The sequence below is a fragment of the Nicotiana attenuata genome, chromosome 5, assembly GCF_001879085.1.
Source record: "Nicotiana attenuata strain UT chromosome 5, NIATTr2, whole genome shotgun sequence".
Taxonomy (NCBI): domain Eukaryota; kingdom Viridiplantae; phylum Streptophyta; class Magnoliopsida; order Solanales; family Solanaceae; genus Nicotiana; species Nicotiana attenuata.
In genome coordinates, this window is record NC_031993.1 from 1217747 (window position 1) to 1286495 (window position 68749).

The 68749-nt window shown below is 37.8% G+C and overlaps 5 protein-coding genes across 8 annotated transcripts; 3 read left to right on the top strand and 2 right to left on the bottom strand.

Moving 5' to 3' along the window:
* Nucleotides 29606-31234, top strand: LOC109225901 (DELLA protein RGL1-like). Its single transcript, XM_019390711.1, has one exon. The coding sequence runs from the start codon at nt 29606-29608 to the stop codon at nt 31232-31234; it is 1629 nt and encodes a 542-aa protein (XP_019246256.1).
* Nucleotides 31945-36172, bottom strand: LOC109225149 (DNA-directed RNA polymerases II, IV and V subunit 9A). Its single transcript, XM_019389732.1, has 4 exons — nt 36003-36172; nt 35833-35908; nt 33181-33339; nt 31945-32354 (listed from the first exon to the last, which is right to left on the bottom strand). Exons 1-4 carry the CDS (start codon nt 36029-36031, stop codon nt 32274-32276), a joined length of 345 nt encoding a protein of 114 aa, XP_019245277.1. The 5' UTR covers nt 36032-36172; the 3' UTR covers nt 31945-32273.
* LOC109225150 (60S ribosomal protein L29-1-like) lies at nt 38986-40600 on the top strand. 2 transcript variants are annotated; one of them, XM_019389733.1, is made up of 3 exons: nt 38986-39092; nt 39191-39317; nt 40343-40600. In XM_019389733.1, exons 2-3 carry the CDS (start codon nt 39216-39218, stop codon nt 40424-40426), a joined length of 186 nt encoding a protein of 61 aa, XP_019245278.1. In that variant the 5' UTR covers nt 38986-39092; nt 39191-39215; the 3' UTR covers nt 40427-40600. The 2 variants fall into 2 exon arrangements, with proteins under 2 accessions (XP_019245278.1, XP_019245279.1); XM_019389734.1 differs by having other exon boundaries at nt 39016-39092; nt 39208-39317.
* On the bottom strand, nt 41786-48680 carry LOC109225151 (dihydrolipoyl dehydrogenase 2, chloroplastic-like). The gene is made up of 15 exons (XM_019389735.1): nt 48208-48680; nt 46689-46835; nt 45919-46053; nt 45708-45825; nt 45435-45559; nt 45136-45261; nt 44976-45056; nt 44467-44529; nt 44311-44385; nt 44154-44232; nt 43949-44049; nt 43315-43428; nt 42788-42901; nt 42435-42506; nt 41786-42270 (listed from the first exon to the last, which is right to left on the bottom strand). Exons 1-15 carry the CDS (start codon nt 48523-48525, stop codon nt 42223-42225), a joined length of 1716 nt encoding a protein of 571 aa, XP_019245280.1. The 5' UTR covers nt 48526-48680; the 3' UTR covers nt 41786-42222.
* On the top strand, nt 52712-56472 carry LOC109225153 (scarecrow-like protein 14). 3 transcript variants are annotated; one of them, XM_019389736.1, is made up of 3 exons: nt 52712-52774; nt 53637-56087; nt 56211-56472. In XM_019389736.1, exon 2 carries the CDS (start codon nt 53642-53644, stop codon nt 55868-55870), a length of 2229 nt encoding a protein of 742 aa, XP_019245281.1. In that variant the 5' UTR covers nt 52712-52774; nt 53637-53641; the 3' UTR covers nt 55871-56087; nt 56211-56472. The 3 variants fall into 3 exon arrangements, with proteins under 3 accessions (XP_019245281.1, XP_019245283.1, XP_019245282.1); XM_019389738.1 differs by having other exon boundaries at nt 53637-55885; XM_019389737.1 differs by lacking the exon at nt 52712-52774 and adding an exon at nt 52783-52943.

Here is a 68749-nt window from a genome sequence, read left to right on the forward strand (position 1 = left end):
AATCAGCTTACCTCTTTGTTTCTAAAATCAGTAGATATCATGCCTATAGGTTCCGTCTAACACCTAGGAAAGCCTTAGGGTAAAAGTTATAAACTGCATCAGTCTCTATCAATTACGACCAGCAGGCAAGCCTAATTCGGACTTCTTATCTGGAAATATATGATAAATCAGCCTGCCCCCCCCCCCCCCCAAATTTTTAAGTTTAATCAGACCTTAATCAGTACGTGCAAGACATGCTAAACTATATGCTTTTCTTGATCTAAGGAGGCCTGTTTGAGCCTTATTTGTTTATGTGCTCCCCCATGCTTGTTATATGTGTTCTTGCTTGTCAACTTAGTATTTTTACCTTTGAAACTATAAAAGCCCAACATCCCTTCCCTTTAGGATTAGTAGTCCTAAATGCCTCCGGGACTGATAGGATTGGCGCGGGTAATAGCATGCAATAAGAAAACGAGACTATTCCGCGCTTTAATACCTTAACGAGGTGGGAAAGGGTAGATATGGATATGATGACCACGCGATAACACCACGTGAATAAGTGATTACCGGGTGTTGTGTGGGGTGATCCATATTATTTATAAACCTAGGACCCCATCTCTTTTACTTGTTTATTTCATTGTTATTTCCAGGTTTCAAATTGGTTTTTTCTTAAAATTCAGCTTTCCTTCCGTTTCTTTTTATCTTCATCAATTTGCAACCATTATGTGAAATCCCCTCTTATTAGAAAGTCTTACTTGCTTACGTGTTATGTGCATTTAAAGTCACAACAATAGTTTGGCCGAGAACCACACTAGTGGATCCTGAGGGGTGCCTAACACCTTCCCCTTGGGATAATTTCAAGCCCTTACCCAATCTCTGGTTACTTGACTCAAACCCTTCTTGGTGTCCTAATGCACTTAAATCATTAGGTGGCGACTCTTTAATTCAATCCAAAACCCAATTCCCAAAAGGGAGCGAGTTGTCTTCCCAAATATCATAAACCTGATTTTCGCGGAGGAAAAAGGGGGCGCGACAAACATGCTATTTATTGTTGCATAAATCATGCTCAACATCATATTCCACTCGTGCCTTTAAATTCGGAAAGGCTTATTTGCGGTAAAACTAGTCGATCAGCGGTGTAGTCGACGGGTCCGTGCCTTTCCCCCTCAAGTTGTCCACTTGAGGGTACCAGTCTAGACCTCTATAGAAACCTTACTCTGAGTAATTGTACATGCATCATGGTCAAACCTAGCCGGGTTAATATGTTTTCCACATAATAACCCTTTAAGACAAGCCTCATCCAAAAGTCCACCGGGGTTTCCATAATCCCAACGGACACAACCACGATTTTGTGCATTAATTTTGGAGAAATAAGTGCCAATATGTTAATTATTGATGTATAAATAGTCGAATCTGGAGGGGGAAAGGGTCTGACCATATTTGTTTTGCAGAAAATGAGGCACGAAGTCCCCAGGTTCGGCATGGTTCGCAACATACCACCACAGCTGCTTGATTGGTAGGAGGATCTTCCATCGAGTGATAAAAATCATGTGAAAAGGGTCTTGGGAAGTTTGCCTTCTCTATTGGACCTCCAACCGAACAACAGTTGATCGAAGCTGCCACAATGTTCTGGGACAAAGAAAGAGCCGTGTTTCGCTTTGGAAACATAGAAATGACCCCCCTCTTGGAAGAAATAGGGGGATTCACTGGGCTACCTTGGGATAGTCCTGGTTTATTAGTGCCAGAAAATCGCACTCCTAGGGGGTTTCTGAAGATGATGGGTATGAGAAAGAATGAGGACTTGGAGTGCCTGAAGAAGTCTTACACACCCTTTGACTTCCTCTATGAACGATACGGTCACAAAGATCTTATCGTATTTTTCATGACGAATTCTCCATCACTTCCTTGGGTTGGATTCACCGCAGGGTTTTCGTGTTCATCGTCTGTTTCTTGGGTATGATAGTGTTCCCAATCCAAGGGGATAGAACCCACACCAGACTGGCCATGGTAACCAAAACCTTGATGGATGGGATCAAGGGGAAGACATACACCATTGTCCCCATGATCATAGAAGATATATACCGAGCCTTAGAGCGCTGTCAGAAGGGGTACAAATACTTCGAAGGTTGTAATCTGCTGTTACAAGTTTGGTTGTTAGAGCATCTCCAAAGAGGTCAATACTGTCAAGAGCTTCTGCGAAGGCCGTGGAATGATCACATAGCTTCCCATCATCCTAAGAGAATGACCTATATCCCAGACAGGTGTGCTCAACCCGAAAATGTTACAGGATGGGCGCAATTTTTCAGCAATTTGATAGAGGATCAGGTTCAAGGGATGTTCAAATGGTTCCCTACCGACGAGTTCATCATCAGATCTAGGGATGTTCCGCACTTGGTACTAATCAGGTTGAAGGGCGTATACCCTTATGCTCCCATCAGGGTTATGAGACAGGCAGGCAGGAAGCAGGTCATGCTGCGAGTTTCTAAAATGAGTCACTGCAGGGCAGATATCACGCCGGTGAAGCACAGGTGAAATATAAAAAACTGCGCAAAAGAGTTCACGAGTCCAAGGCCGAGCATCTGGAGCGACACAATACCGATATGGAACTAATTAATGAATGGAGGGAGATGGATACTAGATCAAGCGAGAGGTTGGAATATCTGGAGTACAGTCTGATGGAATCGGAGGGGAAAATGAGGAAGAGAGTCACCGACTGCCAAAGCGCCAAAGGAAACGAAGGAGGACATTTAACAAGGGCATACCTATTGATGAACCTGCACGAACTGGGGAATTTGATCGACGAAGCCAAAAATATCAAGCCTGGAGAAGGTCCTTCTGGGACCAAGTAGATTAGGCTTATTTACTTTTTCAAATGTAATAAGGCCAAGTGCAATCAGTAACTTATCTTATTTAGTGTCGTTTTAGATTCATCTATTTTTTACATTAATGAAATGAGGCAATTATTGGCACTGAAATTCTCCAAATCCACGTGTCGCTAGGCCTACCTCGGGCACAACGAGGCTCCCAAATTAGGACGCGGATTTACATTCCCGCAATATGTGTTTAAATACTGCAAACATTTTAGAATCCTTACTCACTTGTTTACCTTTTGTTTTTTTTTATTTTTATTACTCTCATCCCCTAAGGTTGGTTCGCACATACTAGCATCATCAGCATATCACACCAGATCTAGAGGCCCTCCACCTCCTCCTCCTCCTCCGAGTAATCCGAAAAGCAGAGGGAAAGCTAAGATGGATGATTTGAGTGGTATCAGAAAAGAAAATGCTGAGAATATTGAAACTTCAGACGGTCGGAGTACTCCGGCCTAGAATGATCTGGTGCTACGATTGGAGCAGAAAATACTGGAGTTACAAGGAGAACTTGAGCAGGTCCGCAATTTGGCAAACCTCTCCCTCACCCTAAACGTCCCAGACGTTAACCAACAAAATGCTCAAAACCCAGCACCTCCTCAAAATACACCAAACCTACATCCACAAAATCCTCCCGCACCCCATCAATACGCCACACCGCCTCAAAATCCCAATCCTCTACCAGTACCGACTACTCCACAACACCATCATCAATCAACCCAGTACCCACAAACCACTACCTATCACACTCCTCAGAACACACCACAACCTATTCCCGATCCTCAAAACTCGACCAATGACCACCACTACACCCAAATCCCTGGCACCTACCAAAACAACCCCATATACATGGAAACCCTACCTCACTCCATTCAACCAATCTCTTATACACCAAAATCCGCTGAGAAGGACCTACTCATCAAGAACATTGCCGAGGAGCTCAAGAAATTGACAAGTCGAGTTCAGGGTGTTGAAGGAGGTAAAGGGATAGAGGGTCTTAACTATGAGGATTTATGCATACAACCAGATGTGGAACTGCCGGAGGGTTACAAACCTCCCAAGTTCGAAATGTTTGACGGAACGGGTGATCCCAAGGTTCATCTGAGAACTTATTTTGATAAGCTCATGGGGGTCAGAAAAGATGAAAGGATTCGAATGAAGCTCTTCATGAGAAGTCTTACCGTAGATGCCCTGTCCTGGTACATAAGCCAGAATCCTAAGAAATGGGCCAATTGGGTGAGCATGGCATTAGATTTTATGGGCCGGTTCAGGTTTAATATGGAGAACGCACAGGATGTCTTCTATATCTAGAACCTAAAGAAAAAGACAACTGAGACTTTCCACGAGTATGCTACTCGGTGGAGGTCGGAAGCAGCCGAGGCCAGACCAGCATTAGACGAGGAACAGATGAACAAGTTCTTTGTCAGGGCACAGGACCCACAGTATTGTGAAAGGCTAATGGTTATTGATAACCATAAGTTCTCCGATATCATCAAACTCGGCGAAAGGATTGAAGAGGGTATTAAAAATGAGATGGTGACAAATTTTGAGGCATTGCAGGCCACGAACAAAGCATTGCAATCAGGTGGCATATCAAAGAAGAAAGAAGTAGGGGCAGTAATGGTGGCCTAAGGCCCAAAATCTCCACTCACATACCAAACACCTCCCACCTACATACCAACCCTCACCTCCCAGATATTCTCAACCCGCCACCACCTATCACACTTATAACACCCAACCAGCCTATTACTATTCGCCTCCAACCCGTCAAAAATATCAAAAACCCAGACCTAATTTTGATCGCAAACCACCCAGACAGTACACCGCCATTGCTGAACCCATCGACCAGCTGTCCGAAAGGTTGAAGGCTGCTGGTTATGTCACCCCTATTCCCGCTTTGGCAATGGAGAATTCATCTCAATGGTCAACCCGAATAAAACCTGTGCATATCACTCCGGCATGAAAGGGCACACCATTGACGAGTGTCGGACATTGAAAGATAAGATCCAGACATTGATTGATAATAAGGTCATACAAGAAAAGGAAGCTGCACCCAACGTCCACAACAATCATCTTCCAGATCATAGGGGCGAAGGGATCAATGTGATAGAAACTGACGAGGAGTGGGATCCCGAGGGATCAATTTGACTTATCAAAAAGGGTGATGATCCTAAGAAGCCCGCAGTCACGCTCAATCCTATTGTGGTATAGGTACAGCCGCTAGTTGAGGTTGAGGTAACCACATCGGTTCCATTTGAGGGAGAAGTAACACCACCTGCATCCACACCTGTTCTATTTGAGGTAGAAGTGGCCACACCTTTCACAGTGACAGTAGCAACCACACCTCCTTTCAGGTCCAACGCCATACCTTAGGATTACGTTGCCGAAGCTAGGGGAAAGGGAAAAGTAAAGATAGAAGAATCTGGTGCCGCACAAGGGATGACCAGAACTGGAAGGATCTATACACCCGAAAATTTGGGAGGATCAAGCAAGGAGGCTGCTACCAGACAACCTGTCATTGAAACTGGACCAGACGATCTTTGGAGGAAAGTACAGGCAGAGAATACTCTGTCGCCGATCATTTAAACAAGACTCCCGCCCAGATATCTATCCTGCCGTTATTGCAAAATTCTGAAGTGCATAGGAGTGCTCTGATGAAGGTGTTGAATGAACCTTATGTGCCCAACAATATCACCAGTGGAGAGATGGACAACATGGTAGAGCAAGTAATGGAGATTCACAAGATCACCTTCCACGAAGATGAACTACCACCTGAAGGATTAAGCCACAACAGGGCATTGCATATCACAGTACAGTTCGAGGACAAATTCATCGCCAGGGTCTTAATAGATGGGGGTTCAAGCCTCAACATTTGTCCATTGACTACTCTGAAAAGGTTGGGCAAAGATTTCCATGAGATACGAGCAGGGAGTATGAACGTGAAAGCATTTGATGGGTCTCAAAGCGCCACGATTGGGGAGATTAACCTTTGTCTGCAGATGGGACCAACTTGGTTCGATATTGAGTTCCAAGTACTAGACATATCAGCTACATACAATCTTCTATTGGGACGACCTTGGATACATGCCGCTGGGGCTGTGGCTTCCACACTACACCAGGCCGTGAAATTCGAATGGAACCATCAGGAGGTAATCATTCACGGGGATGGAAGTAACCCCACTTACACCAGTCAAACTATCCCAGTTATCGAGAATAGAAGAAGGCTGGGTGGAGAAACTTATCATCACATTGAACATGTCAACGCAATCGAGAAGGACAAGTGGTGGAGTAACAAAATAGAAAGCATATAGGCATGATCTGGGTATGAACCTGGCAAAGGACTTGGCAAGAAACTCCAGGGCATTACCAAACTGATACAGTTGAAACGTCACGGCACAATTTTCGAGCTGGGATATCCGTACACCTGGCAAGAATATAATGATTGGTCGCCACCATGGCGTGGTCCTTATTACCCTCTCGAGCAGCCAGTGCCACACCTAAGTCAGACTTTTCACCAGGCCGACACAATATGGGAATCTACAGAAGAAGAAGCTTTGGCTGGGTTGGGAAATTTTTTCCTAGAAGATGGGAATATGGATTCCAATGCAATAGTTGAGGAGGAAGAAGGCCTCACCATTCAGACCGTAGAGAAGGGAGTTGTTCTCAAGAATTAGACTGCCACACTATCCCGGGCCCATCGAGTTCCTGGGTAGCTTGGCCATTAGCCTGACTTGTTTTAATAGCCATACTAGGCATTTAAGATATTTTCAGTAATTTTGTTTTAAAGACGCATTTTGTTTTGAAATAATTGCTTGATCCATCGAGTCGTACCTGTTTTGGATATTTTCAAATCTAATTAATGCATTGCTATTTACCATTCATTATTATCTTTCACATTTTTCTTCTACAGCGTTATTATTACTTTTCCTGATGAACCGATGACTGTGACATGTAATGAGACAACGCAATATAAGGATAGTGACTCAGAAGAAGAGGATGAAATACCTGAGGAAGTTGTCAGAGAAGTTGAGAACTTTGAGAACAAACCTAAGTCCAATCTGGACGAAACCGAAGCAATCAATTTGAGAGATTCCAAAACCGTCAAAGAAACTCGCATAAGCATTCACTTATCACCGTCAGAGAAGGAAGAATACACTCATTTCCTGAAAGAGTATGAGGATAGTTTTGCATGGTCATATGATGACATGACCGGTCTGAGCACATCCATAGTGGCTCATAAGTTGCCTGCCAATCCAATGTGTCCGTCGGTGAAGCAGAAACTCAGAAAGCTCAAACCAGACATGAGCTTAAAGATCAAGGAAGAAGTCACTAAGCAGATCAAAGCCAAAGTCCTTAGGGTAGTTGAGTACCCAACCTGGTTAGCCAACATCGTACCAGTTCCGAAAAAAGATGGGAAAGTAAGGGTGTGTGTTGACTATCAGGATTTAAACATAGCAAGTCCCAAGGATAATTTCCCGCTGCCGAATATACACATTCTGATCAACGATTGCGCCAAGCATGAACACCAATCCTTTGTAGATTGCTTTGTAGGTTATCATCAAATTTGGATGGACGAAGAAGACGCAGAGAAAACAACCTTCATTACACCATGGGGAGTGTACTGCTACAAAATGATGCCATTCGGTCTAAAGAATGTTGGGGCTACCTACATGAGAGCCATGACAACCATCTTCCATGATATGATACACAACGAAATAGAGGTGTATGCTGACGACGTCATCATCAAATCCAAGAGGGTCGCAGATCACATAGAAGACTTGAGAAAGTTCTTTGACAGGCTAAGGAGGTACAATCTAAAACTAAACCCCGCAAAATGTGCATTCGGGGTTCCCGTAGGAAAGCTGTTGGGATTCATTGCCAGCCACCGAGGAATCAAGTTGGACCCGTCCAAAGTTAAGGCTATCCAAGAGTTACCACCACCAAAGAGCAAAACGGACGTGATGAGCTTCCTAGGACGCCTCAACTACATTAGTCGCTTCATAGCACAGTCCACAGTAATATGTGAACCCATCTTCGAAATGTTGAGAAAAGATGCTAAAACCAGTTGGACCGAGGATTGTCAGAAGGCTTTTGACAAAATTAAGGAATACTTGTATATGCCACCAGTCCTAGTCCCGCCAGAACCTAGGAGACCTTTGCTACTCTATTTGTCCATATTAGATGGATTCGGATGTGTTTTGGGATAACATGACGAGACAGGAAGAAAGGAGCAAGCCATATATTATTTGAGTAAGAAGTTTACACCTTACGAAGAACGGTATTCTTTGCTAGAACGCACTTGTTGTGCTTTGACATGGACAGCTCAGAAATTGAGGCATTACTTATGTGCCTATAGCACATACCTCATATCCAGGATAGACCCTCTGATGTACATCTTTCAGAAGCCCATGCGAACAGGGAAGTTTGCCAAGTGGCAGATATTATTAAGTGAGTTCGATATCATCTATGTAACTCAGAAGGCAGTCAAAGGACAAGCATTGGCAGACCATCTTGCTGAAAATCCCGTAGGAGGAGAATACGAACCACTAAAAATGTATTTTCCTGATGAAGAAGTATCATTCGTAGGAGAGGACATTGCTGAACCCTACGACGGATGGAGAATGTTCTTCGATGGGGCTGCAAACTTCAAAGGAGTGGGCATTGGAGCAGTTTTGGTATCAGAGACAGGTCAACATTATCCGGTGTCCGCAAAGCTTAGGTTTCCATGCACCAACAATATGGCAGAATATGAGGCTTGCGTTATGAGGCTCAATTATGAATATACAAGAGTTACAGGTAATTGGTGATTCGGATATTCTAGTACATCAGGTTCAAGGAGAATGGGCTACGAAGAACACCAAGATACTACCATACTTGTATCATGTGCAGGAATTGATGAAGAGGTTCACAAAGATAGAATTCAAACATGTACCCAGAATTCAAAACAAATTTGCAGACGCACTGGCCACCTTGTCATCAATGATACAACATCCAGACAAGAATTTCATCGATCCTATCCCGGTAAGGATCCATAATCAACCGGCTTACTGCGCTCATGTTGAAGAAGAAATGGATGGAAAACCTTGGTTCCACGACATCAAAGAATATTTGGCAAAAGGAAAATACCCGGAACAGGCAAACCATACTCAAAAATGCAAACTACGGAGGCTGTCCAATCACTTCTTCCAAAGCGGAGGGACCCTGTATAGAAGAACTCCTGATCTGGGGTTGTTAAGGTGTGTTGACGCAAAGGAGGCTTCCAGATTGCTTGAGGAGATACATGCCGGAACTTGCGGGCCACATATGAACGGTTTTGTTCTAGCCAAAAAAATACTCAGAGCTGGATATTTTTGGATGACCATGGAAATGGATTGCATCAGGTACGTCCAGAAATGCCACCAATGCCTGGTACATGCAGACATGATAAAGGTACCACCAAACGAGCTCAATGCCACAAGTGCACCTTGGCCTTTCGTTGTCTGGGTAATGGATGTCATTGGTCCAATCGAGCCCACCGCTTCTAACGGGCACCAGTTCATTTTAGTGGCTATCGACTATTTCACAAAATGGGTAGAGGCTGCATCTTACAAAGCTGTAACCAAGAAAGTCGTCACGGATTTTGTCAAGGATCGTATTTGTCGATTCGGGGTTCCTGAGTCCATCATCACTGATAATGCCGCCAATCTCAATAGTGATCTAATAAAAGCCATTTGTGAAACTTTCAAAATCAAGCACAAAAACTCTACAGCATACATGCCCCAAATGAACGGAGCTGTGGAAGCTGCCAACAAGAACATCAAGAAGATGCTGAGGAAGATGGTAGAAAATCATAAATAATGGCATGGGAAGTTACCCTTTGCCCTATTGGGGTACCGCACCACGGTCCGTACATCAACTGGGCAACTCCCTATTTACTGGTTTATGGTACCGAAGCTGTCATTCTAGCCGAGGTAGAAATTCCTTCTTTAAGGATCATACAAGAAGCCGAACTCAGTGATGCAGAATGGATAAGGAGCCGCTATGAACAACTAGCCCTCATAGCCGAAAAAAGAATGAATGCAGTATGTCACAGTCAGCTTTATCAGAATAGAATGTCCAGAGCTTTCAACAAAAGTGTCAGACCAAGACAATTCGCACCGGGGCAGGTGGTGCTGAAGCGGATCTTCGCGCATCAGGATGAAGCCAAAGAAAAATTTTCACCCAACTGGCAAGGTCCTTACATGGTTCACGGGGTGCTAACAGGAGGAGCACTCATACTTGCAGAAATGGACGGAGAAGTTTGGCCAAAACCTATCAATTCAGACGCAGTCAAGAGATACTATGTTTAGACTGTTTACATTCCTTCACCTGATGTAACTGAACTACGCTTGACCTGATTCCCGATTAAGAGGGGATACGTAGGCAGCCCTGTGCGTTCGGTCACATCTTAATAAAATCTTCATTTCCCCAGAACCAAAAACTGGGGCAGAATTTTGAGGAGGACCCTCAAAATTCTGGAACAAGGCCAGCCGATGCCATCGTATGCCAGACAGTCAGAAATCGGTTAAGTAACCGGGGCAGAATTTTGAGAAGGATTCTCAAAATTCCAGAGCAGATCCAACAAACTTCGTTGCATGCAGAACGGCCGAAGGATCAAACTGGGGCAGAATTTTGAATGCAGAGAGAAGGTAATGCTTAGCCTCATGAGATATGGAGGCAGGGCTTAGCCTCATGCAAGATTTGAGACAGGGCTTAGTCTCATGCAAAGAGAAGGCAATGCTTAGCCTTATGCAGATATGGAGGCAGGGCTTAGCCTCACGCAAGATTTGAGACAGGGATTAGTCCCATGCAAAGAGAAGGCAGTGCATAGCCTTATGCAAATATGGAGGCAGGGCTTAGCCTCATGCAAGATTTGAGACAGGGCTTAGTCTCATGCAAAGAGAAGGCAGTGCTTAGCCTTATGCAACTATGGAGGCAGGGCTTAGCCTCATGCAAGATTTGAGACAAGGCTTAGTCTCATGCAAAGAGAAGGCAGTGCTTAGCCTTATGTAGATATGGAGTCAGGGCTTAGCCTTAGTCTCAAATCTTGCATGAGGCTAAGCCCTGCCTCCCTATTTGCATAAGGCTAAGCACCGCCTTCTCATGAGACTAAGCATTGTCTTCCTCTGCATAAGTGTTGCTCCATTCTCAATTTGCATTATCTTCTTCTCTCGGGGCTAAGCTCTGCTCCCAAACTCTGCACGAGGCTAAGCTCTTCCTTGTTATTACCTTTGGTATCATGTCTCTGCACTTCATGGGCTGATGTATTGCCAACTTGTCCAAAGGCGTCATAGTCCGAAGGCATCATCCTCATAGCCTGAAGACATCATGTCATGGCCTGAGGATCTCTCAATACTGCACATCATTATTCAAAGGCGTCATGGTTCAGAGGCACCATCTTCGTGGCCCGAGAACATCATTTCATGGCCTGCGAATCCCTTATCTCATGATTCATGGCCCAGGACGTCATGGTCTAAGGACGTCATCTTCACTGTCCAAAGACAACCTTCATGGACCAAAGGGAATTTGCACCATATTTAAATTATCGCAGTAATCTATGTACTTGCATGCATTGTGTTTAAGTTTTGCAGGAAACCCAGGAGGTGACCGTTCTTCAAACAGGAGCAACCTTCACTCCGGTTTTCGCTCACACCATTTGCACCTTGCCATCATTTCAAATATAATTGATTCCCATCAATTGCTCGCCTTCACCCCATGACCATTCAGATACCTGCCATGTGATACATCCGTTACAATTAGATTCGCCTTCATAATTCCGCACAAGCCCATCTAATACCACCCTTCACAAAAGAACCTTTTCCGAAACATACTCCCATTCCTATAACAATTCCATCGGTTTCATTCACCGGTGGGTCCAGAACTACACATGGCCTGATTCCTGTAAAACCAGGGATATATAGGCAGCTCAGAGACCAGGGTGTGGCCTATATTTTTCAAAACACCCCATTCTATCAAAATCGATCATCATTTCTTTACCCGACAACTCTTTCATCATTCCCGGGAAAAGAGGGGCAGCTGTTGATACCCAATTTTTCCCTCATATATTTTTAATATGCATATTTACTTCCAAAATAGTGCACATGCATTATTATTAGATTTACAAACATGCACAAGTATCTCTATAATTTTAAAGGCTTTCAACCAATTTATTTCTGCATTTTTACTATACAAATATCCAATAATTATTCCTCGTATTATTTTAATGACGATCTAATCATCTAAATTAATCATTTATGCCCAAATAGTGCTTAAATATTTTAATTGCATTTTTTATAATTACATTTGCAATTTTCAAGCTAGAATTGCACATTTTGCAACAATAGCCCATGCATATGCATAATTATGTTATCTACACAGAAAATGACTTTTTATATTTTTATAATATTAAGTAATTATTTTAAATTATTTTCATTCATAAATAGTATTTTATCATTTATTAGTTATTTTTATGTATTATTTTATCAAATTAATTGGGTATTTAACATATAGCCTCTTTAATTTTCGGACCTTAGCCCAATTTACCACCCCAGCCCAATTAAATTAACCCATAACCCGCCCCATCCCGGAATCGATCCTGGTCGTTGATCTTCTGAGATCAACGGTCCAAAACCCACCTTCTATTTTTATTACACTAACCCCCCCCCCCCCCAAACCCTACCTCATTTCTAAAAATCTGTCGCCCCTGAATCCCTTCCTCCTCTCTTCTCTCTCAACCTTCCCCTAACCCTAGCCTGTCGTCACCTGAACCCTTTCAATCCATGGGGTTTCTCTTCGATCTTGGGCCTTATCTAGCCTCCTATCTCTACTGGTTATATGATTTCTACGCTGCTTGATTTAAATCTCAAGAGACTCGAACCAAGTCTGGTTCAAAGTCTCTCCTTTCTCGATTATTCCGTCTATGTTCACTCCGATACCTGTGAGTACGAGTATCTTCGTATTTTTGGGGTTTCAAATCTCTAGTTCAAACCAGATTTGATTCGCTTCTGTCTATTTTTATGAACCTAGCTATTTTCTGGTTGAATCCGTTTAGATCTCTTTAGATCTGAAACGAATTTGTGTTTGTTTGGTATTTCTCCCTTAAACTTTTCTGTTCTTACTATTATTGACCGATTTTGTTTACCCTAAAGCTAGAGTTTTGATTTCTGATGGATTTCTGCAAATGTTTTCATCTCTGACTTTCTTATTTACCTTTCGACTGATTTTTACTTGATTTAATCAAGCTCCGTGTATATGCCTTTGTATTTCTTAGGGTTCTGATTATTTGACTGTTTATCCTACTGTCTTTTGCCCGTTTACCTTTAATTATGTCAATTAAGTGTTAATTGATTTTATTACCCAAATTAGGGTTTGAATTTAGTACCCGCATTTCCTTATTAAGATTTTACCTGTTTTTACCCTATTTATGTGATTAATTATCTGCGCTACTGGCCTGATTTGGTGTTTTGACTTTTAATTGATCTCTAGACTTACTACTTACCTTATTTAGATCTCAATCTTGACTGCTGATTTATTCCGTGTTAATTTAAGTGATACTTCCGTGATTCTGCCTATTAATTGGTTCCTGTTAGCCCTAATTGACTGATTAACTGATCTCTTTGCCTTATTTGTGTACCACTGATTCTCCTACCTTATTTGGTTCTACTCTACTATATGCTATAAAACCCTTCATTGTTCTGATTTTAAAACACACTCAGACTCAGACACATACGCATACACGCTGAGACATACAAGCTCACACCTACACTTACACTCACACGACTTGAGTTCTTTCTATCACTCTGATTTGCTGCATTGTCTAATCTGCTGAAAGCCAAGGCTAGACTCTTGGATTCTAACTGCCTTCACCTTCATGTTTACTTTCTCCCTAACCGGTATGCCCTAATTCCTGTTATTTTGTTCTACTCTATATGTTTTTGTAGTCAGTTTTATCACAGACCTCAACATGCTCCTGTTTGGTACACGATTCCTGACCATCTCTTTCTCAACTGCTATGCCTTAGTTCTTGTTGTCTAGCTCTGTTCCATGGGATTATATGATTAGTTTACTTCAAGCTTCGATATGCTTCTATTTGCCATATGTTTGCATTCTTCCTGACTAGTATGGCTTAATTCCTGTTAACCTACTATGTTCTATATGCTTGCGTGGTTAGTTTACCTTAGCATGTCTAGCCCATGACTTCTGTTTACTTCTTTCTAGATTAGTATGCTCTAGTTCCTACTACCATGCGTTATATGTTTGTTTGCTTGGTTATTTCAAACTTCAGCATGCTTCTGTTCAATATACGCCTACATGGTCCCACCTAGTAATAACTAATAGACTAGGTAATATTTAGTAATGTGAAACCTTGATGGACTTAGTTGCATGCTCCCTATTCAGAACAGGTTTAGGTATTGCCAATATGTGTGGTCAGTTTTGTCTGTAATTCAAATATTTCTGCCCTTGTTGTGATTGCTTTAATTCTGGTATATCATCCATATCTGAACTAGTACCAATCTGCCAAATATGGACTATGTTCTGTTTGTGGTCTTGTAATTTGAACCTACTTGTTCCTAAAGAACCAAATTGTTTTCTAAAATTGTCCCCTCCCCCTTACATATACTATTTTTCAAACTTCTACTCTTAGCTATCTAGGTTCCTACCACCTCCAGTGTGAGCACTGCCTAGGGTCCCTGAGACTCCTTTGAACGCTGACACATTGGAGCTGGTTTCCAATCTCTTGTAAATTTTCTGTGTTGAATGTATGGATCCAGTGTGAGCATTGCCCGGGGTCCATGAGGCTCTTTGGGAACTTTGACACACTGGAAGCTTGGCTTAAGGTGTTGTGGATCCTGCTACTATTTAAATACTGTTGTGCTGAAGGTCTGGCTCTCAGGTTTATGTTGGGCCTGCTAAGGCTCCCTATAATGTAATGAATAGCTTTGTGTAATTCATTCATATTGGTCTGTAATAACGTAATAAGCCTTGTAAAACAGATATGGGATTATCAGTAAAAGCTGGGGAGGGATTTTATATATCCTTGTCAAGTTCGGGTAGAAACCATGTCTGTAGGTTGTTGTGACTCTTTATGTGCATGCCATTAGAAATCATGCCTATAGGACCATCTGGTATTCTCATACTCTAGCATACTAGAAATCCTGCCTATAGTTTGTTTTTGTCAATTCTGCATCAAGAATCCATGTTCTACGCATATTCTCAATCTCAATGTGCATTAGAGATCATGTATATAGGATCTTCTTTGTGTAAATTACTGAACTTGCCTGGCAATGCGTTAACGTCTCTGCCCACATAGATTCCATGCCTGTAGGAGATATATAAAAAAATCAATTTCTGCAATTTAGATATCATGCCTATAGGAGATTTAAAATCAATTTCTGCGACTTAGATATCATGCCTATAGGGAATTTAAAATTGATTTATGCAATTTAGATATCGTGTCTATAGGAAATAAATAAATCAATCCCACACCTAGAAATCATGTTTATAGGAGCTAACTGATTCTGTAAATTAAAAAGCATGTTTATAGGATCTAAAGAGATAAAAACCTGTTTGTTAAAATCAGTAACTGGTTTAGATACCATGCCTATAGGATTCTGCTCTGGTCCTCACTTAGGCAAGCCTGTTAGGTAATTAGGAATTCTGGGTCTAAACCGTGATTTTGCCGCTTGAAACATGCCCAGATTCAGAATATTAACAAAATCAGTAGGCAAACTGATAGGTACTGTTGTTCGCTTTAATAAAGTTGTTGATGCTCATCGAGATATCTTGTCTATAGGATCCTATACTATAAAAACTTTGTTTGTTTGAATTGCGTGCATTGGTTGGCTACTTGTGGAGGTCAACACGAGCCTTTATTTGCTTCTTATGTGACAGTCCTATATGAATTTTGTTTGTCGCTTAGTTTTCTCATTTTAAGCAACGTAGGTGAGTCTAGATCCATCCTAAATAGAAGTCCTAAATACCTCCAGGACTATAGGTAAGGGACGGGTAGTGCACATATAAGGTACGCATTAGAAGATACTAGAACGCTTAGGTAACAACTGAAAGATAGTAATGGGGTAGTAAAAGAGATGATGACCTATGCGCTAATGCTATGCGTAACACCCCAATTTGGGGAGAGTTACCAAGTATTGCATGGAAATGATCCTATAGGCTAAAAAAACCTAGGACCCTTTTTATTCCTGTTTTGAAATGACATCTGTCTAAACTGTTTTATGCCGCTTTAAGAATAATTCGCTTAATTGAGTTTGGCCGGGACCCACCGTTATGGACCTCGAGGGGTGCCTAACACCTTCCCCTCGAGGTAATTTCAAGCCCTTACCCAATCTCTGGTGATGTAAATTGGTTTCATGAGTTAATTTTTCTAGGTGCCCTAACGCACCTTAATCCGTTAGGTGGCGACTCTTCAAATCCATTACCCAATCCCAAAAGGAAAGGAGTTGTCCCAAATGTCGAACCTAATGAACTATAATCATCGCTTCTCCATGATCATTCCTTGTTTTTAGGTGTTTTGGGGCCATAAAATAGGAATTCAAGACGATTCCTAGATTTCGCGTGCTATAGTCTATGTCATCTACATGAATTCAGGAAACCGGTCCTGAATATCCTAAAATTTAATGAGCCCATCAAAAATGACCTAATGACCAATAGTCATTGCTTCTCCACGATAATTCCTCGTTTTTAGGCATTTTAGGGAAATAAAATAGGAATTCAGAACGATTCCCAGATTTTTGTGTGCTATAGTCCACGCCATCTATAAAAATTCGGGCGACCGGTTCCGATTCTCTAAAATTTTGCAGGCCTTCAAAAAATGACCTAATGAACAATATTTGTCACTACGCCATGACAGTTCCTCATTTTTTTAACGTTTTAGGGGCATAAAATAGGAATTCATAACGATTCCAGATTTTCGTGTGATGTAGTCCATGCCATCTGCATGAATTTGGGCGACCGGCCCCGAATCTCCCAAAATTTTTTGGGCCCATCAAAAATAATACAATGAATAATATTCATCCATTCGCCATGATCGTTTCTCATTTTTTGATATTTTAGGGCCATAAAACAGGAATTCAGGACGATTCCCAGCTTATCATGTGCTATAGTACATGCCATTTGCATGAATTCGGGCGACCGTCCCTAAATCTTCTAAAATTTTACGGGCCCATAGAAACTAGCTAATGAACAACAGGCATAGCTTCACGTATTAGAGCCATAAAACAGGAATTCAAAACGATTCTCACATTTTCGTGTGTTATGGTCCATGCTATCGACATGAATTCGGGTGGTCGCTTCCGAATCTTCTAAAATTTTGTGGGCACATACAAAATAATATAATGACAATAGTCATCGCTTCGTCATGCTCGTTCCTCATTTTTTCGCGTATTAGGGCCATAAAACATGAATTTGGGACGATTCTCAAACTTTTGTCTGTTATAATCCATGACATCTGCATGAATTCGGGTGATCGGCCCCAAATCTCCTAAAAATTTTCAGTCCCATAAAAAATGACCTAATGAATAATAGACATTGCTTCTCCACGACTGTTCCTTATTTTATCACATTTTAGGACCATAAAATAAGAATTCAGGACAATTCTTAGATTTTCGTGTGTTATTGTCCATGCCATCTGCATGAATTCGGGCGACCGGCACCGAATCTCCTAAATTTTTGCGGGCCCATAAAAAATGACCTAACTAACAATATAAATCGATTCTCCATGACTGTTCCTCATTTTTGAAATTTTACGACCATAAAACATGAATTAAAGACGATTTCCACTTTTTTGTGTGTTGTAGTCCATGCCATCTGCATAAATTTGGGTGACCGACTTAGAATCTCCTAAAATTTTGCGGGCCTATATAAATGACCTAATGAACAATAGTAATCTCTTCCCCATGAATGTTCATCGTTTTATGGCATTTAGGGCAATAAAATAGGAATTCAGGACGATTCCCAAATTTTTGTGTGTTATAGTTGTCATCTGCAAGAACTCGGGCGAGCGACCTCGACTCTCCTAAAAATTTGCGGGCCATAAAAATGACCTAATGAACAATATTCATCACTTCTCCATGACCTTTCCTCGTTTTTTGGCGTTTTAGGGCTATAAAATAGAAATTCACGGCGATTCTCAAATTTTCGTGTACTATAGTCCACGCCATCTGTATATTTTTAGGCGACCGACCCCGGTCTCCTAAAATGTTGCGGGACGAAATTCAAGTTTTATGGTCGCAAAATGCCAAAAAATGAGTAACTGTCATAGCGATGTGGTGGCTATTGTTCCTTAGGTCACTTTTTATGGTCAGGCAAAATTTTAGGCGATCCGAATCCGGGCTCCCGGGCCTATGCAAAATGTGTGGGCTATAGCATACAAAAATTTGAGGAGTTGGGCAGAATTCTAGTTTTATGGCCCTAGAACTCCAAAAAAATGAGTAACAGTCATGGCGAGGCGGTGACTATTGTTCCTTACGTCGTATTTGATGGTTCGACAAAATTTTAGGCGATCCGAGTTCGGGGACCCAGGCCCATGTAGAAGGCGTGGGCTAGTCCACGCCATCTGCATGAATTCCGACGACCAGCTCCGAATCTTCTAAAATTTTGCGGGCCCATAAAAAATGACCTAATGAACAATAGGCATCGCTTCGCCATGGTTGTTTCTCATTTTTGGCGTTTTAGGCCTATAAAATAGCAATTCATGATGATTCTAGATTTTCATGTGCTATATTGTATACCATCTACCTACATTCAGGCGATCGACCCCGAATCTCCTAAAAATTTTTAGGCCCATAAATTGACATAACGAACAATAATTATCGCTTCTCCATGAACGTTTCTCGTTTTTTGGTGTTGTAGGGCCATAAAAAGGAATTTAAGACTATTCCCATATTTTTGTGTGTTATAGTCCATGCCATCTGTATCGGCCCTGAATCTCCTAAAATTTTGCGGGCCCATCATAAACGACATATTGAACACTAGTCAACACTTTGCCATGACTGTTGCTCATTCTTTGGCATTTTAGAGCCATAAAACATGAATTCAGGATGATTCTTAGATTTTCGTGTGCTATAGTACATGCCATCTGCATGAATTCGGGCGACCGAGTCCGAATCTCCTAAAATTTTGCTGGCCGGTCAAAAATAACCTAATTAATAGTCATCGCTTCGTCATGACCGTTCCTTAATTTTTGGCGTTTTAGGGCCATAAAATAGGAATTCAGAACGATTCTCATATTTTTGTGTGTTATAATCTGTGCCATCTGCATAAATTCGGGAGACCGGCTCCAATCTCCTGTCTACGCCATATTCATGAATTCATGCGACAGACTCTGAATTACCTAAAAAAAAATTAGGCCATCAGAAACGACCTAATGAATAAGAGCAATTGCTTCTCCATAACCGTTCCTCATTTTTTGGTGTTTAGGGCCATAAAATAAGAATTCAGGACTATTTACAACTTTCATTGTGCTAATGTCCATGCCATCTTCATGAGTTCGGGTAGCGAGCTCCGATTCGCCTAAAATTTTGTGGGCACATCAGAAAAGACTTAATGAACAACAGCCATTGTGTTTCTATGATTGTTCCCTATTTTTTGGCGTTTTAGGGCCATAAAACAAGAATTCAGGACGATGTTTAATTTTTCGTGTGTTAATGTCCACGCCATCTTCATGAATACGGGCGATGGGCTTCGATTCGCCTAAAATTTTGTGGGCCCATCAGAAATGACCTAATAAAAAATAGGCATTGCTTAGCCATGATTGTTCCTAATTTTTTGACGTTTTAGGGCCATCAAATAGGAATTCAGGACAATTTCTAATTTTTCGCGTGCTAATGTCCACGCCATCTTCATGAATTCGTGCGATGGGCTCCGAATTGCCTAAAATTTTATGGGCCCATCAGAAACGGATTAATGAATAATAGTCATAGATTCACCATGACTGTTCCTCGTGTTTTGGCATTTTAGGTCCTTAAAACAGGAATTCAAGACGATTCTAATTTTTTTGTGTGCTAATGTCCATGTTATCTACATGAATTCGGGCAACGGCTCCGAATCACCTAAAATTTTGTGGTCTTATCTAACAAGTCCTAATGAATACTAGCTATCGCTTTGTCATGACCGTTCCTCGTTTATTAGTATTTTAGGGCCATAAAATCAGAATTCAAGATAATTTCTAATTTTCGTGTGCCAATGTACACACCATCTTCATGAACTCGGGTGACGAACTCTGCATCGCCTAAAGTATTGTGAGCCTATCAAAAATGACCTTGTGAAGAACAACCATTTCTTAGCCATGACAATTCATCGCTTTTGGCATTTTAGGGCCATAAAATAAGAATTCAGGATGATTTTAATTTTTTGTATGCTAATATCTACGCCATCTTCAAGAATTCAGGCGATGGACTCAGATTCAGCTAAAATTAAGGAGGCCCATTAGAAACGACCTAATGAACAACAGTCATTTTTTAGCCATGACTAGTCTACGGTTTTATCATTTTAGGGCCATAGAAAAGAGAATCAGGACGATTTCCAATTCTTCGTGTTCTAATATCCATGACATCTTCATGAGTTCGGGCGATGGGCGATGGATTGACTAAATTTTGTGGACCCATCAAATATGACCTAATGGACAATAGTGATAGTTTCACCATGACTGTTCCTCATTTTTTGCGTTTTAGGCCCATAAACTAAAAATTTAGGACGTTTTCCAATTTTTCATGTGCTAATGTGCACGGCATCTTCATGAATTCGGGCGATGGGCTCCAAATTGCTTAAAATTTTATGCGCCCAGGAAAAATGACCTAATGAACAATACTTATTGCTTCTCCATGATTGTTCCTCATTCTTTGGCATTTGAGGCTATAAAACAGGAATTCAAGACGATTTTCAACTTTTCGTGTACTGATATTTATGCCATCTTCATGAATTTGGGTGATGGGTTCCAAATCACTTTAAATTTTGTGAGCTCATCAGAAACGACCTAATGAACAAATGTCATCACTTCGTCGTTACCGTTCCTCATTTATATGCGCTTTAGGGCCATAAAACAAGAATTCAGGACGATTTTTGATTTTTCGCGTGCTAATGTCCACAACATTTTAATGAATTTAGGCGATGGGCTTCGAATCACCTAAAATTTTGTGGGCTCATCAGATACGACCTAATGAACAATAGTCATTTCTTAGCCTAAATTATTCCTAGTTTTTGGCGTTTTAGAGCCATAAAATAAGAATTCAGGATGATTCTAATATTTCGTATGCTAATATCCACGCCATCTTCATAAATTCAGGTGAAAGACTCCTATGCGCCTAAAATTTGGTGGGCTTATAAGAAACGACCTAATGAAAAATAGTCATTGCTTCGCCATGGTTGTTCCTCATTTTTTGATATTTTAGAGTCTAAAAATAGGAATTAATGATGATTTTTAATTTTTCGCGTGCTAATATCCGCACCATCTTCATGAATTCCAGCGATGGGCTCCGAATCACCTAAGTTTTATGGGCCCATCAAAAAATGATCTAACGAACAATAGTCATTGTTTCGCTAAGACTCTTCCTCGTTTTTGACGTTTTAGGGCCACAAAACAGGAATTCAGCACGACTTTCAATTTTTTGTGTACTAATGTTCACTCCATCTTCATGAATTCAGGCAACGGGCTCCAAATCGCCTAAACTTTTATGGGCTCTTCAAAAACGGCCAAATAAAAAATAGACATCACTTCGCCATGACCGTTCCTCATTTATATGCGCTTTAGTGCCATAAAACAGGAATTCAAGATGATTTTCGATTTTTTGTCTGCTAATGTCCACTCCATCTTCATAAATTCAAGCGACGAGCTTTGAATCGCCTAAAATTTTATGGGCCCATAAGAAATGACGTATTTAACAATAATCATTGCTTTGCCATGACCGTTCCTTATTTTTTGACATTTTAGGGCCATAAAATAGGAATTCAAGATAATTTCAAATTTTTCGTGTGCTAACGTACACGCCATCTTCATGAATTTGGGCTACGGACTTCGGCTCGCCTAAAATTTTATGGGCCCATCATAAACGACGTAATGAATAATTGTCATTGCTTTACCATAACTAGTCCTTATTTTTGGCGATTTATGGATATAAAAGAGGAATTTAGGAAGGTTTCCGATTTTTCATGTGCTAATGTCCACGCCGTCTCCATGAATTCGGTCGACGGGCTCCGAATCACCTAAAAGTTTATGGGCCCATTAGAAATGACCTAATAATAATGGTCATTGCTTCGTCACGACTGTTCCTTATTTGTGGCGTTTTAGGGCCATAAAAAAAGAATTCGGGACGATTTTCGATAGTGATAATATCCATGCCATCTTCATGAATTCGGTGGACGGACTCCGAATCGCCTAAAATTTTGTGGGTCCATCAGAAATGATCTAATGAACAATAGTCATAGCTTCACCATGACCATTCTCATTTTTTGGCATATTAGGGCCATAAAACAGGAATTCGGTATGATTTTCAATTTTACATGTGCTAATGTCTATGCCATCTTCATGAATTTGAGTGATGGGTTTCGAATTTCCTAAAATTTTGTGGGCCCATCAGAAACGGCCCAATAAGCAATATTCATCTCTTCGCCATGACTGTTATTTATTTTTTGGTATTTTAGGACCATAAAACAGGAATTCAGGACTCTTTTCAATTTTATAGTGTGCTAATGTCCACGCCATCTTCATGAATTCGGGCGATGGGCTCCGAATCGCCTAAAATTTGTGGGCCCGTCATAAACGACCTAATGAACAATTGTCGTTTCTTTGCCATGACTGTTCCTTTTTTTTTTTTGTATTTTAGGGTCATAAAACAGGAATTCAGAATGATTTCCGATTTTTCGTGTGCTAATGTCCGCGCCATCTTCATTTATTCAGGTGAGGGGCTCCGAATTACCTAAAACTTTGTAGGACGACCAAAAGTAGAAAACCAACAAAAGTTTTGATTTTCTACGAAAGACACACAGCCTTCTAATACAACAAGGAATTTCATAGTGCATCTAAGAGAAATATGGGATAAGAGGCTACTCCTCAACTTAACAAAGTTCATCTCTACTCCTTTAAAAACTCTCTTGATCTCTGTTAGTTTACACAGAGTTTCATCCGTAGACTGTGTTAGCTTGGCCTAATCACTTGGAAAATCTAATAGGGCTTATTAAAAGCATTAAGCCTTCTGGAGTAAGGCTGTATGTGGTCCCGGGCCCAGGCCTAAATGGGCTAAACGGGCCGGGCTAAACGGGCCTGGACTTAGCGGTCCCGGGCTCTGGCGGTCCCGGGCTTCGCGGTCCCGGGCTTCGTGGGCTCAACGGGTAGGACCAGCCCATGACGGGCCTAAGCCCATATGGTCCTGGGCTAAATGGGCCGGGCTCGTGGGCTTAGCGGGCCAAACGGGCTTTTTTTATTTCCGGGCTTTTTTTTTAATTTTTTTTATTTAGGGCAATTTCTTGTAAACCATATGTATATGTATATATATAAATTGCTCTTATGCATGGCTATATAAATATATGTGGTATATATAATATAGAAATCTAATTATTAAAGTGTTTGACGAAAATTTAAAATAACAAATCAATAGTAAAACTAAATTGGCATGCATAATAAATTAATAACAAAGTACAACATGAAGCATAAATACGTCTAATAATTTTAAAATAACACAAATTGTTGAAAAATCTTAAAGACGAATTTGCGGATAAATACCCTCAACACAATACTTTATATGCCTCCTTAAAATGCCTGTGGTACACCCTGAACGAAAATTTAAGACTCTTCCACAGTTCTTGCGCTTTAATATTTGGCCTTCTTCATTTTCTTCAAGCACTTCATAGTATTGCGACACAAATAAGCGCACTCTTTCCGAACGAGGCATGATTTAACTTGAAAATTGAGATTGAGACTTGAAGTCTTGAAAATTGGAGATTGAGAGATTGAGAGAAATTTAGATTGAGAAATGAGTATTGAGTATTGAAATGAAGAAGAGGGAGGGGGGTACTTATAGTGTTAGAGAAGGTTAGTTTTGTAAATTTAAAGAAAAATGGCTATTTGTGCAATTAATATGACCGTTGGTGGTCATTGGGGGTGGGGCCCTCATTTTGAAAAATCTTGTTTTGTAGTATATATAGTACTACTTCTTCATGTAAATATAATATATATAGTATACTAGTATAGTATACTAGTATAGTGTACTATATATTGTATGTTATGTATATATATTCCCTTATGTATTTTCTTGTAGTATATATTGTATGTTATGTATATATATTCCATTATATAATTTGTTGTAGTATATATTGTATGTTATGTATATATATTATACCTTATATATTTTCTTGTAGTATATATTGTATGTTATGTATATATATTCCATTATATAATTTGGTGTAGTATATATTGTATGTTATGTATATATATTATACCTTATAAATAATTGCAAGTTAAAGACAAAAAAATATTGCAAAGAGATATTCAAGGGCATGTCTTATAATTTTTATTACCAAAAATGGCATATCTTTCTTAGTCTTCTTCCCCCCAATGGAATGAGCACAACAAGGTACTAATACCACCATTAAAAGGAAAAAAAAACTAAAGAAGATATGTCAAAGTACAAGTTACACCATAATCTACATTGTATCTCTAACAAATCTCATAAATCCTTCAAGGTTCGGAGGAGGTTCCGTTGGTGGTGGCGGAAAAGAAGCTTGTTCATCACCGCTTCCAGGCGAAGCAGCATCCTCCGCAAGTTCCGCTATCATTTCTTCATAAGCTTCATCTATCTCCGATTGTGATTCTGCAAGTCCAAAGTTTCTTCTTTCCGAGCGGATCCAATCTCTGAATAGTACTGATTTTTCCAAGCTCTCCCTCATAGACGCTCTATGATCACCTATTTGAAGTCGTGCTTGACTGAAAGCGCTTTCTGATGCAACTGTTGAAGCTTGAATAGATAAAATATCCCGAGCCATCATTGCAAGATCGGAAAATTTTTCCCCTTTGTGCCTTCACCATTCCAAAAGATCAAAGGTGCCGTCTGGATTCTCCTTTTCAAGTCCCGGCGACAAATAAACTTGAAGCTCATTTAGATGTGAAGTCTCATCAAAATTATCACCTTGAGAACCCCTAAACTCCGTCCAAGATTTAAGTGCTTGTAGGCCCGCAGCTCTTTTAGATGATTGTGAACTAGACGAAGTAGGGGTTGGAACATTTGGCCTAGCATGATCTAACGCAAGTTGGTAAGCATTATAAATTATTTGCGCATTTATTTTAATTGAGGCTTTTGCCTCTGCAAGTGTAGAAAAATTCCTCAACCGAAAGATCTTAAAGCCTTATAATATTTGTGTTACCAAAAGTGAGGACCTCCTAATTTCATTGTAGGATTTAACAATGCAGCAACACCATAAATAGGGGGATAGGGAAAAAATATTTTTTAAACTTTTCTTTCATTGCATTTATAGCAAGTGATAAATTTCCCCACCTCCGAAAATTCAACAAACAAATCACATAGTGCTTGCAATATAAACTAAAACAATTTGAAATAGTAGGATAATATTGTCCAGAAAATGGCATTTGTAGCAATTTGAAAATGTTCTTAAAAAATCTATAAGAATTTGACATTTCGTCCAATTTGAATTTTAAGGATTTCATCATCATCCTCACCACCAACACGAGCATTAAACGTTGCATTAATTGGTTTCTATTTCATATGCAACTACTAAACTTTCGTACATATAATTCCATCTAGTTGGACAAGGTTTTAGGAACCTTTCTTTTCTCTAAGGCCAAATTCATCACATTTTTTAAAATACTCTTCTAAGTCTACTTCTACGGTTTGAATAAAAAAGCCAATTAAGAGTCATTCTAACCTTTTCAATTTCTAAGTTTAAAATTCTCATACCATCACACGACGATTAAATGGTAAATTTGACAAATACATCTCCACATGGAAAACAATTACTAAATGCAGGATTTAGTGTTGTTGTAAGTATGCCTATTAGCACTAGTGTTACTAGAAGCATTATCCATAGAAATTGCCATTATTGTATCTCTAATGCTAAAAATATCTACAAATATCTGCAAACGGTGTTAGCAATAAAATTACCTGTGTTGACGTGAATTAATTATTTCTATACGCAATAATGCGTTTTTGCATTATCCACTCCTCGTCTATCCAATGACTGTGTAACAGTTAGATAATCCACAGTCATTATTTACTTCTTACCAATATCAATAGTAATAGAAATCCGATTAGTTTATATGAGTAAATAAATACCGCAAATATTGTTCATATTCATGTTTATATTTATAAATATCGCTCTTAAATGTTGCGCGAGGTCAACCTTTATAAGTAGGATTAAAAACTTTTTCTAATATAATGCACAAAATTAAGGTTAGAAGGAAAAGTATTTATGTAAGCACATAACAGTAACCATCTTTGCTAATTCTTCACGATCTTTATTAGGATCGTAATATAAAATACCACCGTCACAGTGTTAATTCCTGGTTGAACTAGATTTGAACGTACTAGGGTTAACCGCAGTTCTACACTTGTCCCCCTCTTGCTGCGCTTTTCATTGTAAATATTTAACTTTATCTCTAGGGTGTGTTTTGTATGTGCCTAGCCAAACTACCCGTACCACTACGGTCTCCAGTATATTTATGCGCCAGCAATTTCCCACAAGTTTTACACCTAGCCTTATTTTGTTCTCTTACTTGTAGTAAAAAAATTCCAAACTTAATGATGTTTCTAGGGCGTTTAGAAGGTTGTCTATTAAAAGTAGGGGTTTCTACAGGTGGTCGGGCGGGCATCAGTTGGTTATTAACAGGACTAGTAGTGGTGAATCATCTAAAATACCCGGTTGGGTTTCATCTACATCCTCATTTTCCTCATCATTTTCTAAGATAGTTTGATTAGGATAAAGAGCATTCATAACTTCTTCATTTAATTGTTCACCTTGTGCAACATTATGGCAAAATTCACTATCGGAAAATTGAAAACAAGGGTTATCACTATCAAGAATAATAGGAGCAGCAGGACGGGTAATAGGTCTGGGTCGGGGAGCCGGGGGAAGGGTAGTAGGTTGGAGACTACTTTCACCAATTTTAGCTTTTCCCTTACCACCAAATATTTTTTTCAAAGAAAATGCCATATTAATTACAATTATGCAAACTAAACACACAAAAATATATTCTTAAAAGTTAAGAGTTGGAACGAGTTTACCGAATTGCCGAACAACTTCTTGAAAATTGAAAATCGTTGAAGACTTGAAGACTTGAATACTTCAATTCACTAACTTCACAATTTTTCACGAAATTGCAATAATAAAATAAGCAATTATAGAAGAGAAATTAGATATAGATTGAGAGAGATTGAGATAGATTGATGAATTGGTGAGTAAAAATAAAAGAATGAGGGGGTATTTATAGTTGAGAATTGGGAAAAGTGTAATTATATAAAGTTTGGGGGCCAAATGGCTATTTTTTAAAGTTCCAAACGGTTGAAAATTAAAGGCCAACGGCTAGATTTTAAAATCTGACCGTTGGCTATTTTTTTAAAAAAAAAAATTTTTTTTTTTAAAAAATAGCCGTTGGAGCCCGTTAGGACCGCTAGGCCCGGTTGAACCGGCCCAGGACCGCCTGCCGGTCCCGGGCTTAGCGGTCCCGGTCTCGTGGGCCTCGTGTACAAGACCGGCCCGTCACGGGCTTCCTACCCATTAAGGGACCGGCCCGCCGGGACCGTTTAGCCCGTTAGGACCGCGGGCCCGGTCCGATCCCGGTCCCAGACCGGCCCACATACAGCCTTATTCTGGAGTAGTGACAGGTGAAGCTGAGGCAAGAATAAATACATAAACTTTCTTTTATCACTTTATAGGGATGCTTCTGAACTGTGGTGCAAAATTTGATTGTCTTGGAAGTAAAGGCAGATTTAGTATTTTAACTCTATGGGTTCAATCTTTAATATTTTTAAAATTGAACCTATTGTATTTTTAAACTTGTCGGTTCAGACCTACCATTTGTTGTAATTTTAGTGAACTTTTACCCATAAATTTTTGTACGCGTCAAAAGTACTGGGTTTAGATAAACTCGGCGTCGCTACTCTATATCCGTCCCTGCTTTCAAGTTGCATGAAGGCAATGATTCAAGTAGAGACATTGGTACACAAGAACTGGCTTTGAGGGACTTGTTGGTATTGTGGAAAATAATGTTGCTCAGATCCTCCAAAAATATCAACATTATATTTGTATGTCGAATCCTTTAAAAATGAAATTTATGAGTTTTTGGAGTATCTGACGTTGATGCAGCGGTATTTTTAGAGGATCCCGGCAACACAAGTCCGTTGCTGCAAAGGTCTACATGTTGGAGTCCTTGCACCATGGATTTAGATGGGAGAATCCAGATTTTAGAGTGGCGTGGTACCTTGGTCAATAACAACAACAATATACCTAGTGTAACCTCACAAATACGGCGGCATGGTACCTCGGTCAAGTCCATGTATTTGGTATGACAGAAAATACTTATTTTCTGATGTTTGATTGCCGGAAAATATTTACAAGGACAGCATTTTCCACTAACAGATTGTATCTTCATAGCTTTGTACTAACTCAAGGTAAAGGACCTAAGTTATTTTCAGATCAGAAAGTGCATAAAGAAAGCTCAACAAATGGGATGGTAACTTAAGAATCTTAAGTGCACTAAAGACCCCCGGCTAGAGAGGAAGAATAGGAACAAATAAATAATAACAACAAGGCCAGGAAAATGGTGCCCCCAATGTATGAACCGAAAAAAAAAATTGGAAAAAAGCAATAGCAAGAAGCAGTAACACGACAAAGTACTAGAACAACGAAGTGGGAGATAATACTAAAAAACAACCCTAATACTAGCACTCTAAGAATCGAAGACAATGCACTAGTCAACTAGCCCTAATAAACCTGGAACAGATCAGAAAAACATACTACGACCTATTACTCTCCAACCCTAATCTTCGACCTCCATATCTTCCTGTCAAGTATAATTCTAAAATATTCAAGTGACAACTACATTCTAAAAATATAATCCTTTTTTCACTACAAGTGGACCTATACCCCCAAATAATAAATCTTGTATATAAACTCTTCTGTTTGGGATTGAGGCGTAGTTATTGTTTATATAGGCCCTATTCACGAAACAGCCTAAATAGAAAATATCGAATACGTTGGAATCAAGGTGATTGTTTTTTCAAGTGATTACGTACTTGAGTACGTTTATTTTTATTAATTTATGGTGAATATCATATCATAGTCAATATCAAAGTGTTGGATGTAGCAGACAACACCATCAATATCTCCAAAATTATCTCATATAAATTATACTACTAGTGTTTGATATAGCAGACAATATCATCAAAATCTCCAAAACTTTCTCAATAAAAATGTAGTCATATGTTGGGAAGACTAATAGGATTGCCTTTCAATACTTTCAAGATTTGAGTAAAATGTTCCATTTTGATCAATCTGAGTTTGATGTTGTTCTTCATAAATGCAGGTCATTAAATAGTTCAGAATCCAATGAAGGTGAAGATTCAATATGTAACAGCCTAACCCACTAGTGATATAGCCCGTTTTGGGATTAGGCTCGCACGGCTTTAAAACGCATCATTACAGTATAAGGCTTGTCTACTTATATACCCAGCATCTCTCCTGTGTTTTGTCGATGTGGGATTCGCCTAGGGTGTACTGAAATGGACTTGGACTTGTTTTCCTCCAGCCTCGGGAAGGATCAATTAGTAGAAGAAGAAGAACAACAACAACAACAAGACGAGCTGCAACTCCTTGTAGATTTTGTTAGTTTTGATGATTGGGATTTTGATGTTGTCCCTTTACAACATGAGTCTAATGTGGAGAAAACCGTCCAAACGAAGAAATCGTATGAGATTACTGAATCAAAAAAGAGTATGGAAACTCCATTGCCTTCAGCACTCAAGATCCTGAAAGATTACGACAGCAGGTTTAGAAGATCAAGAAGATCAAACACAAAAAAGAACATCATTAGTATGCAAAACAATAAGAGTGAGTGCATAAAGGCAAATGGATGCAAATTATCTACCGATGAAATCCTTCGTTTGGGTGCTGAAAAGTTCATCCAATCATTTACTATAAGTCGCGAAGAAGCATACATGTTTAGCCATCCATTTGCTAGCTCATTTCTTGGCCTTTCTGAGGATGACACTAGAAATATGACACTCATCGAATACCTTCTAGCTTCTGCTGAGAAAGTAGGGCAGAAGCAGTTTGATCGTGCACGAAAGCTTCTTCATGAGTGTGACAAGTCCTGTTCCAACAAAGGAAATCCAATACAGAGATTGGCATACTATTTTTCTCGAGCACTTCACGACAGAATTAATTGGGAAACAGGAATAGGTACCTCGAAAGGAATTGGAATGAAACGATTAGCTTATATAGAGGATTCGTTGATGAGCTTAAACTCCTCTATGATTGCAGCACATCAAAGTGTACCTCTGAATCAGGTGACTCAGTTTGCCGGTGTTCAAGCTATCATCGATCATGTAGCAGAATCCGAAAAGGTTCATATAATTGATCTTGAGATTGGAAATGGGATGCAATGGATAATATTGATGCAAGCTCTTGCCACAAATCAATGTGAATCATCATTTAAACATCTCAAGTTAACTGCTTTATGTACCAAATTCAGGCATAAAATTGAGGATACATGTGAGCGATTAATGAGCTTCGCAAAGTCCTTGAACTTGCCATTTTCTTTCAACATTGTAATGGTTGAAGATATCATGGAACTAAAGCAAGATGATTTTGAGCTAGATAATGAGGAAGTCGTTGCTATATTCGCGCAATACATTCTTATGAGAATGTTAGCGCGACCAGATAAATTGGACGCGTTGATGAGAGTGATCAAAGGTATTAATCCTCGAGCAATGATCGTTATAGAAGTGGAAGCAAACCATAATTCACCTGTATTCGTGGACCGGTTTGTGGAAGCTCTATTCTTCTACGGTGCATTTTTTGACGCGTTAGAGGATTGTATGAAACACGACGAAAAAAACAGGACAGCTACAGAATCAGAACATTTGAACCAAGGAATAAGGATCATTGTGGCAGCTGAGGGTGAGGAAAGAACAATCAGACACGTGAAAATCGATGTCTGGAGGATGTTTTTCGCGCGATATGGTATGGAAGAAGTTGAGTTGAGCAAGTCTTCATTGTATCAGGCAAACCTGGTGTTAAAGAATTTTGCTTGTGGGAGTTCTTGCACTCTGGAAATGAACCAAAATTGTCTACTTATTGGATGGAAAGGAACCCCTCTCAGTTCACTTTCTGCTTGGACATTTTCTTGATATGTAATAAGCTATTTAATGAAAGTTATACCTATTGAGAAACATCTCGGTGCACTAAGTGGGAATAGTGAGACAAATGATTGAGAATGTCACTAGTGAAAGCTTGAAGGCATTGGAAGCAGCTGGTGCTGCACTTGCTTATATTGTGGAAATGCCCCTTGATCTTTGTTCATGTTGAAAAATTCTTGGTACGAAGCGTTTTCTCCTTTATTGGACTTACACGACGCGAATCCAAATCAGTCGGTCCTGTGGGTACTGGATACCGAATTATTATAGAGAAATAAAATTTGTTCATGTTGGTTCATCCTGCATTTTTTATGTTTCACTCATTATAGATGTACCATGTCTTTGAAGCTGATTCTTGTAAACAAAGTTAAGGATCCAAAATTTTGTGCCTGATGGATCATTTTACTGATATAGCTATTTTTAGCTAAGCTGGGTAAGGCTGTGTCGGATCCCGCGCATGCCGGGAGCTTAGTGCATGGGACTACCTTTTTTATTATTCCATGCAATATATGACATTTGGACAAATATTCTTCTGCATAAGTTATTGGAAATTTTTCAAAAAGAAAAGGGAATTTTTTTTCTGAATAGGCAAAATGAACATATGAATTAATATAGCTCCCTCCACCAGGAATGCAGGCAGAGAAAGTGAATGATATTTGGATTAAATCGGAAAATGGAACTTCAATGATACACAAGAAACAGGATAAGTAAAATTCTTCAAATATAGGAAACACCAAAGCTAATGTTCTGAAGCCAGAAACAGTAGTATTACTCGCAGTTCAGCTATTCAGCAGAACAAAAGTTCTCGCTTCTTCAAGAAAACGCGATAAGAGCTTGGTTAACAGAAACTTAGGGAGCATGCCGAGTCTTTAGAATCTAGCCTGAGTAATAACATTGGTTCCAATCCAACACAGGATAAGATTCATTGCATTATACATACACTAAATGATGAACAGTTGCAGTATAGGTCAGAATCAGTTTTTTCAAATACGTTAATAACTAACACTGCACCCACCATAACTCGAATGTGATCTCAATCTCTCCACCTGTGGCCACAATTCGGGTTGCAGCAAACAAAGAAGAGTGTCATACCTTCTTCTCCCCTTGCAGTTGCCTGCACATATATCAATTGTTTCAGACAACTGTAAAACAATATCCAGCAAATAGATATTGCATAACAAGCAAGCAAATAAAGGTCACCAAAAATCTGTATCAAGATAAGTGCCTTCATTTGATTGATCCAGAAAAAGATAGAGCCTTTATCTTCAGTCATCATTTGTCTTCCAAATAAAGAAGTCAAACAGAAGCTCCTAAGTCCTAACATACCACAACCGAATGAGGTATGAGAAGCTAAAAGTAAAAGGTACTCAGATTGTTCCCTTCTATATTATTCAGGTAGCAGAACTGTAAATTCCAAGAGAAGGAGTACCGATAACCTAACCCAATGAGTTTCAAGACTTTTTCCAAGCTTTTTAGGAAGGAAGGATTTATTGGACCAGACAAGTTGGACGGTTTTGCTTGGGAACAGTGTAAATTTTTCAGAGGTGAGGACAATGAAATTTCTTGAGGCACATATCGACCAAGCTTCACCAATTGCAGGTCAACTTATCTGTGGCAACAAGTTGCTTTTCTACCACAATCAGGTTGTTTTCTTTTAAATATTCCAAAAGCAGACATCTCAAACAAGACATAACAGGATATAGGTCACGATTTAGATTGCCAATATCAGGCCTTCTGGGAATATCCAAAACCATTTATCTTCAGCATAGATCAGATAAAACTAATCCGCATAAGATCAAAAAGCAAATATGACGAGACAATAAGCTTTAAATTGACCAGCCACAGGAACCAGACTTCGGGCATATTTGTAAATGTTAAAGCAGCCATAGCAACTATTGGTGGCTTAAATACTAAAGAAAGCACGGAAGAAGGAAAATGACCTGGAAGAAAACTGCTTCTCCATGACCACATTGAGAACATCGAACAGATTTTGTACGAGGCAAAGTTGGATCTGCTGCTACATCCTGCAACACTTGTGTGCGTTCCGCAGCAGAATGATGTATCTCATTTCTATACACGCAATTGTTTTCAGCAGGCTCCTAAAAGAATATGAAAATGAGTATTGACATGGAACTCAAAGTTGAACTCGTATAGTGATAAAAATAAACGTTATCCTAAGAAAGTAGTTATGAGTGCCAAAAGCTTGCCTATGTTTCTAGCTCTTAGCAACTTAACTTCGACAGCTAGTGTAAGCGGCGCTTAAAAGTAAAGAAAAGCAATTAAGACAAGCAAAGTAAAAGGAGCATTAGACAAGTTACTGATTAAATGTATTTGTCAAAACACAGGTGATTTAAAAATTTCAATCTCTACAAGCCCTCATTCTTGGACAAAGGATTTCAAGGTTTTTTTTTTATATGAGAAAGGCAATGGAAAAGGGAATTCAAGTTCTGAACAAACAAATTTCCAGCAGAGTAAATAATGTGAAGGAGCAGAAGTACTATCAGATAGCTCCAATAAAATGACTAATTATTGATAATTGGATAGAGAAGTCTACTAGAACAAAAGACAGCTGAAGTGAAAGGTATCTTTGTTTAGCTTAAAGAATGAATGGCATTCCATAGGAGAAATTAAGAGATGGAATAAAATCACTAAGTGTTTCCTTTACCAGTTAACACTTATTACTACTCAAAGCAGCTAAAAACTGCTATATGGAGCAGCCATTATGCCTCAATAGGAGAGAACAAGGAGTATCCCATCAGAGAAAGGGCCTATGCTGATAAAAGCATGGTAAATTAAGAAGCACAAAAGGGAGAAAAAACTGCTGCATATACTAGGTGTATCCATATAAATTGCCACCTTTTAAAGGAACAAGATATGCAGGCTAGTAAAATATAGATTTATAACAGTAATCGTGCTAAACTCATTTTGATGGCAGGACGCTGCAAGCTATTCAAGTCCAATCTGAATAAATGAGCTGATAAACTTGTTTGACAACATCTAGCGCTAAGAGTCAAGATTCAGCCTTGACTTCATTCTTAGCTTTATGGCACCTGAATGATCTGATCTGCATGCCTTCTAGCCACACACACTCCCCCCCCCCTCCCCATCCCTCTTCCATACACATCCCCCTCCCCGACACACACATACACAGAGATACACATTTTATGTATATAAGTCTACAGATAGATGTAGGACTAAACTATGTTACATGGATCTTCATTTTCCTGTTTTTTTTATAAATTTTGATAAGCAGAAAGCTTTTTCTGAAGATGGATCTTCGTTTTGCTTGACGTACCCATCTCCAACAGGTGTAACATAAATATGGGTGCTTTATGTAGTTTCTTCAATTACACCAAAATTGTCCGTACCAGATTTATACACACTGTATCAAATGGATAAACTAGTCCATGTAACATAAATATTAGGTACATCTAGTCAAAATATACAACTCAGATAATAGATAGCTTAGAGGTGACGAAGAAGATATCATATTCAGCATACCTATCTGACAAGGGATCAGATGAAAAAGATTTTAAAAAGGAAAAAAAGAAATTAAGAGCAAAAAAAAAAAATTGAAGTTTGGCTTTGGTGATTATATGATAGTTAAGAGTTGATTCTATGCTCTTTATGCCACTTAAGGTCTTATTGCTGAGAAATACAGTGGACATGCTGTTGCAAAACTCAGACTTGCAGAAAGGTTGACGGCGCAAAAACGTTAGTTACATGGGGGCTTCAACAAAATAGCTCAACAATAAAACTTAGAAAATCCAAGTACAAAAAGGAAAGTGCTAGGATGTTTGGTTTTATAGATGAATGGATAAGATCGATGCCATCCATGCAATAAACTTATTTCACACTTTGACACCTGAGATTCCTTAACGAGTAAAATAAATCTGCAGGAGTATACTTTATTCAGGTTAAATGCACGACGAGATGTGAAACAATGCAACTTAACTTTTATACATCCAATAATCTAGAAACCTTTAGGGAACATATAAATAAAAAAATAAACAATAAACTCAACCTAGTGATTGAGGCATTGAGAGTAACAACTTGGACATCCCAAATTCAAATGCCATCCATAACACACACTTGGACAAACATTACCTTCACAACCTGTGCTTTTAAAATGGACAGGCTGCTCGGTAGAATAGTGCACTCGAGCTGTCCCATACATTACCAATATAGTCTTAACAAAATGAAAAAGATAAAATTTTCCCTAAATATATTTTTTCAAAAGTTGATGGCCAGGTTTACCCGGCATGACCACCTGTGATGGTAGAAGGTGTAGCAGGTACCTACTGAAGTACTCGAGGTGCGCGCAAACCGACTACCGTCACAAAAAAAAAAGATACTTTTTTCAGAAGTTAATAACTGTAATTGCAACAAAAGTTTCAATTCTTTCAGAAACAAATCCACTCAGCTTCCATGCAATTTCTGCAAATTGGTCCAATTGCCAAAAGTAAACTCACCACATTTGGATTTTCCTTGACTACCCTAAACCCTATTTATAGTACTATACAACTATATCAAATTGCTGCAGAAAAAGCAAAAACAAAAATAAAAGTGAAAAAAGAAAAAGGGGGTAAAACCTGATGGTCACAATTACGGCAAGCGTAAAGGAGAATCTTCTGCTCCTTATCTTCTTTAGGATACAAAATATTGTTACTGCAAAGCCAATCCATGGAAAAAAAATGGTCATTTTTTTATTGAAGTCAATAATAATAAATGTAAGAATAAATAAATGCAAATATAAACAAACCATTCTCGGCAAAATTTCATAGTACTCATTTTCGCGAGTTTTTGTTTTGAATCGTTTAGCTTTTAGAGGGAAAATAGCGATTTGTTCTATACTCTGCTCTGCGTTTTTGGGGGTTCTAATGGAGGTTTAAGGAATATATTGGTTTTCTTTCCTTATATTATAGAAGAACCCCACGAACTATGGGAAGCTACACTAAGGCCCCAACTTTGATTTCTCTCGAATCTTCTTCTTATAGCATGGGGAGTCTAAGCTTTTTTTGGGCCAAAAAAAGCTTTTTTCTAAAGTTAAAATATTTGCCCAAGCTTTTAGAAGACAAAATGTATTCTCGAGTAAAAGCATAATCTCTTTTTGAGAAGCTCAAAAAAGTAATTTATTCTCAAAAGTACTTTTTAAAAAAATACTTTTAAGAAAAATACACTTAGAAATATTTTCTAACAGCTTGGTCCAAAATATTAATTGTGGCACAAAAATGTTTTTTAAATTAAGTGGACTAACGCATATTGTTTCTCACCGGCCTCATTTTTTTTTTTTAAGATTAAGACGTCTGAATCTGAATACACATCTGAATATCAAGATGTGTATTAAGATTAAGACATCTGAATCTGAATACACATCTGAATATATTAAGATGTGTATTAAGATCTGAATAGAAACAATTAAGACTGTTTGATTTTTAACATCTGAATGTATAAAATTTATCTTTATTTGAAAATTAATAAACATAAAATTCAAATAAAATACTAACTAATATTCTATCAATAAAATATATAGTTTATTAAAATACGATAGTTGTTGGTGGTGATGGCTAACGGGTGAATGCTGACTAGAGACGGTGGTTGGTGGTAGTTTTGGTTGATGATGGTGGTTCATGCTAGTAGCTAGTAGTGATTGATAGTGGTGGCGATTTATGATTAAGGATGGTGGTGGTGGGTGGTGATAGTTAATAATGGCGGGTGGCGGTAGTAGTTGTGACTGAGGAAGGTGGTGGGTGGGTGGTGGTAGGGTATAATGATGGGCAGTGCCAGCTGTGGTTGTTGATGGTGATGGGGTGGTCAGTTGTGGTAGTTGAGGTGGATGAGTGTTGATTGTGGGTGAGAATGATATAGGGTGGTCGGAGTGGTGGGGATAGTGGGTGGTGATGGTCGATAATGGTGGCGGCTATGATTGAGGATGATGGTGGCGTAGTGGTGGTGGAGGTGGTGAAGGTGGGTGTGGTGGGGGTGGTGGTGGCATGGTGGTAGTTGATAATGGTAGGCGGTGGTGGCAGTTAATAATGAATATGTGATAGCATCTTAATAAAATTAAGTCTCTGTTATAGATCTTAATCATACAGACCTATTTAGACCCAATACGTGGTTGTGAAGTAAAAAAAACAAACACACTTAATGATTAAGATCTGAATAATTACGATTCAGACTTTAAAAACAAACGCACTTAATGTTTGAGATCTGTATGATTAAGATTCAGACCTCCATTAAGTGCAAACAAATGAGGCCCAAAAGTACTTTTGAGAAAATTACTTTTTAACATAAAGCAATATAAGAAGCTTGGCCTAACAGGCTATTAAATCATTTATTTCCTCCATGATTCTAATTTATGTGAACCTGTTTGATTGGTTTTTGAAGAAAAAATAGTAAAACTTTTTGAAACTTGTAATCATAAACTTGCGGGCACACTAGGCTGGATAACATTAGGAATGAAGGTATTCGGGAGAGGGTGGGCGTGGCTCCGGTAGACGACAAGATGCGGGAAGCGCAGCTTAGAAGGTTCGGGCACGTCCAGAGGAGAAGCTTATATGCCCCGGTTTAGGAGGTGTGACCGGTTGGCTTTGGCAAGTACAAGAAGAGGTATAAGGCGGCCTAAGAAGCATTGGGGCGAGGTGATCAGACAGGACATGGGGCAGCTCCAGATTTTCGAGGACATGACTCTTGATAGGAAAGTGTGGAGGTCGAGCATTAGAGTTATAGGTTAAGGGGTAGTCGAGCGGTTTTCCTCTTTGTACCGGCTAGTCTGATAGTGTTTTGCCTAGCACTGCTGGCGGTTTATGTTTTCACACTTTTGCATAGTATTTGTGTTACTGCTTTTCCATTTATTTGATGTCTCTCACGTTGCTAATATTATTTTTCTGGTTTCTGTTGTTGTCACGGATCTATTATATCTGAGTCGAGGGTCTCCCAAAAACAACCTCTCTACCCTCTAGGTTAGGGGTAAGGTCTGCTTACACTCTACCCTCCCCCAGACCCCACTAATGGAATTTTACTGGGTTTTTACTGTTGTAATCATAAACTTGCAATAATTTTTATGTGGCTATAAAATAAAAAGGTTTAAATTAAATTATTTTTAATATATAAGTGTGTTACTTTTTAACGAACTAATAAAGGATAGTTCTATCTTTATACATGCTTATTCATGTATTAAAAATTACGGTATTGCTAATGCCATGGTTTACTATGTATAAGAATAGTACTGAATATGATGTATGCATTAGTCATATAGGTTGAAAAACACAATCAAACAGGGATTAATAATACCAAAGCCAATACTTGTATTATTTTTCCTAATATTTCCTACCAAACAACCCTTTTTATGCCACTTTTTCCTTTTTAATTAGTTCAAAGAGAATGACATCTTTCTATATTTAGTAATAATTTAATTTTAAATTTTTTATTGCCTTTATTGAGGTTTATTTTTTAAAATTTCTTATATTACGTGTTCAATCAAATACCTTCACATAAATTGGGATAAAGGCAATATTATATTAAGTTCTTCTATTCAAATTCACAATTACCTTTCGTAACACTACTTCACTATAATGACCTACTTTTCTTTATAACTAATTTTTTATGTTGTATTGTAATGTGTTTTCTATAACAACTTTTCTTTATAACATTTCGTGGTAAAAGGTTAGGTGAAATTTTATTTATTTTTAATTTTTAATGTGGAATTGTAAGATTGGGCTTCTGTCAGTTAAGCCCAAGGCCTAAAACAGAAAATCCAGGCCTTTGATTTTGTTATAGGCCAGCAATAAGAACCCTAAGCCATTCTATTTCACTTCCTCATCACTACCGAAAACCCTAACGCCGGCTGCAGGTATTTCAATCTCTTCTCCTGCTCCTTTTCGTGCATTCTAACTGTGAAATTTTGTGCTAATTCTGTTGGATTTTGCTCTTTCTATTAACTCTCTGCAGTTGTTTGTGAAATCAAGGACCAAAAATGGCCAAGTCGAAGAATCACACAGCTCACAATCAGTCGTACAAGGCTCACAGGAATGGAATCAAGAAACCCAGGAAACACCGTCACAGCTCCACCAAAGGGGTATGTATAAATAAATTCACCTTTTTTTTATTTGCTGATGTTGTTTATTGTGAAATATATAACCTCCATTCCAATTTATTTGATACTTTTAGCTTACTTAAAATCAATTTGACTAACTTTCACAGCTAAATCGAGATATAGATTAATATTTTTAAGAATTGAAATTTGGATATTTTCAAGCTGTAGCAATCTTTTCATTTCAAAATGTTTGGAAAAAAAAATTATAATGTTGGTAAGCAAAGCGGGTGAAACATGTTGGGACTGATGAATGATGATGTATGTGGATGTCTATGTTATACAAACCGCAGCACAAAACCAAACAAAAAGACAGGGTTCTTGAATCTCAAAGTTGAGGAGTTAGATTGATATCAGTATTAAACATTTAATGCTGAAATTAGTTGTTTTAATTAATATATTATTCGTCTAAGTTCATATAGTTTTTGGTTTTTTTAAATTTAGCTGAAATATGTGCTTCCAGGGCAGCCTAGCTTGGAAGTTTTGGGTCACCGGAACCCAGTAGCTTTTGCCCAGATTCTTTATGTGTTAAGAAATCAACTAAATATCTATTAATATTTGACTATGAATCCAATTTTTGTTGTATATTAACTTGTGGTCGTGGTAGGAACCACTGTTGTCAAAGGCGCCCTAAAGCGAGACACAAAACATGTTTGAGCATTTCGCCTCGCTTACCGGGAACCGGGCGCTTCAGTGTCCATATATTCGTTATTCATGCTTATAATTATTAGTCTTACATTACACATACATATTTGTATTTTTTTCTTCATTTGTGCTTTCTTCATCAAAGCCCATGCTTTATTTGCGCCCTATGCTTAAAGCCGAATCTGCCTTTGTCAGTGCTTCACTTCAAAGAAGCATGCCTGTTACTACACTCTTTTTGCTTTAAGCCGCACGGACCTTCTTGGTTTTTTGCCCCTTTTACTTTTAAAAACACTGGTCGATATCTACATGTAAGGATGTAAATATCTCTTTGTATTCTAAGTTTGTTAATTTTTATGTAAATGCAGATGGATCCCAAGTTCTTGAGGAACCAGAGGTATGCTAGGAAGCACAACAACAACAAGAACGTGGACTCTGCTAATGAAGAGTAAAAGAATTTAGAGTAACAGGCCGCCTTCTGTTTATTGCTGGCACTGTATTTTGATATTGGGATCTTTATCTTGGTTGTTTTGAAGTTTTAGCGGATACTTATTCGAACTAGTATTTTATCAAGTATGGAGACCAACTTTTCCTTTTAATCAATACCTCTTTGCAGTTCATTTTTATTATTACTCACCAAATCCTGTTCTTTATCATGTTTGATCTTGGATCTGGATATCTTTATTTGGATGTTTTGCTTAGTTATATCACAGTGATAGAACTGCCTAATTGGCAAAAATGGAAAAGGCACTAGTTGATCATGTAGTTTATAATGTGAGTCTCTGCAGACTCAAGTTAGTTCATGTTCTTTTGAGCCTTATTAATACTATATGTGATGCCGGTTGCTGGATAATTACAAGCAAACATGTCTCTGTGTAGAGACAAGATGCAAGCTGATCATCTTTTGCATGAAAGAGTTGCTGTAAATGTTAATGTGAGGCACCAGTTAGGATTTTTTTTGTGCAGTTGCGTTACCTGGCAGTGTAATTCCTTAACCGTCTCATATGTCGAAAGCAAGCATCCATGTTAACTCGGATGCCCAATATGTAGAAGTTGCAACTAGGAGCAGTTGCAATCTTGAAGTATTATCGTGTTGGTTTCTTTCATGTGCATATAGTCTCAAGCAGTTTATTGTCTGCAGTACAATCTCGTACACAATGTGTATTCTTGTCACTTGCTGTACTAGAATATATGTTTGTCAAACTGCATTGAGCTTGTTGCTTTGGTTTGCCAGATTTACTACTTAGAGAGTTTAGATCTTTGGCTGCTGTGTGGTTCTAGTGTCTATTATGTTACCAAAAGGAGTTGATGTTCCAATTCCTACTTTTGTTAACAGTACCTCCAAAATTACCAGTTCAGATGCTGATCTAAAAATAGAGACCTAAGTTTTGCTGAATAAGTTAATAGTAAATACTTGTTTCAGGAGTTGCGTTACTTCAATTTTCAGGCTAATGGAACTTAATAACTGTAAGAAGGATATAACATGAGAAAACCCGAAAAATATCAATACAAACAAAGCTGCTGCGCTTAGGTCTAGAATTTGCATCGAGTTCTGCCAGACAATGTGCAAGCTAATAATATTGAGGTACTTGTAGGCTTGTAGCGTTGGACGGTAGAAAAGGTGTATATAAATTTAACTGACATTATCTCAATTGTTTTAAACAATTTCTGGCAAAGGTCACCCAAATCTCCATTATCTTATGGCAGTTTGGCTTAAGAAAGAAAGATGGACATTCGTAACTTGCCGAGTCCGAAGATTAATTGTTTCGTCGTAGTCTTTACATATGAAAGTGGCGCTAAGGAGTTTTCGATTTACTTGTTGCAACTCAAGTTGGTCCATCTTCCAGTAATTTATTGAAGCTTCACTTGAGAAAGATGGGAAAGCAATACACACAACTATCAATCCAAATCATAAAACAATAGAGGCAGAGCCTATGGGCATCCTCTGTACATTTCAGGACTTCCAATGCAAAATACAAACCTAATATGATTGGTGAAAATTTCACAATGTGAGGACAGGCTCTTGGGTACAGCAGCAGTTTGAATGTTGATTTGCACCTCACCTTATTGTCATTCCTAGGCCTCGGTAAAATATCCTGGAATCAGTGTATTGATTCCCATTGATATGCCTGAAATGCAGCGATTTATCCAAATCTATCCTTATCCCCTTTCTATGTTTTATGTAAGATGAGCTCTGGCTGAGACCCGCAGTGCTGTTGTTTCCTCAAAACTTCCAGGCTTCACAATTCTAGATAGCAATTGGTTCGCGCACTGAGCTACGGTCTTGAGTGTTTACCTGGTGGGACAAGTTTCCAATTCCATTAGCTAATATTGACCGAAAGGTTGTAAATTTATCAAGGTTAATACCATACCATAAAGTCTGATTTTCTTACTCGCCCTGCCTGGCAAAAGTTCCTAGGAACAAAAGAAACCATTACCCAGATTTTTAAGACGGCTTACCTTAGCTGATTTGAATAGTTCATCAAGGACTTCAGACAATGTTGGATGTGCATGCACTGCAAACTTTATATCCTGACAGGCGACAGAAAAAAAAATTGTCAACATTCTGTTGCTTCGTCACCTTAACTCTCATAAGATTGATAAACAAAGCAAGTAGTGGCTTATTTCCCACTGAACAGATAACTCCAGTGTCTAGATATACTTCCTCCCCACGAAAAAAAGAAAGAAGAGAAAAGCCCCATGTGTTGTGGGGAGTTTAAAAGACATGAGCACTGAAACTCCTGATTCACAAGGGAATAGATAAACTTTCTCAGGGATAAATTATTTAGTAGTGGCCTCGTGTAATGTATAACCTGAATCGTTGTTCCCAGTGCTATGGCATTGGATGCTTCATGAATGAGATCGGCAGCATGCATACCAAAGATATGAACTCCAAGAATTTCCCCAGTGTCCGGTCTGTATATCAACTGTATCAAATAAGCAATAAAGAAGTTAGAAAATCTCGAATCCAAATTAATCTCAATCAGTATAGAAGATTGACTCACAAATGGCTCTGCAAGTTAGGCAATATGCCTATTGAATCTAATGCCTCTTAGATTACAATATAACCAAATATCTAGCCATATCAACTTTGTTGAACACGTGGAATCTCAGGCATTTTGTTTCCGGATGTTTGAAGTCCTTCATTAGTACTCCTATTAGCTAACTGATGAGATGATACTTTGTAAACACTACCAATAATATGCAGCATTTTGCTAGTCATATCATGTAGAAGGGAACATAGAAAGAGAAGGAGGAAATCAGAATCATATTGGAAGCTAGCGGAGTTCATCTGTTCGTTAAACTGATGGGAAGAAAGAATCAAAAGAGTGAGTAGAACCTTTGCAAGTCCTTCCCCTTCATTTTCTGCTAGTGCTTTTGTGTTTGCCTTAAAACTTGTTTTTGCAATGCTTATCTCAAACCCGTCCTTTTCAGCTTTCTCTCGAGCTTGTGGCTGCAAAAGAAGAAATCAGTCAAAAAACTAATTATAAGCAGTTTGCTACAATAGTTCTCCTCATCAACCATGGCAAATAGTTAACATCGCCAATTCCTTACAGACACCCAAAGACAAATTAGAAGCAAAACATGAAGAGAAGTTTGCAAAGGAACTTGAACATAACAAAGAGTATTACAACAGAGGGACAGCAAAATCGAAGTGCTCCGAGAATTAAATGTTGACACAACTAGCTAATTTACGTAAAAAGTATTTTTTGGGAAAAGTAGGGCACAATCTATGGCATTTACCTCTCCTGTCATGGCACAATAACTATATTTGCTGCATATATGCCATACAAAATGTACTTTTCCCTATTAAATAACTTTGAAGTTAAACTCAACACCCCCCCCCCCCCCCAAAAACCTCGAAAAAAAGAGATAAAAAGTAAAGACCACTTCCAATATGTCTACTCACTAACACACACACACTTAGTATGAAATGCATAACGTAGCAGTCCAGGAAAAAGTTCAGTTTTCACCTCAGTCAACCCAACCATGCTGATTTCAGGATGAGTAAAACAAGCAGCTGGAACGCTCAAATGGTTAAGCACGTGATCTCTTCCAGAGACTTGTTCGACAACTATTTCATAAGAAAAGATCATTGTGAGCAGTAACATGACATTGATTTTGAGGGAAAATATTTGACTTATACAGAAGATATTAATAACAGAATTCCACACACACCAGATATTCCCTGAGCACTGGCTGCATGAGCAAGCATCATTTTACCATTCGCATCGCCAATACAATAAAGGTGAGGGACCTTGTGGTAAAAGTAGTATAAGAACAAAATCAACAGCCATGTGAAAAGCATATTGACCATAGGGTAGTTCCAACTAACCAGTTTTCCATCAGCATCAATAACTCGCATGCGCTCATCAACAGGAATAAAACCTCGTTGTGTCAACACGTTAATCTGCAAAAGTTGACCATTAGAATGCAAAAAATCCAGTCATAAGATGTAGAGTCTTGTATGTGTTTTTATACAAAGACGTACATTTTCCAGCCCTAGACCATTCGTGAAGGGAGCTCTACCAGTTGCAATCAGAGCTGCATCAACCTATAAATAGAAAATAGCAGTGTGAAACCGAGACGGAATGAGGATTTGAAGTTTATGGGTTCGAAGTGCCACTAAACTCACTGATTATCTAAGTTACTGGGTTCGGAATTTAATATCTGTACATACAACAACAACAACAATAACCCAGTATAATCCCACAAGTGGGGTCTGGGTAGGATAGTGTGTACACGGACCTTACCCTTACCCTGTGGGGTAGAGAGGCTGTTTCTGACAGAATTTGATATATGTACATATTTAGTGAATTTTTTTAACACATATACAGGGTCCGAGCCAAAAGCTACCGGGTTCTGCTGAGCCCGTTGCTTATATGGTACCTCCGCCCCTGGCATGACATGCTATAGCAATGTCCTCGAGACAGTTTTATGAAATGCCCGTACCTGTTTTGAGAAAAAACCAAAAAGAAAAGTACAATAATATTGTGTTACCTCCAAAGTTTCCTTCAGTTCTTTTGTCTTGGCATCAGTTAGCTGAATAACAACTGGTCTCCCATCCTTTGCTGGGGTAATCTGTAAAAATTATTAGGGAAGATAGTTTAGATATCTGGAAACTTGTAATGCAAACAACGTAAAACAGAGCGAGCAATACCTTCGTTGCAAACACTCCAGTATGATAATCAATTTTCCTTGGATTTACAAGAACTCTTTGAGCTAACTTACTAATTTCAGGATCAAATCCGGGCATAAGTTGATCTAAAGCTTCAATAAAGGTAACCTGTGAAGAAAATGACCATTAGACGTAAGTTGACATTTAAGAGAATTTAAAAGTGTTTAGGTACTATTGTAAGAAGATCAAGATTAAAGAGCATTGAAACAACAAGCACACTGCAGGGTCGCTCGTAATATATGAATTGCAGAGAAGAGACTAGGAGGAAGAGGTGAAACTACCTCACTACCAAGTGCAGTGTACACATCACTAAATTCAAGTCCAATATAACCACTTCCTACTATAGCTATCCATTCAGGGATAAATTCCAGTTTGAGAGCATGGTCGCTCGTAATAACAGTCTTCCCTGAAAATATCAAGAATTAAATGACTAAATGGTGAGGATTCACCTTCCAAAGGGTACTGCATCTAAAAAGAAGCATATCCCAAGTATGAGTTTTCAAGGAATCTCAGACAACAATGTCGGAAGCAGGAAATAACAAAGAAAAAGGTACCATCAACTTCAATGCCTCTGGGAACAAAAGGGACGGAACCAGTAGCGATGATTATATCCCTTGCGGTAACTTCATTGTCAGAAAAACCAGCTTTTCCGTACTTCACCCTTTGAGGACCCTGAAATAATTATGGAGTTCAAAGACTGAAACCATCAGCATGTAGGTCAAGATTGAAACTAGAATAAGTTCCCTTGGATATTCGTCGACTTACCACTATAGTACCCACTCCGGTCAAAATGTCCACACCAAGTGCCTTCATTGAGTTTGTCAAGTTATTACGAATTTTCAAGGCAAGATTATTGGCATGATCAGCCACTGCTTGCCTGTCATAGCCAGCGGCTGAAACCTGTCATTAGACATGGAAAAAGATTGATCAATCCGCAGACTTGGCCACATTTATGAGGATGTCTAAAAGGAAATATGGTACTTAAGCAAATCGAAGAATGGGGATTGGAAGTGTATGGCAAACAGACAATAGTTGCCAACTTTTATACTAGTTGTTTAAATGGCATATACCAATTTCTCCAAGATGACATCCGAATGACATTTAAGATGCTATGGAACCTTAAGTAACGAACTATTTATTACCTCGACTTCAATTTATATGATACTCTTTCCATTTTGGACATTCCAAAATGTTTAACATCATTCCACTAGTAATATTATTCTATACAACTTCCACAACTTGCAAGAAGTCAAATTCATTTACCTTTTCAAATTTAAAACTGGATGTGACGTTTCTCTATCAAACTATCTTTTCGGCCACCATAATACTTTCTTCTGCTACCAATAATATAATACATAAGTCAAATTAATATCCTAAACATTGTTTTTATGCAAATACCATCATATAAAATGCAATAAAAAGATTAGTTGTTTTTTCCAAAGTACTTTTATAAGCGAGGTGGAATATTTAACTACTCATTGTTGTAGACATATCCCTAGCAACGCAGAGATATTTAGCATAACAGTTGGAATCACCTGCAGACCCAAAGCCTTCAAATGGTGCTCATTCTTAAGTTCCCGCATCCTACCGCTTACTGCAAGAAGTGCTTTAGAAGGAACACAGCCTCTGTTTACACAAGTTCCGCCCACTACATCTCCTTCAATGATTGCTGTTTTAAGACCCTGTGAAAGGATAATATAAATTTCCAGTCCTCAGAAATACGAGAGAACTAACAAGTAACTCTGGATAGGGAACATACTCAAGGTCAATAATAATGCTATTAATGCAATAAGTGCCAAGAGCATGGGGTTCTCAAAATTAGCTACAAAAGTGCTCTGTGGATTTGAGTTCATAGAATTTTTTTCAGCTCCCTTTAGAATATAAAAGGCCTTGTCTTTTAACAAGAATATGAGGCGAATCAACTAGTCAAAAGAATCCTAATGCTAACTAGGATATTACTAAGAACTTTTACTTCGCAAGAGATTAGTGATGCCCAACGAACAAAGTTCTAGAAATGTACGGAAAATCTAAAAAAGCAAAATGAGTTGGAAAGAAATTGCACATTCGAGGTCACCATTATTTTTCATTTCCATTCATGAAACCCCCCTTTGCCCCATGAAAATGTAAATAAAAAAAAAGATTAAAAACTTTATGCTCCCTCCATCTCAATTTGCTTAATATTTTTCTTTATTGAAAATCAATTTGACTAACTGTTGGAGTTGAATCAAACAAGATTAATTTATCTTGAGAAGTTAAAATATAGATATTCAGAAACTACATGAAATGAGTTGCAATCCTCCAAATATCTGTTGGAGAAACTAGTGGATATTTCAAAAGGGAGTGTCCGTCATTGATTAAGAAGAGCTCTCTTTTTGCTTTATAAAGAATTGTCCTAGTCGGCTAGTAAAGAGCAAGAAAAAGTGATTGGGCTCGCCCGCAAGTGTTGTGCTGCAAAGCAAAATGAGTTAGATTCCCCCCTACGCGCAAAATAGCCACGAGGCCTGATCCAAACCACTTTTGGTAGAGCTTGTTTTGGCAGAGCTTGTTGAATCTTGAGTATACGAGCTTGTTGAATCCTGAGGACACGCGTAACTATATTATTCACCATGTGGGCGGAATATCCTCAAGGACAATGTGTTCTCACTGCCTCGTGCTTTATTCATACTATTTTCCAGTTCCATTTTCTAACACTAAGGGGCCGTTTGGATGGGAAACAAGTTATCACATAATTAATTATCCCGGAATTAGTTATCCCACCCTCCCATGGGAATAAAAAAACACTTTACAATCCCGGAATTAGTTATACCACAATTTTATCTAACTCATGTCAAATTTAATCCCGGGATTAATTATCCCTTATCCCTCATACTAAACGAGCCCTAAATTCTTGAGCCAGGGTCTTTTCGGAAAGAGACTTTCTACCCCACAAGGTATGGGTAAGGTCTCTATACACATTACCCTCCCCATACCCCACAATGTGAGAATACACTATAAGAATCATAGCATAAAATAGGGATAAAATATGATCAAGTTATAACAACAGCAGTTCTATACCTTCTCCACAGCATGCAATGCAGCTCCATGGCCACCAACACCAGCACCAATTATAACTACATCATAATTAAACGACGTCGGAGCACTGCCATTGTCAGCCACTGAAGCTGCTACAACACTATTATTCCTCAGAACTCTCACTGATCTCTGAGTCTCACATCTTTTAAACTGCGAAAAGGAAAACGCTAAAACTTCCTTTCTCAGTCCACAAAACCGCAGATTCAAAGGAGTAAAAGAAAATTGCTCGAGCTGATTTTTGTGTGATCTCTTAAGTACTGAACAATTAGGAGGAAAAGATATAGAAATAGATGAATGCATTTCCAAATAAATCACTAGAATTTTATAATTCTGATCAGAATATAAGTTTAGTCCGAAGATTCACTTCTACTTTAATTTATTCATCTAAAAATAAAACATGGATGAGGAGATTTTATTTGAGTTCTGAGTTCGTGCAGCTAAAACTGTGCAGTGGACATTCGGACAGTGAGATAATAGATAAGTCCAGTGGATAACAACTCTGACGTGGCATGCTACTAAAGTGCACCTTGAAAAATATTTTTCTAAAATGTAATACTATCATTTTCTACTCCATTTGTCACAACTTATGTCGTAATTTTTAAAAATAGTTATCTTAAATTATTTATTATTTTTAAAAATTACTTTTTTTTATCCCTAGTAATAACTGTTCTTGAAGAACTCAATTATAGGGTAATATTACGATTATTCAAATACTAATAAGATATAAATAAGAGTAAAATATTCAAAAAGACCTCTTAATTACTATTATTTTTTTATGAGACGTGTGAAAGAGAAACATAATAAATAATTTGGGACAGAGAGAGTATTATATCGGGATAACAAAAATTTAAAAAGAAAAAAAGGGGCATGAGAGATAATCAATTATTAAACTCACACATTATATTAGAGATTTTTATAGGTCGTGAAAGTATTAGTAGGCGTTTGGACATAAGAATTGTAAAATTCAAAAAAATTGTGAAATTTTTTTTCAAGTGAAAATGGTATTTGAAATTTAGAGTTGTGTTTGGACATAAATTTCAGTTTGGGTTGTTTTTGAAGTTTTGTGAGTGATTTGAGTGAAAATTTTGAAAGATAACTTTTTGCACTTTTTCAAATTTTCGGAAATTTCCAAAATGCATCTTCAAGTGAAAATTGAAAATTTTATGAACAAACATTGATTTCGAAAAAAAGTGAAACTTTTTTTGGAAAAATCTTCCATCAATTTTTTTGTCCAAACGGGCACTTAATTTCTTGCGGAGCGTGGTGGTTTGTTATGAACTATTGCAAGGAATGGGACTTGGGTCCCACATCGGTACTACAGAATGTTGATGTGGGGTTTATATAGCCTTGGGCTCTCCCGCCTTAATAGCTAGCTTTTAGGGTGTGGTTCTCCCTAGGTTGTATCAATGGTATCAGAGCCATCCACTACTCTCTGTGCCCACCGTGCCTTGGATGGTGATGCCGGTATTGCAGTGTTCGCCCGGGGCTAGAAATGTCTAGCGCACAGCCGTCGAGGACGACGGGTGCAGAGCGTGGTGGTTTGTTATCAACTATTGCAAGGAATGGGACTTGAGTCCCACATTCGGTACTACAAAGTGTTGATGTGGGGTTTATATAGCCTTGGGCTCTCCCACCTTAATAGCTAGCTATTGGGGTGTGGTTTTCCCTAGGTTGTATCAATTACTTAGAATTAGCCAATCGAACAGTAATTGAAGCTCTACTATAGCTTGAAGCTGAGCTTCAATGGTGATAAGGCTGCAACCTTTGCGTCACAAGCACTTAGGGAGAAGGAGAGAGAGAGAGAGAGCATATTGAGAGAAGAATCTAGAACATTAGGAATGAATTAACTGAAAAGAAAGTGAATGGAACCACCACTATATACAATTGCAGTTGTCTATGCTAAGCTAAGATTATAAACACTAACTACCAAGTTGAACCACTAACTACCAAGCTGATTGGTGCAGCTGTCATAACTAACTAACTAACTAAGTAAAATAATTAGTGTTCTTAACATACTTCTTTTTCTTTTTTTTTTCTTTTTTGAATTTTAATTTATTACTTTTGGGCGAAATCCACAAACTAGACTTTACTTTAGATAGCATTGCAACATTTTACAACTAGATAAAGATTTGTTTTTTAATTCTTCCCGATTCAAGATAAAACAAAAGAAAAATCTTTATAGCGAAGGGAATTGTTGGGGATATACGCAAGTAAAATGTTAAGACAAAGAGAGAACTTTAATAACTGAAAAAAATGACATTGTATAACCGCTGTAAAAATAATAGTCGAAAATGTATAAAATTTATATATATTTTGGTATATATATATACATTCTGTATGTCATATATAAATATTATACAAATTTTATATACTTTTTTGACAATCAAATATAAATATTTTCTAGAGCAGGCTAAAAGTGATAATACCCCTTTATAATTAGTGCTTCACTTAAAATACAAGACAACTTCTCTTGGTATTGTGAATGAACATGAATCCCATTTAAAAAAGAAGTTTGCGTTTGTGAGTAAAAATTACTTCTTCACTTAAAATACAATAACAATAACTGTTGTCTAAATCTCAAACACGTTGGGATTCACTATATGAGTTCTCCTCTATCATGTTGTTATATTTATTGTGAAGACTCACTACAAATTCTCCTCCTTCAAAATAGGCTTGTAGGTGGACTAAGAGGGGTAATCCGAAACAGCAATGGGAATTGGGTGGTGGGATTCATGGGAAAAATAATTATACCAATATTATACGCTCTGAATTCTGAACTAACAACTTTAATGCAGAGACTAAAAATGGCAATCTCGAACAACTTTACCCCTTCGAGATTAACATAGACTCAAGAGAGGTAATACACAGTATCAAATCTGATTTATGAGACTATTGCATGCGAACGCATGTCACTCTTAGCAGTACCGGGGCATCCTCTAGTAAATCACAACTACAGGGAAACCAATAGGGTGGCGGACAAGCAGGCCAAGAAAGCAAGCAAGATGAACGAAGCAACAACAAACTTTTTGATAGTTCCTCCGGTGTTTGCCAATAAAGCAATATGGGCGGATATTCTAGGAACTATTTTGGAAAGAAAAACAAGAGGTTGTACTATTTATAATGTAGCGATAGACTAGTATCTTTTTTTGGAGGCTGAAACCTCTCCGAATGATGCTGCTGTAACAAACGGCCAACCAGCAAGCACAGGCGGACACATAATTTTTACACGACGAGGGCACATTATTCTGCTCAATCAGTACCCCCTAAAGGTTTTTAGTGTTCAAGTGCCAACTGCTTTAAATTAACCATTTTTAAAGTATATACGTATATATATACAGGATTTCATCCGAAGTTTACGGGGTCCGGTGAGCCCTCACCCATACACATATGTCCGTCTCTGCCAGCAAGTCAAAATGATATATATATATATATAGTATATATATATATATATATATATATATATTATATATATATATATAAATATATATATATATATATATATTTATATATATATATATATATATATATATATATATGAGTATAATATATCTTGTTAATCAAAAAAAAAAAAGAAAAAAAGATATACATGTTCAAATAAGTAATTTAATGTTTCATTTGATTTTCAAGTAGATACATAGCTAAACAAACATTTACAAATACTAAAATTCAGCATTTATATAGACAGAGTCTATATTGCCGCATTTATGTCCAAACGGGTCAAACTAACCAAAATGGACTGCTTTGTCTAGATTGAGACCTGGACACCTTTTTCCTCTTTATTTTCATTTCATGGAGACCTGAACAGTAGACTTTGCAGTGCCAGTCGCTTTGTGCTTATTTTATCATTATATATGTTTGAACATTATTTTTAATTTGTTTGCTTTAAATAAATTTATAGATCACGAATTCGAGTCATGGAAGCAATTACTTGCATAGTTGCATTAGGGTATGCTCAGGGATGGATGTAGCGTAGCTCCGACGAGTTCAATTGAACCCATAACTTTTGACGCAGTACATAAATTTATGTGTAAAAATTTACTAAAATTACAACAATGAGTAGATATGAACCCATAACTTTAAAAATATAACGGGTTCAATATTAAGAATCTTAAAAACTGAACCCATAGAGTTTAAATCCTGAATCCAGCTCTGGGTATGCTGTCTATATTGCACCCGTGGAGGTATGACATTTCCCCGGATCTTGCATGAATGCAGAATGCTTTATGCATTTGGTTGTCATTTATTTATAAATAAGTTTATATAAATTTACTCAGGTCACTCAAAAAAATATAAAAACAATCCAAAATTATATTCATGTCCAAACACAACTCTAATTTTAAATACCATTTTCAATTGAATTTTATTTTCAATTTTTTTTTTTTTTTTGAAGTTTTACAATTCTTATGTCCAAACGCCCACTTAATTTCAGATAGTTAATTAACCATTAATAAACTCTTAGGAGTATTTAATATACTATACCATTTTCTCCTTCTCTGTTTTTCCTTGTGCTCTGCTCCCTGCTTTGACTCTTATGTTCTCAAAATTGCTGGTAAATTCCTCTATCTTCGTCAATTTTTCACACCAACAGTTACTCTTTGGTACATAAAATAGATTGCACTTTGCTCTGCTTTTTCTTGAGAAATTCATTTTCAGCTTTCTGCTTCTGTTCTATTCCTTTACACTATTCAAGTACAAAAACAAGTATTCGTTATTACTAGGTATTTTACTATTTATTGGTTATATTTTTCATTTGGAAGATAACGTTGTCTTTTGCTGTATTGCTTTTCAGCTCAATTCTGGTGATCTAGCTAAAATTTCACTTTATCTGTCCCAATTTATGTGATGTATTTTGTTAACTTTCTATATTTAGAAAATAATTTACCTTTAAACTTCTCATTTTAGCCTTAATGAAACGATTCATAACCATACAAATATCTACTTTTTTTAGATAACATGTTTCAAAAGTCGGTCTTTCTTTCTTAAACACCGTGTCTAAGTCAGTGCTTGATTTTCATTTCTTTCGGGGTTTAATTTCTGAGTATTGTATTTTGAAGATGTAGTTGATTGTAATTTCTGAGTATTGTATTATTAGCATGCTGTTGTAGAAAGGAAGTATTGGCGTAACTGGTAAAGTTGCTGCCATATGACCAGGAGGTCATGGGTTCGAGCCGTGGAAAGTGGAAACAGTCTCTTGCAGAAATGCAGGGTAAAAGGCTGCGTACAATAGACCCTTGTGGTCCGGCCCTTCTCCGGACCCCGCGCATAGCGGGAGCTTAGTGCACCGAACTGCCTTTTTTTTTCCTTTTCTTATTAGCATGCTGTTGTGATTCTTTTAAGGCTACCGTTTATCCATTGAAAAGGATTTTATTTGGAGTTGACTTTTTTGGGTTTTCAATTCTTGCTTATTGCAGAGTAGATGAAATTTGATAGAGGTTTCATGGGGTTATATGAGGCAGGATCTGCAATTAAAATAGAGGATGAAGCTCATTCATTTTTACCTGATCCAAATCTGATCAATAATCTCAGAGTTAGTGATAATTTAGTCAACAATAATCATGTTGATATTAGTCCATTTCAATCAAATACTTTAGTCCCATCAACTGCAGATGAAGATTATGATTTTAGTGATGTGGTGCTTAAGTATATAAATCAGATGCTAATGGAAGAGGATATTGAAGAAATGTCTTCTATGTTTCAAGAATCTGCAGCTCTTCGAGCTGCAGAAAGATCGTATTATGAAGTTATCGGAGAGGAGTACCCTCCTCCCCCGAATCTGGATAAACCGTCCAATTTAGGTCAGAATGGATATAATAGTATGGACCGTAGTGGTTTTCACAATAGTGGAAACGATGGTCGTGATGGCGTACTATGCCCGAATTGGAATCTTGATCTCAGTGGGGATGACGTGTCAAACGTGTCACGTTTTCTTTCGCCCCACAGTTCGTCAAGCACTGTCACGGATGTGCGTGTGGATTCTCCTCTGAGCACACTTAGGATTCCCGATATATTTAGTGACAGCGAGTCTATTATGCAGTTTAAGAAAGGGGTGGAGGAGGCAAGTAAGTTCATTCCTCGGGGTAATAGTTTGTTTGCTGATGTGAGGTATAATTTCGTGGGAGGCGAGCAAAATGAAGAGAGAATTGATGCATTAGTAAAGGTTGAGAAATATGGAGAAAAGCAATCTCCTGAAAGGTCAAGAGGGAAGAAAAACACTCTTCAAGAAGATGTAGTAGATTCAATGGAAGAAAGAAATAACAAGCAGTATGCAGTGTTTTCTGAATCAACTGTTCGATCAGAAATGTTCGATAGGGTGCTGCTATGCAATGCAGGAAAAAATGAATCTGCTCTTCGCGAGTCCTGGCAGACTATATCAAGGCGAAATGTGTTACAGAATGGCGTTTCAAAGGGATCTAATGGTAAGAAGTCGCAAGGAAAGAAACAAGGGAGTAAACGAGATGTAGTGGAATTGAGTAAGAATTCACAAGCAAAGAAACAAGGGGGTAAAAGACATGTAGTAGACTTGAGAACGCTCTTGACACTTTGTGCACAAGCTGTTGCTGCGGAAAATCGAAGGACAGCAAATGAGCTTCTGAAGCAGATCAGGCAAAGTTGTTCTCCGATGGGGGACGGGATGCAGAGGTTAGCCTATTATTTTGCTGATGGTCTTGAGGCACGGATGGCGGGTTCTGGTACTCATATCTATAGAGCCCTTATTACACTGCCTGTATCAGCGGCTGATGTCTTGAAAGGTTACCAGCTACTGCTTGCTGCCTGCCCGTTCAGGAAGATCTCTATCTTTTTCTCAAATAAGTCAATTATGAATCTAGCTGAAAATGCTTCAACAGTACATATTATAGATATTGGTATTATGTGGGGTTTCCAATGGCCTGCCCTCATACAACGTCTCTCTTCTAGACCGGGTGGACCTCCCAAGCTTCGTATAACTGGGATTGATTTTCCACATCCCGGTTTTCGACCAGCAGTGAGGGTTGAGGAAACAGGGAGACGGTTAGCTAATTATGCTGAGAGTTTCAATGTTCCTTTTGAGTTCAATGCTATAGCGCAGAAGTGGGAAACGATTAAAGTCAAGGATCTTAAGATAAATAAGGGCGAGGTTCTTGTGGTGAACTGTCTGTACCGTTTTAGGAATCTACTTGATGAGACTGTGGATGCAAACAGTCCAAGAGATGTTGTTCTGAATCTTATCAGAAAGTTGAATCCAGATGTTTTCATACTGGGAATTGTAAATGGTGCTTATAATGCCCCATTCTTTATCACACGATTCCGCGAGGCTCTTTTCCATTACTCATCCTTGTTTGATATGCTTGAAGCTAATATTCCCCGGGAAGTGCACGAGAGAATGCTGATTGAAAAGAATATACTTGGTCGGGAGGCAATGAATGTCATCGCATGTGAAGCAGCTGAGAGAATTGAACGGCCAGAAACATACAAGCAGTGGCAAGTCCGAATTATGAAAGCTGGTTTTCAACAGCTACCTTTGGATGAGGAGATCATGAGAATGGCAACGGAACGATTCAAGGAATATGACAATAATTTCGTGATCGATGTAGATAGTGAATGGCTACTGCAGGGATGGAAGGGTCGTATCGGATATGCACTTTCAACATGGAAAGCAACTTGTTAAATGAGCTGATGAATGGTATTCACTTTTCCAAGTGCTAGTTTTATCACCTTTCTAGTGTTAATTTAACAAGTACAACTGTGAAGGCTATGTTCATAACACTGCTTTGCTTATGGGGGCGCGGAAGCAGACGTTTATTGCTGCCTTCCTTCCTTAATGTGTCTCTACTCTCTAGCCGAGGGTCTATCAGAAACAGCCTCTCTGCCCTCCCAGGATAGGGGTAAGGTCTGCGTACGTACTTACCCTCCCTAGACCCCACTGCTGTACTTACCCTCCCCAGACCCCACTGCTGGGAACTCACTGCTTTTTTTGTTGTTGTTGTTGTTCCTTCCCTAATGCAAAGAGCTGTGGTAATCGCAACAGGAGAGAGATATGACAACAATTTGGGAGCAGCATCTGTGTCTGGTACTACTCATTTTGCCAGGACATAATATTAACAGTATTGAGCAAATAGGCAATAATAGTAGGTAGCAGTGTATTGGCTTCTTTTCATTTGTATTTTACATCAATCATGTTAGTTATATGTAGCATATACAATGATTTGTGAGGGTGTTATAGGTATCTTCTCTACTAATAAAGCCCAGTTCCAACATGATCTTTGTCCATTTGGGTTCATCTTCTTACCAGTTCAATTTTCTCCCTAGCCTTTCTTCTAAAAGATGGCGCAACCTATATAAAAGAATTCTTGATTAATATGCTTCTATAACTTAAACACTAAGATGGATAAGCAACAATAAACTTGGGATAAAAATTTAGTACTGCCTTATCCCTTACTATGTTACTAATTATGGGATAAACTATCCCAAGATTAAAAATAGTACCGGGATAATTTATACCTGCCAGAGGGTGGAATACAATCCCAGGATAAGTTATCCCAGAATAAAGCAGTAAAATTCACAATCCCAGGATTAATACAATATACCAAACAATCAATAAAAAATAATATCAGGATAACTAAACTATTCACAATATAATTAATCCCAACGTATCTCAATATAATTAATCCAACGTAACTTGTCTTCAAACCAATCTGCCCCTAAAAGTCATCTTTGACCAATATTAACATTGTTCTTTATCTATCTTTAGTGTTTTGCTCAGTAACTCAGTTGGCCAATATTGACATTATGCTCAAAGTTTTCTTCTTTTCACATTGGAGACAATAAAGTTAACATATTTGTTATGAAGAAGAATCAAAAGATTATATTATTTCATGACATTGCAAAATCCCATATACAAAAGAACAAAGAATAATAAATACAATAATATTTCATCATCCAACCAATTTAAATAACATACGCCTCTCCCAATTTTAAAAAAGAGATTCCAAAGCCTCAAGCTTCTTAATGCCTTAATACAGCAAACAGGGACACGAACAAAGAAGTTCCAATCAAAGCACCAGAAACCGGCAAAGAGAAACCCGCTCCAGCATCAGGCGACGGAGCTGGTGCAAGACTAGGCTCCTGAGCCGAAACAGTAACAACAACGACAAAGACGAAAATCACGAACGCCTTGATGATGCTAACAGAAGCCATTTTTGATGGAAGAAATGAAGAGATTTTATTTATAGTGATTTTGAAAATTGAATGGAGAAAGAGAGATTTATTCACAAAATGAAGAGCGGAAAAGTGAGTATTTATAGTAGTAAAAGGCAACTAAATTGACAGCTAGTAAAGAGATGGATTTGTTGAAAAAACAGCTCAGATATTGGAGATGACAGGCTATTAGATTAGGGGATGAACTGGCCATGTTATTAGCCAGTAGAGAGACGTTGTGAAAGATTCCCACTCGTTGATTATATAATTAAGATTACTATTTGAAAAGGTAATATATCATCATAATTGCTAGCATTAATATAATTTTAAAATCCTTTATATTTTAGATTGAGTTCAAATGTTGCTTTAATATATTCTCTTTCATCATTACCTAATATGTTATGTGAACTAAATTAACGTCTCAAATTTCTAGTCGAGTCAAATAACGTTTGATAAAATTAATTAAGATAGTAAATGTGAAAAAGATAAAAAAGAAAGATGAACAAAAAGTCTCATTGGGCCTTTAAGCCACGAACTGCACGTGGATGGGTCTACATATAGACTTTAGAGACTGTACATCATTAGAATCCAAAAGCTATTACCGGCTAATTTTATAATTTGTTCATTTTTATGAAAAATATATATTTTTAGTTATTCTAAAAAAATAATAACCGGTAAAATATTATATATATTGTACTTCCAGCATAATATACTGGAGTTCCAGTATAATATACCGGTCCAGCATAATATGCTGAAAGTTCATACACAGGTCCTACAATCTCCAGTATATTATGCTGGAACATTTCGCGTGTTGGAGTTCCAGCATAATATGCTAGAAGTTCATACACAGGCGCACCGATCTCCAGTATATTATGCTGGAACCTTTCGTGTTGTAGCAAAATAGTGGCTATTTTTTAATTTGCAAACGCTGGCTATTTTTAAATGACCAGTCCGAAAACTGGCTAGCCCGTGCTATTTTTAGGGGGAAGTGCATAGTTAGCCAGTAATAAGATATGTATTTACTTTTAAGCCATTGTTTAAAATGTCTTTAGTCTTTAGCCACTACGTTAATAAACTTTTATCCGCCCGGACGAAAATACCCTTCTGCTCATAAAGTTCAGGACCAAGTGTCTTAACTTATGAGCTTGTTATTGTAAGTTAAGGACTAGCTGTCCTTAATTTATGAGCTTGTAAGTCTAAGTTTAGGACTACCTGTCCTTAACTTTTGAACTTGTAACTCTAAGTTTAGGACTACATGTCCTTAACTTTTGAACTTGGAACTCGAAGTTGAGGACTACTTGTCCTTAATTTTTGTGCTTGTAACTCTAAGTTAAGGATTACCTGTCCTTAATTTCTGTGCTTGTAACTCTAAGTTAAGGACCAAGTGTTCTTAATTTTTGAACTTCCAACTCTAAGTTCAGGACCAAGTGTCCTTAACTTATGAGCTTGTTACTGTAAGTTCGGGACTAGCTGTCCTTAATTTATGAGCTTGTAAGTCTAAGTTAAGGACTACCTGTCCTTAGTTTTTGAGCTTGTAACTCTAAGTTCAGTACTACTAGCCTGTTTGGCCAAGCTTCTTTTTGGCCAAAAGTGCTTTTTTTTGGCCAAAAGCACTTTTGACCAAACATTGAGGTGTTTGGCGTAACTTTTGGAAGGAAAAGAAGTGCTTTTGAGGAGAAGCAGAAGCAGAAAAAAGTAGCTTCTCTCCAAAAGCACTTTTTTGAGAAGCACTTTTGAGAAAAATACACTTAGAAGCAGTTTTTTAAAGCTTGACCAAACACTAATTGCTGCTCAGAAGTGCTTTTCAAACTAATTAGCCAAACACAAACTGCTTCTCACCAAAAGTACTTTTAAGAAAAGCACTTTTGAAAAAAAGCACTTCTCAAAATAGGCTGATTTTTACAGCTTGGCCAAACGGGCTAGTACATGTCCTTAACTTTTGAACTTGTAACTCTAAGTTAAGGACTACCTGTCCTTAATTTCTGTGCTTGTAACTCTAAGTTAAGGACCAAGTGTCCTTAATTTTTGAACTTCCAACTCTAATAAGTTCAGGACCAAGTGTCGTTAACCTATGAGCTTGTTACTGTAAGTTCAAGACTAGCTGTCCTTAATTTATGAGCTTGTAAGTCTAAGTTAAGGACTATCTGTCCTTAGTTTTTGAGCTTGCAACTCTAAGTTCAGTACTACATGTCCTTAACTTTTGAACTTGTAACTCTAAGTTAAGGACTACCTGTCGTTAATTTTTGTGCTTGTAACTCTAAGTTAAGGACCAAGTGTCCTTAATTTTTGAACTTCCAACTCTAAGTTCACGACCAAGTGTCCTTAACTTATGAACTTGTTACGTAAATTCAGGACTAGCTGTCCTTAATTTATGAGCTTGTAAGTCTAAGTTAAGAACTACTTGTCCTTAGTTTTTGAGCTTGTAACTCTAAGTTCAGTACTACATGTCCTTAACTTTTGAACTTGTAACTCTAAATTCAGGACTACATGTTCTTATTTTTTGAACTTGGACCTCTAAGGTCAGGACTACCCGTGAATTCAGTATAAGTTCTACTGCCTAATATTTCTATAGAGCTATTTTCATTATTAGTTCTACTGCCTGATATTTCTTGCTCTGGTTCAAAGGACAATATTGTTTCCAAGTGAGTGACCTGTGCTTTAACTTGAATGGAGGGCAAAATTCCAAGTGTGTATTTTGTTGGTGCAGAAAGGAGAGAATGAAAAAAAGAGTGAAACTTTAAAGAATGCTTACTGCAGTGAGTGAAGTAATAGAGTTTGAGTTGAGTTTGTTGAAGGGATTTGAACATGATGTAGGAGGTGGAGGCCATGTGTGGCCGTTACTGAATTCAGGAGAAAAGGGAGACGGAGAGACCGGCAAGGAAGAGAACATGGACACAAAAGAGATAGAAGAAAGGGTAACACCGTCTTTTCATATTAATTTTAATAGACTAGTGGCTATTTTTGCCCAGCATAAAATGCTGGATAAAAAGTAAACACCACTTTAAAAAGTGGCTACCCCACACAATTTTTACCTATTTTTACACATCTTTCTCGTCGGGCCCATAGCCCATTACTTATTTGGCCCACAGAAGGAATAAGCATCGAATAAAGCCCATTATTATCATCAAGTATATTATGTTCATATTTCTCTAGGAGAGAAAAATACAACGTGAATAAAAATTAAAATTCGAGTGGTCCAGATTCAAACTCACAATTTCTCAGCATTTTCGCGGGAATCTTACCTTTCAGCCAACGAATCAAAACCAGCCACGTGTCCTAAGTTGCTACACTTTATGCCACGTAGGATAATCATAATAAAGCTTCCATCACACGATTGGATATAAGTCAGAAAAGCAGCTTCCGGAACAAGCCTTTTCCCTTTGACAGCCCACACAAACGCTCCCCTTTTCCCTCCAATATAAAGTAGTCCAACCATACTACTACTATAAACACACAGACACACACTGCTACATAAAACATTTTATTCCTACAATCTATTCGCCTATAGAAACTTTTCTACTACTATCTCATAGCTTTAGAGGAAAAGAATTTTCTTGTAATCTCTAGGTTTGTAGCACGTACATTTAACTTTTTGCTTTCACTGTCACAAGTCTGTTTATAGTCGCAACTGTCGTTATAGTCAACAGGGTTGAAAAATTCAAGAAAAACTTCGACCGACACCTATATTTACGTCATTGTTGAAATGAAGGAGAGAATGAAGAGTGATTATGAGGTGGTGGAAGAAGGATGCAAGACTCCGAGGCGTGACACGTGTAGGATAATGGTGAATTCTTTGTGTCCGCCGCCGCCGCCGAAAAAGAAGCGAGTTTACGTCAAACAACAGAGTCCTCCGCCTAAGGAAGGTTATTTTCAGCCACCTGATCTTGAGCTTTTCTTTGCCATTGTACAAAGGAGAGAGACTTGTATTTGAATATTGGTTCTTAATTAAAAAGAAGAAAAAAAAAAAAAAGGTAAACGGCTCGTTTTTGTACTCTTTTTGTAATATATATTGCAGCAATGTGAAGCCTGAAGGTATATAGAATAGTACGTTTGCTCTGTTTTTCAATGTGTCCCAGATTCTGTACAATGTAGCAATTGGCTTACCACTTTGGCTAGCATCAGGGGCGGATCTAGTATGCGATTAATGGGTTTGGCCGAAGCTAATATCATTGATCCAAACTAAGTAATTGTCATAAGAAATTCATTGAATTTATACAATTATTAATTTAAAACTTAGTAACTTAAAAGAATTTGAATCTCCAACTCATAAGTTTCAAATCCTGACTCCGCTTTTGGCTACGCTTCTGAGCTTAGCATTCTGTTATGCCTGTTGCGCCTATTGGGAAAGCTCTATCTTTTTTTTGGGCGAACAAACACAACTGATCTTGTTTGTGCAATTATCATTGACTCCAAACTGAATAAATAAATAAATAAATGATTTACCCCAAAGTCAGAAAAAATCCAGTAAACTTGGACAGAAGCAGTGGCCCAACACTTATTTCTAGCATTCTACTTGGGCCTAAAGTGAACTCTGTTCTCTACAAAAAGCCCATTTGAACCAGTTTGTATTTTCGGGCTGGTCATTAAAAAATAGTCGGTATTTGCCAAGTCATTGAAAAATAGCTACTATTTTACTGCAACAGAGACCGGTCCAGCATAATATACTGGAGTTCGGTGCACCTGTGTATGAACTTTCAGCATATTATGCTGGACCGGTATACTTTGCTGGCTCCAGTATAATATACTGAAGTTCCAGTATACTTTTCTGGAATTCCAGTATATTATGCTGAAGTATTTTCCGGATTTTGAACAGTGTTTCCGTTCATATTTATCTTTACATGAAAATTGGCTAAATTTCGATGACTTTTGAAACTGTGACTATTTTTGAATGACCAAATGTAAATCTGGCTATTTTTTAATTTCTCCCCCTGCTCATTGTGTAAATTTATGGGGTATTATTCACTTTTAACATATATATATATATATATATATATATATATATATATATATATATATATATATAATATATTTTTTGGCTATTATTTTGAAAGTGGCTATACAGTGTCATTTTTTCTAAATTTAACGTCCAAAGACGGTAAAAGTTTAAACTAGTTTGTAGCTAGTTTAAAGCTAAAGGAGTACAGCACACGGTGTGTCCTATTTGGACCACCTAAATTATAACATGTCTAGGTTCAAAATTCGAAATCTTTAAATTCTGAATTCGCCTTGCCTATGAGCATAATTTTTTTTTTTTTTTTTTTTTTGCAGCATACCATGTTGAAATTCTTCATAATAGGGAAAACTAGTGTGTAGCCTTCTTACGTACCCAAAAATGAATTATTCCGACAGGGTATGTGCGCTATACTCCTTTGGTAAACTTTTTGAAATGAACTTGAATTATTTGACTCAGAGAATTTTTATTACTGAATAGTTAAATTGGAAAATAATCTAAAGGACTCGAAAAATGCTATCTTTAAGGTTTCTAAGTTGGCTCTTGGAGAGAAATGAATGCTCGGGGTGCTTGTTTGACTGTATTTCTTTTCTAAGTAAAATAATATGTTTATGCCGTGCAGAAGCGAATGCAGGATTTAAATTATTTGGGTTCAATCTCAAAGATTCTTAGCATTGAACTCATATATGTTTAAAGCTTTGTGTTCATATCTGCTACTTGCTATAATCTTTTACAATTTTAGTAATTTTTATACGTATATTTATGTTGCACGTCGGAAGTTATGTGTTCAATTAAAATTTATATTAATATTCACACATGACTAGTAATATACATGTAGGGTCCATCAAAAAATTTCACCAATAGTCAATCAAAATAAAATCTAAGATAACTTTAGCCATCTTTATATCAATATAAGGTTTATTAGAACATGGACCTAACTCTACTAGAGCAATAGTAAAGGCTTTAATGAAGTACACTATTTCAATGAAATTATGTTGCATTATTAATTCCAATTTTGCTGCAGTCACTTCCCATCCAGACACTTATGTTTCCTTCTAAGACTTGTCACAGTATGGTACATCAAAACCTTCGACGTATCAAACAATCAAGCCAATAGACTGACATCTTTTATAGGCGAATCCAAAATTTAAATTTAATAAGTCTAACTATTAAAATTTTTGACAATGATCCATTGTTTCAGTTGAGATTTAATATTTATTAAGATAATAGTAGCTTTTATTAAAATAATTTTTATATGTTGAGATCTATATCATATTATACACTCGATGTGAAAAATTATGAATTTAAATGAACCTATAAGAATGACACACATGAAGCGAGAAATGATCCTAGAATACAATGTAGATGGCAAAATTACCGGTTTTTACGTTCTTTAAAATCCTTATACTACTGAAGATGACAACATTTTAGCAAATGATTATTATAAGCAGTGGAATTTAACTGGGTTGTTGTTGTTGTTGATTATTATTAAGCAGGTAAACAGTAAATATACAATGATTACGAGAGAAACTGCAAAATCAAAATCTTTGATACTCAAGAAGATAAATTTTACAAGAAAACCCTAGAAAAAGTAGAATTTCATCCCAAATGCACTGCGCGACTTTCTTATGTTATGGGGTCTTTAATTGTGAGTTTACCAAAGTCAAGTCCTCGGATTTTTTAGTTCTTGGCTTCTTTGACGATGCACCAAACACAGGAATATTAACCAGATAACAGCACAAAGTCATAAGATGTTGCACTTCTTTGACGAAACGATTAACAATATCACGTCATAATAGTCAAAATAATATCCTAAGCACATTAGATCATAGCTAAAAAGAAATAAATATAAAAGCTCCAAGATTTTCTTGAAAGATTGGACAAAATAACCACAACAAGAAATGGGACTCTATTAATCAGGACTACTTTACTAACTTTTGCAGCGACTAAAGGGATTTCCATATCAATAACCACAAAACTCTCCAGTCGTTTGGAATGCGAAAATGAGGTGGGATAAGACGTGTGATTAAATATACATAGTGTTTGGTTGAAGATATAAATTTATCATCCCAAGATAAATTTATAACCGTCAACCAAAAGTAGTATAAATTTAATCCCGGACTTAATCCTGGATATCTCACCTTATTCGATAAAACTTGGAATTAGTTTATCCCACCTCTCAGGTGATATAATCCCGGGATGATTTAGTCCGCGTACAAAACAACCTATCATGACTTCTTGTAACAAGAGTACTATATACTTATATGCTACTGACCTGGAACTGTACATGGGTGCGAAATCTGAAGGCATTATTTACTAAAGGCCCCAAGAGAAGTACTCCTACTAAATATAAACTGTAACAAACAATGGCAAGACATTGTCAAGCAGAGATAATGAGTAGAAAGAGAAAGAAAAAGTCTTATAAACAGAAGAGTTATAGCCCGTTTGGCCAAAGCTTCTAAAATCTGCTTATTTTGAAAAGTGCTTTTCTCAAAAGTACTTTTAAAAAAAGTGCTTTTGATGAGAAGTAGTTTGTGTTTGGCTAATTAATTAGAAAAACACTTTTAAGCAGTAATTAGTGTTTGGCCAAGCTTTTGAAAACTGCTTCTAAGTGTATTTTTTCAAAAGTGCTCTCAGAAAAGTGCTTTTGGAGAGAGCTACTTTTTTCTGCTTCTCCGAACCTGCTTCTGCTTCTCCTCAAAAACACTTTTTTTCCTTCCAAAAGCTTGGCCAAACACCTCAATTTTTGGCCGAAAATGCTTTTAGCAAAAAAAAAACAGCACTTTTGGCCCAAAAAAAAGCTTGGCCAAACAGGCTCAGTGGAGTTGCAGAATCCAAAACTGACACAAATATAATTTCACTTTCTATAGTGAATTTATACTATTGAAATTGAAGTACAGACATACTTACTGCCTACTGCATCCCACTAGTACGGCAAACTAAAGTTCAGAACAATTAATTAGAAGAGAAAAAGAAAAAAATATTCCACTCATTAAAATTTACCCCCACAACCTGGGGAAAGTGTCCAAAAAGACTTGGTCTGCATTTTTGTTTAAATAAATGGCGAAAAATATTTTCTGATTATGAAACGTAGAATAAGAGATAACTCCCTCCCTTCTCTCCCTTCTAATGCCTAATATTAGAAAATAAAACAAAATGATGGCCAAAACTTCTGTGACGAAATAAATTGTACATTTGTACTATTCTTGCCCACTCGTGGTATTATACATAATTTGTTGTTGTTGTTATTGTTATTTGTATTACTCTTCAGTACTTGTAAAAATAAACACGCCTCCTTTCTTCCTATTAGGGGCTGGTTCAATTGAACACATTCATTTATAAGAATCCAAAACAATAACGTAAATAATAAGTTCTGAACACATACTTTCAAAAAACTCGCAACATTGAACTCATAAAATTTAAATCATGGATCCGTTTGATCAGTGGACCCTTTGTCATCTAATTATAAGATCGACAAGTAAAAGAAGCAGTCTAAATTATTTTGTTTAATTTCTCATTACTATTTTACTATTTTTCATTGCTGTTGTTATTTTGTTCAACAAAACAATCTATATAGGGCAAAAGAGCAAACCATAAAATAAAAAGACATTGAAATACCTTTACCTCTTTCAGCTTCAAAAATGTTGAAAAAATATCCCAGAATATGGATTCATGAGGATAGAGATCGTTACAAAAATAGCCATTTTTCGCCGCTGCAGCATCATCAAGATTCCCATATCAATAAGCCATAGGGCAAAAAAGCCCTAAAAAGGCTATGTGAATCTTGATGATGCTCCACCCGCAAAAACTGACTGAGGGTATGAGATCTTCGGCAATAATATGCATTGATCCCTGCAATAATTAGGACAAAAATAAGAAAAGAAGAAAAGGGTACTTGAAATCTCTAACCCTAACCCTAATAGTCAACAAAAAAACACAAAAAAAAGGCTAGATTTCCAAAGGGCAATAAAGAAAATAACTGAAAAAGGGTCTTTCTTAAAGTCTTACATCCATAAGTATATTACAATGATATATATCGATCCACTTGAAACTATTAGATTCAAGTGAATCCAGTAATTTCGACAGGAAACTAAAACTCGAGACTCATGTATTCTTACTCTAAAATCTGGATTGCCTCTACTTGAAAATACAAAAGATAAAGAAGATGATAAAATAATAGGGCAAAAACCTAAGTTAAGAGGGAGGGGAAAGAGAAAGAGATAGCAATATGTAGTTAAAGAGGGGTCTATAAATACTACTCCATGGTAGTGAAGTGATGAGTATTGAATACGAGATATTAGGATTAGTTGGTTCCAAAAAGTTACTGTCAATTAAGAGAGAGAGAGAGAGAGATTATTAAGGTGTAGCTGAACAGTTAAACATCACAATCCGAGGTACTAAAAATTACTGAGAACTTTAAGACTTACTGAGTCAGTTTAATATCCACAGATGTACAGAGAATAATTGCAAACTTAATATGGAAAATAAAGACTTACCTTGTAATGGTGGCATTTAGGTTTTAGGGGGAATATGTACTGTTGCGTCCTGCAAAAGAATTTTAAAATTGACTGACGGCGATTTGTATTGAAGGAAGACACGTGAACTTCGAGTCCGGAACCTAAATGTTGTGTTTTTGGACTTAAAATACATAAATAGATGGGAAAAAAATAAAGTGACCAAAATATGTAAAATACAGTTTTGATGTTAAGGTAAAATGCGTTTCAATACTGCGTTTTACAAAAACGCCTTATGTAAACGCGTTTTACCTGTTTTGTGGGCCCACCAATAACTCTTCTGCGCTTAACTGACATAACAATAATTCAAATATGTAAAATGCCCTTTTAAACTGTGTTTTACTTCCAAAAATTTACCCCCCGGATTGGGCATTGCCTTATTTAAAGGCGCTAAGGGTTTTAACTAAAATCACTCAGAAATACTCCAACTTCGTGATAAATTTTTCTTCTTGTTAAATTCTCAAGCTTTTTTCATAATGTCTGAAGAGCGAAAAGTAAGAGTTTCATTATAATTGGGGGGGGGGGGGGGGGGGGGGTGAGGTTGTGGTGGCGAATAACTCAGTGAGCTATAGTTTATCTCCACAAAGTCATGTTAAGTTGCCACTTACAATGGAGTACGATAGAGTGTTATCGTTGTTATGCAATAAAATGAGGTTGAGCAAACGTTCGGTGAATCTTAAAATAACCGGAAGATATCCCTATTCTGTGATTCCGCAAGGGGTTGCTTGTTACGCTATGTTTAACATCGAGGATGATAAAACTCTGAGAGATTTTTTGGGGACTCCGGATGAATACCGGGAACTTATTTTGATAAAAAATGTTGGAAATGTACGTGAAGGTTGAAGACATTCGCAATAATGAGGTTGCGCAAAGCAGGGATAACCCTCAATCGTCGGGTGGTTATTCTGGAGCAGTTTTAGCCGAACAGGTTCCGGCTAAAAGAGTTTGGCCGGATCTAAACTTATCTCTACGGACGAACGAGGAGTGAGGAAACAATTTCTCTCCTACTTTACATAATCCACAAGACGACTGGTAAACTTCAATTTTCCTTTGTGTTACGATGTTTATTTTTGTTGTATTGAATTTGTATTAACACTCATATATTCCACGGGGGGTACCGTCCAGATATGAATTTTACAGGTTATGAACCCACGCCCAGTTGGAATATGCGTAATTTTGGTGTGTTGGATCCGGGAGTCATCACCAACAAGATAATGTCCGTCATGGAACGTCAACACATTACGACTTGTAAGTAAAGTGATATAGCTATATGTAAAGTATTTATCAATTTGAGTAGCTTATTATTTTGTTGTTTGTGCAGCGAAAACAAGCAACTTGATGGTCCTAACCTCACTCAGTTGCCCGTAACGAACGTAATTTACTCAGAGTCCAGGGAATTTGGCAGATGCGCGGAGTCAGAGATAATAGGTTGATTATGTGACAACAATGCCAGATGAGTTGGAGATGCACACGACCCTTCCGCTGACGAGGTGATGATGAGGAGGAGAGAATGTCGAGCCTGAGCTGACGAGGAGCATGGTCCACACTCCCGTTTAGAGCAAGAGTGTATGAGTCTTCCACGTGCCATTTTATTCAAAAGGCATATTCCCTACCTTGATCATTTGCCAAGTATGCCGGAATGTGGATGCCCTCACAAGGGATCTTGACGAAATTTCGGAAACCAATGTGGGATGAGTCTAGACAACGGTGCTTGGCAAAAGGGCATGCTTTTTCCTTGATAAAAGCTCGCCTAACCAGTGGCTGCGAAAATGCTACAGCGTTAAGAGAGTTTGTCGTTTGAGATGTTGGTATGGGAGTCAAGGTTCCGGATGTTATACAAGGGTTTTGTTTGCCGAGATGGTTTTACGGGGTTTAATCTCTTCTC

Excerpts from the sequence above, each read along its gene's own strand:
- LOC109225901 (XM_019390711.1), top strand. The coding sequence starts at position 29,606 with ATGGACTTGGACTTGTTTTCCTCCAGCCTCGGGAAGGATCAATTAGTA.
- LOC109225149 (XM_019389732.1), bottom strand. The coding sequence starts at position 36,031 with ATGAGTACTATGAAATTTTGCCGAGAATG. Across the intron at positions 35,909-36,002 it reads ATGAAATTTTGCCGAGAATG|TAACAATATTTTGTATCCTA; the intron begins GTTTGTTTATAT and ends TTGGCTTTGCAG. Across the intron at positions 32,355-33,180 it reads GAGAAGCAGTTTTCTTCCAG|GCAACTGCAAGGGGAGAAGA; the intron begins GTCATTTTCCTT and ends ATATATGTGCAG.
- LOC109225150 (XM_019389733.1), top strand. The coding sequence starts at position 39,216 with ATGGCCAAGTCGAAGAATCACACAGCTCACAATCAGTCGTACAAGGCT. Across the intron at positions 39,318-40,342 it reads GTCACAGCTCCACCAAAGGG|ATGGATCCCAAGTTCTTGAG; the intron begins GTATGTATAAAT and ends ATGTAAATGCAG.
- LOC109225151 (XM_019389735.1), bottom strand. The coding sequence starts at position 48,525 with ATGCATTCATCTATTTCTATATCTTTTCCTCCTAATTGTTCAGTACTT. Across the intron at positions 44,386-44,466 it reads ATGGTCTAGGGCTGGAAAAT|ATTAACGTGTTGACACAACG; the intron begins GTACGTCTTTGT and ends CAACTTTTGCAG. Across the intron at positions 42,902-43,314 it reads AAGGGGAAGGACTTGCAAAG|TTGATATACAGACCGGACAC; the intron begins GTTCTACTCACT and ends TATTTGATACAG.
- LOC109225153 (XM_019389736.1), top strand. The coding sequence starts at position 53,642 with ATGAAATTTGATAGAGGTTTCATGGGGTTATATGAGGCAGGATCTGCA.